This window comes from Mytilus galloprovincialis, chromosome 9, assembly GCF_965363235.1.
Source record: "Mytilus galloprovincialis chromosome 9, xbMytGall1.hap1.1, whole genome shotgun sequence".
Classification (NCBI taxonomy): domain Eukaryota; kingdom Metazoa; phylum Mollusca; class Bivalvia; order Mytilida; family Mytilidae; genus Mytilus; species Mytilus galloprovincialis.
The window spans coordinates 7,577,595-7,649,683 of NC_134846.1; the positions used below are offsets into that span (position 1 = coordinate 7,577,595).

General features: G+C 31.5%; 1 protein-coding gene across 1 annotated transcript; it reads left to right on the forward strand.

The window, feature by feature from the left end:
• Positions 1-19,461: 19,461 nt before the first annotated feature.
• On the forward strand, positions 19,462-54,133 carry LOC143044345 (substance-P receptor-like). Its single transcript, XM_076216291.1, has 4 exons — positions 19,462-20,279; positions 29,820-29,920; positions 32,521-32,611; positions 51,544-54,133. The coding sequence occupies exons 1-4, from the start codon at positions 19,500-19,502 to the stop codon at positions 51,700-51,702; spliced, it is 1,131 nt and encodes a 376-aa protein (XP_076072406.1). The 5' UTR covers positions 19,462-19,499; the 3' UTR covers positions 51,703-54,133.
• Positions 54,134-72,089: the final 17,956 nt, after the last annotated feature.

Below are 72,089 nucleotides of genomic sequence, written 5' to 3' on the forward strand. Positions count from 1 at the left end.
TTTTATGTATGAAATGATATTCATTATCTTGTCTGTACGATTGTCAGGAATAGTAAAAACTCCTTTACTTAGTGCCCAAAAATGCAAGTTCTTGAATAGTAGTCCACAAACTTTTCAGCCTTGGGTACAAAACCGCTACGTATTGTATTACTTAATATTCCTCATCGTCATGTGCACCAAGTACATCTTCTAAGTACATATTAATCTGCTTTCCTTCTCCTCTTCATTTTAAATGCGTTGTCTAGATAATTTAGTAAAAATATAACAAGCAGTAACATCGTTATTTAAAACACCATGCAAATCATTATGATAGATATTTAGTATGAGGTGGAAACATATAGACATGGTATTATGCATAATGTGTATCATACTTAAACGTATATAAATTGGTATAAATGTAATGTTTTGCAATACGTATATCTTCAAACTTTACACTCAGCTTCCACAAATGTCTGTCATATTCTCTAGCTCAAATCTTTAGTTAAATTAAACGTGTTTTATTTTTGACTGAACAGAAACATAGTTAAAGGATTCACAACAAAGTGAATATTTGACATCTCTACAATTAAATCATAGCTAATAAATCAGTAATACTTGATTTAACAAAAGAGGTATTTTTTAAAACTAATAAATTAATTGACAAACAATAAATCGATATTGTATTTATAATAAATATCGGCGTATCAATATCTATCTAAAATTGAATGTTTATGCCAAGTATATCCATAATAATAATATCAGATTGACCTGGTTGATATTCAATATAATCATTGATCAAATTATAATCAATACAATTATCTTTTATAGGTAAAATTTATAGATAATTTAAATACTCATCTTTCAAAAAATTCACTGAGGCAAGGTTTGGGTGGCTGATTTACTACTAATGACACACGGACTGCTGGACCTGTAGCGTGTGTAGGACCCACAAGAGTAGCACTGCCCCTTTTCCTTTTTCTCTTCATTTGGAAATCCATCAACTGGTTAGCACCCTGCAACTCATTTCTAAGTCCACCAATTTTATCCGTCTCACTATCACCAATAATTGGCTCAATACCTCTACTTTGTTGATTTAAAGCAGTTAAAACAGTTCTCAACGAAATATCGGATTCACCTTCATTATCCAAGACTAAATTCAAACGAACATAACTGACTAACACAGCTAAAAACATTAACGTGACCTATCGAGTAGACCCTGTCGTGCCGAATGATTTAATCGCCAAATCATACAAAACACTTAACCTATACGCCATCTATGGGCAGACAATTTAGAAGAAAATAATTTCATTCTAATTTACAAATTCAACCGACTGAAATTATATTAATCTGCTTACTACTCCATTGATGACCTCGAGTGGTAAGTACATGTAGTTTTCGTGTTGCTCAGTCTTTAGTTTTCATTAGTCTTGTATATACAGTTGTGTGTTTGAATGGTTTTACATTAGTCATTTTGGGGCCCTTTATTGCTTGTTGTTCGGTGAGCCAAGGCGCCGTGGTGAAGACCGTACTTCAACCTATAATGGTTTACTTTTACAAATTGTGAGCTGGATGGCGAGTTGTCTCACTGGCACATTCACCACGTCTTCTGGCGTGTTCACTTTATTTTTTACCTATGTGTTTAACTCACCCTTTGGTATTCTACTCCTCTTTTATATCAGTTTTATAAACAAAATAACGATTAAGGTTATCGATACATTGTGTCTCTCTATCAATTTTGTCGTATTTATAAAATTCTGAATACCAGTTGATTTGCATCTCGGGTCATGCATGCGTAGCGAATTATGTTTATGGTATTCACACAACATGATTAAAACCTTTACTGTTTGTGTTTGATAGTATTTTCTGACAAGTGAAAATGTTCGTCTATAACCACTTATGTGTTGAAGTGGAATAATTGAAATGAGATTAATTAATATTTTAAATAGTCTTATTGTCTATCATACCACATCGCCTTTTTTTTTTTTTTTTTTTTTTTTTTTTTTTTTTTTTTTTTTTTATATAGATATGTGATTACTGATACATCAGTGTTTTATAACTATATACTGCTTTATATTTTAGCCTGCACTTCAAGCAATACGTTTAAATGATAAAAAAAAAAAACACTGTATGAATTTGTTGTCTCCAAAGGTAAGGTATTATTTTTTTTATAATTTCGTGATTTATGTTGTAAATCGTAATCGAATTGGTCGTCATGGTAGTCATTGATTACAAGGGACGGTATTAGTCACATCAAAATAAATCGCTTCCATCATGAAACGGAAAATTTCAAAGTTCAATAAAAAACACAACTGATTGACATTGGGCCTGAATTGATATAAACAATACACACATCCGTTATCGATATACTTCAAACGGTTTAAAAGCAGTCAACATGTCGAAGAATGTATACAATTTCATGATATCATAGTTATTGATGACAGGGAATGGTAATTCCTGTCATTAAAAATAAGCTTTTCCGTTATATATGATGATTACAGTAGGTTACCAATGTTTAAATCTCGTAAATTGATTTGATACAGACTAATGAGGGTAAAAAAAAACTATAAAAGAGAGACGAAATATACAAGAGGGACATTCAAATTCATAGATAGAAATGTATTTACCCGAGGGAATCGGAAGAACTTAGACGGGGCGAGACCGGTGCATGACAATGATTATCGTCACCTGGTATGCATGCATCATCTACATGTACCGTCAAAATGTTCCGATCGGTAACATGGATGGGGTCGGTTTAACAACAATTAATTTGCTTATTAAATGTACTCGATTACACCTAAATTCAGATTTAATCGATAACATTATATTACTTTTCAGTCCAAAATAAACAATTTTAAATGTGTTGGCTTTAAATCGTGTAATATCTTGCCGTGTGTCCTTCAGTATAGACGTATTCAGTATTTTGTTGACATACGAAGACTGCTGACAGTCATAGAAGTAATATAAACACGTTGAAATTGAGATATTTTTTTCTAAACATAGCGTTATCCATGCGAACTGAATAGTATATTCTTATATTAAATATAAATACTTCTGTAAAATAATGCCTTATTTACGATTTAAAATTTAATTTTGTGATAAATTTCTATTCAAACTTTTCAAATGCTTGTTTTGACATACGCTGTATGTTCTTATTGTCTTGAGAGGAATGATTTATAAACAATATAATAAAATCCCACACATAACCATGTCTCATTAATACATAGTACCACGATATGTGATGATACACGTATTAACCTTTAACAATATATAAACAATATCAATGTTGTGTAAAAAAAAAACCGCGTAAATATTTTCTAAAAGTTTTTTCCCGCAGCTGGATTTCTTTTATACTTTTAATACGGAAGTTACTGTATGAAGAACCTAAGAAAATAATTTAATATTTGGCGCAACATTATGCATGCCAAATGCGGAAAATCTTGCATGGTTAATCACACGAGAGAGTTTGCTTACAAGAAATTAAGTACGAAAGAGAAGAGAGTCTGTCTGAAATTTTTCGTCTTTTATTTTGCCACGCTTTAAGGAACATGTGTACTAAGTTTCAAGTTGATTGGACCAACTTCATCAAAAACTACCTTTACCAAAATTAACCTGAACTGGGACGAACGGTACGACGAACGAACGAACGGACCCATAGACCAGAAAACATAATGCCCTCTACTATCGTAGGTGGGGCATAACAATTTGCAATGCGTTTAAAACTGTTAGTATGAAACAAATATCAGTTCATAATTATATCACTCACTTTAAAAAAAAGTGGGGGTATACTGTTTAACCTCTGTCTGTCCGTTAGTCAATCCATCCGTCAGTCCGTCCGTTCGTCCCATGAATATATTCGTCGCATATCTCTTAGGAACTAAATTACAAGGATTTCTGAAATTTGGTTTCAGGGTTAATATAATTCAGTTATATCGTGCGATGCGTTTTCAGATTCATCACTCAACAACTTCCTGTTTACCGAAATATTTCGGCGGGGGTATCATCAGTAAGCAGTAACTCAATGTTTCACTTGTTTTATAAATGCTTTAGAAGTTTACTTAAATCTCCTACAAAAATCGCCAAAATCGGCTATAGAGATCCCGGCCACTCATCTTCTAAGTGGAAAGGGGATGGAATTAACTCGGCTCATACGGCACAAAAACTATAATAAACCTAAAATTCGGTTCTTTGGCCAGGATGTTGTCTTTTTGACAGATTCTACATTTCCTTTCTCAATTCTATTCAGGACAAGTTTTATCTTAATTCTTGTTTTACATTTTCTAAAAGTAAACAAAATATAGGTGTTCTGCATCCATTCGAAAACAAATCTTTTTAATCTTTTATTCTTAAATGGTCTGTGTGGTAGGCCATGAAGAAACAAAACAACAAAGGAAGGAAGATTCTGCATTTCCTTTGTCAATTTTATTCAGGACAAGTTTTCTTTGATTGTGAACAAAATGAGATGCGGGATATTGTTTGACCCAAATTGAGTTGTTAACTTGATTGAAATAAATATGCAACTCTAGTGCAAAAGGTTATACAACGACGAGAAGACATTTTTTAAATTGATGATTTTGACTTAATTATCAGGAGTCACTGACTGTATCATCCGTCGCGTAAATCTCTAAATTCACGGATAGATAAGGTTAACAATCCGATAAAAAACTTTCAATGGTATTTTTTAACGCCATGTAAAATCAGAAACAGAAACAAATGCAATTTTGCAATGTTGCGTTAATTTTCAAAAAAGATGATGCTGGATATATTACATTGATCTGTAAACATGAGGCAAGGACTAATGGAGGCAGTACAAGCTGAAAAAAAAACAACATATAATTAGATCACATCAAATAAACATGTTGTTCTTCATATTTTTTTCAATCTTGAAATGTCATACTTTAGATGTTAAAATACAATCTATTTTACTTTTACATAATATTGTAATTTTCAAGTTCACTTCGAATCAAATTTCTCTGATAAGGGATATCCAGGCGAAACTTATAATTATAGTAATACATAAAAATAGTTGATATTTATTACGAACACGGACAGATTGAAATTTCGCACTTCAGATATATTTTTAATGTTATTTAATAAAGTTTTCAAATGTTATTTTTCGTTTAAATCACTTTTAGTTTAACATGCATTTTAGTTTGTTTTGTAAACATTGACATGCGTATATATGTATTGCAAGAAATATATCTGAAACGGATGAAATTGCACACGCAGCTGCAGTTCTCATTTAAAGATAACATTGAAGATAATACATGTAGAAATGAACTATTCAAAGAAGGCAAAGATATGTATTTATTGGGTAAATTAAAATAAAACGGCGTAGATAAATCCTGTTCTAGATACGGAGAGCGAAAGCGAACAAAATTTTACATAAACTTTTGACGACAGGTAAGTTTTTCGAGATACATTTCTGTTACCTATAGTATTCGAGAGTCCCGTTTAAAATCTTTGATTATACACATCAACAGTAAAAGAAATACCAAGAAAATAACAAAATTTTAATAGACGTCCAAAAAATACATTTTCATTGGTACAATATTTGAAAAATTGTGCTAGTCTGCATGGTTTACCACAAACAGTACCTCATAACAGACATGACCCTGAACCTCAGATTGTGTTATATTCTTGTGAATCAAAATAGTCGGGTTTTGACACATATGTATCAGCATTTCAGACAAATGGAACTGGATGTAGATATAAGTAGATGAGTATGAGTGCCAATGAAAAAACTCACCATCCATGTCATAATTTAAAAAAGTAAACCCTTATTGGTCAAAGTACGGTCTTCAACACGGAGCATCTATAGACTAGATATGTCCACTGAACAGAATGGACAAACGTCTGGTCGCCTTGCTGTCCGCACATAATATTTGCATCCATATATTCTGATGTGTGTCGTAGATGGGACTCTTATACTAGTATAATAGTCCCAGGTCGTAGTTATAGACCTTCAACATTGAGATAAAACATACCGTACCGTCGGCTATAAAAGACCCCAATATAAAAAATATGAAACAATTAAATTAATTACAGCCGATTCCATTGAGTGTGTAGGCAAAGGTAATATCTTTGGTTAGCTAAGGTATACGACCATCCTTTCGGAGTAGCCTGGTCTTACAGACAGATAGATTGGTTATCTGTCGGATGAGTCTACTTTTAAAGGAGTGTAGTTTACCTGAACTAAAAATGACTTCACGGTTAAGCTAGCCACAAATCAAGCTAACCAAAGATATTACATTTGCCTTCAAATTGAATAGAATCGGCTGTAAATTAATACCAGTATTAAACGCCCTATTGGCAAAATATATTCCACTCCTTTAGATTAAATGTTCAAAACACTGACCTTCCACGACAAATTCCCACATTGAGCTCCTTTAATCTATTATATTTCATTTCTAATTTTATTGTCAATTTGATTTTGAATGGCCAAACTGTTTTAACTGGCAATATGAATTGATTCAATCTGAATCTTAGAAAGATCGAATAAGAGGACAAATTAGTCAAGTTGATCCTTAATATCAAATAAATACAAACAGACACCCACGTGAAATCATAAATCATAAACAGAAAACTCAGATGACCATGTCTTAAAATCAAACGAATGAAACAAAAAATAACACAGAAATTTAAAAATTGAGCAACACGAACCCCATGAAAAACAGATAGTGCCCTGAAAGAATCAGGAGTTCACACTTCAGTGTGTTTTTTTTTAATTACATTTAAGATAACACTGAAATCGCTACCAAAATAAAAAAAAAAATCTTATATATTTGAAATCCAACAAATGAAAGTCTTTATTGTTCTGTTATTGTAGAAGAAAAAAATCGGTATATGACTGACTATCTTGCTTTGTGTGTGCTACATGTAACTGGACGATATTAAAAAAATAAGCCTTTGGTCATACTAAACGTTTGGTAGATTTTGTCAAGCTAAAAAAAAATATTGACGATCAAACTGTGATACTGTATCGCATGTGGCAGAATTATTCCAAAAATCATCATCAATAAGATAAGTCGGTTAACATTGTAAGCAAGTGAACGATGAAACTACTTAGAAAATGGAGAGATTAGAAACCAATTTTATCTGTTTTGATTAAACCTATTCTCTGGTATCAAAAAGTACCATTGTTTCATCGTTGCTGATGATAAATCAGAAATTGATTTTACAAAAAAAAAAATGAACAAAATAAAAAGAAATAGATACTCTTCATCGTCCTTTATAATAGTTCGATAAGTTGGCTCGTCCTGTAGTTATTCCTGCAGCCAGAATTGCACGTGTTAGGTAGAAACATCTATAATATTAAAATAATCGTCCATATGCTAGGAAGGAATATCAGGCTACATTTTGTCAAGTATCAAGAGAAGAGTAAAGTAGTAAATTGCTGCAAACTTAAATCGACGTCAAAGTGTATGATTCCAACGTTACGTTGAATTTTACGTTAGAACACATTTCATGTGTTACCAAAATTGAAATTTCTCAACTAATTTTTCACCGATCGTTTTCAAATTTTTTACATTGAGTTGGCATAAGTATTTTCTGTTTAATTAATAAAAAATCTGATAATTCATAATTTTTGCCATAAGGGTCGTTTTTGCTTGTCAGGCGTCATATATATCTGGTAGCTTTTATCCTTGGAGAATTAGGACAAATAATTGCCGGCAGTCTTCGTATGTCAACAAAATAATAATTAGATGGCGTCTATACTGAAAGACACACGATGGTACATTATTTCGATCCCACACATGTTAAATTGTTTAGTTTGGACTTTTCATAATGAAGGTCGTATTTCAATCTATACTGGTTTGCTGTTACAAATTGTGACTTGAATGGAGATTTTTCTCACAAGCACACATACCAAATCTTCCTTTTTCTATGTTTATAATTCTTGGCAAGTCTTTACTGTCTTATTCGAATGCATTATGTATTCGGATATGCACAACAGATGTACGGTTTATCGAGCAAAGTTTGTCTAGTCTAATACATGTACCTCACTCACATGGACAATTGAGAAAAATTCAAACAAAAAATCAAATGGACTGTGATTAATGATAAAACGAAAAACGAACAAAACATATTAATGAGACTGACATTACCTTTTTTTCTCAATTGAAAAGTAAACCCTGTTATGTATTTGCCATGAGTTGATTTTGCAACTTGGATCTGACTTGTTAATAATATTTTTTTTAAAGTTTTAACTTTACGCCAATTTGTTAAAATTACATAATCGTGGTATCAACATATCCTATGGTATGTGACATACTTTATCAATAAAGTCTATAGGTTGCATAAAAAGAAATCAAACTGTTATATATAATTAATAATACAAGAATAAGTTTTCATCCTTATACACCATAATGAGAATTGATTTCAGAAGAGATGGAATAATAAAGAAAATGAGAAAAAAATGAATGAAATTTGTCTTTATAAAGGAAAACAAATTCTTCTCCTCCTTTTTTCCTCATACTATGCAAGAATTGAAGCTATGGGACCTTACTTTTGTAATTCTTTTTTGATTGTATAAAAAAGTTAAATAAATATTTTAAACACTACACATGCTTCAAAATACACATGTTGTCGTGCATATTTGGCAAATAGAATATTTTTGTAATTAGGAAAATTATCCGTTGATTTTCCGTTCATTTATTATTGTTTTTTCACAATGACATACTATTAAAGGCAAATTAACATATGTATTGAACTCGGAATTTTTTATTCGTTACAACACGCGATAAAAAGTAGTACATCGCTTTTCGAAATTCATAAATCTATTGAAAAAAAAAAAATAAATCTGGGTTACAAACTAAAACTGAGGGAAAAACATCAAATATTAGCGGAGGACAACGACACAACAGAAACACTCAAATACAATATACACAGAAACGAACTATGATATTACAATGGTCATTTCTTTACTTGGTACAGGATATTTTAAGAAAAAAAATGTGGGTTGGACCTGGCCAAGTGGCTAGCCAGACCTCCCGCTTTTTTGGCATTGATAAATATAACATTGAAATGACAACATTGTATACATGATAATATAACAAGAAATGGAAGAACATACAGGACAGAAAAAACACACAAATAAACAATACAATTGAATATTACGACAAGCTTATAGTTATCAAATTTACCAGGCTTATAATTTAATAAATAAATAAGATAAAAACCACGCAATACTAGTTGTAATTTGCAGTATCATAGCTTAAACGTAGACCTTCGTCTATCTCTTTAACATTTTACTCTGTGAAAAAAATAAATAAGTTATTATACATGACAGTTACATTATAGCCGTATGTTAATAATCGACTTTAATGACGTTTATCTCAAAATTTAAATGGATTTAATCATATCAATACATCAGTTTCCTATATAATAACATGTGTTAAAATGTAATAACTACGAGATTGTGATCTATTTAAATATACATCAATTATTAAGTAATATAAACATATTGTATTTATCTTAAAAGTAATAAAATCAACACCATGTAGGAATCTTATGCAAAGTACAATGGACTATAAGTTTTTTTTTGCAATACGACTTTAACAAAGTATTATTAATATATCGAATAAATCAATTAATTAGCATACTCATTTGATCTCAGAAATGAACTTGACAGATAGGAAAAAAACAGTATGATATTTCTGATGGGGAAACTCTGTTGGTTTGTTTTAATAGTATTGGTAATGTTTAAAATATTGATAGATCGTTTGATGATTGCTTGACGCCGTACATGATCACAAAGACTACATTACAGTGAAAACATTTCATATTTGAACTAAACACAGTTAAAAAAATCAGAAAAAATATATTTCAATTACATGCCTGAAATAATATGGTTGCTTCGCAAAATATACTTTTTGCTATGTAATTATAGTTCAATTACATGCCTGAAATAATATGGTTTCTTTGCAAAATATACTTTATGCAATGTAATTCTTTATGAAGGGTTAACAGTTTCTGGTCATCATATTTTGTTTCGCCGTGTTGCTCATACAAGGACACGCACGCAAAGTAACGAATGTAACAGAAATAAATAACCTTATTGAATTAACAATATATTCTTATAACCTTAACATACGGAGGTTAGAATTTAAAGGGAAATTACTAAATATAAATGTTAAAAGAAAGTAGACAACATCATGGTAAGAAAAAAAAACCCAACACAGTACAAAAATACTAACAAGTGCTCAAAATTAAATTGAAACTTAAAACTTAAGGATGTATTCTTCTGACTTTTCAGTCTCGTTCAGTCTTGTTGAAATCTCGTTCTTGAATTATTTACAAAACATGTGATACAAGTGGAAAATATCAATGAATTTTAAAAATATTATAATCAATCATAACTCTTCGAACAAATTGAGTATTTACAATGAATGTTTTTTTAATAATCCAGTTTTCAAATTTTACGACCAATCAAGTCAGTATTTTTAGTCAAAATTTTGAGGGATACAAAAATTGATTTTACAAGAATTAAGTACATCCCATATCATTTTGGTCTTTTCAAATTTCTTAGATATGTTTTTTTTTCAATCATTTATGACAAAAAATTGAAATAATATGCATTTTGTTGTAAAAACTGAGAAAACTCACAAAAAAAAACGAAAGTGACAGCATGGTAAATTTTACATAAAAAAACGTCAAAATATGATAAAACTTTCTTATATTAACACCTACCTATAGTTTTTATCAGTAAAATGTATTCAAATTGGGTACTTCATCTTTATAAAATGTACTCTAGACTGGGTATATAGTGCATGATGCATATGTCGTACCGAATCGTATTCTTATACCATTCGATGGTCATTTTCATCAAAAAGAGAGACAAGACGATTGGGTTTAAGTAATGACAAAAATATTTAATAAATTAAATTTTGTTTTGGAAGTAATAAAAACAATGAATATGGGAAATCTTAAATCAGTTGCTAGGCAACCAAGAGGTAAAATAAAAAAAAAAATAAGTCAAGATTTTTGAACGAAAGTTGTCAAGAACGGTTGTATCAATAATAACTCCTTCTGACAAATAAGATCCATGTCATTCATCATTCATCAAATTCTTTTAAAATTCTGATAACAAGAATAATACTTATGTTAACAAACATTCAAGAGGAACACATGAAAGATATTAGAGCAGTCAATTATTAACAAAAATCTGTTTTTGTACATTGAAATATATATTAATTGTTTCAATTACAAACGTTGACATTGTACAACTGTTTTCAAGTCGTTAAAAGATGTTATATATTAAGTCACATTCTTACTCGTAATGATCTCGCTAAGTGTTTTTGTCCCCAAACATTGTATGAGGTAATGTAACACTCAAAGTAATATAAGGTTGATACTTTAGCTAGTTTATTTTCTAAGTGTCTAAGTCACAAAAGGGTGATTTGTATTTCCTATTCTGCCAGGGATATTGAAAGAACTCGTTTCGTCTGACCTCTTTAAGTGCAAGAATGTTAACATTGTTTACAAATTGTAACATTCTGGCTTCCATTTTATTCAAAGGTATTCACTTATAAAAACAACAAAAAACAGCTTGTTTTAAAGAAAAATACTGTACGCAGTTAGATAGCAATCCGTTTAACCGATTAAATATACATTTACCCAAAAAAATAAAATAATGTCACGAACAGGGTTAATGAGGGTGCATTCCCGACCACAACAAGCATCAAATGTTCTCAAGCATTTTAAACTCTTATTTTATTCAGTGTCTTTCTCTTGTTACCATTTCATAGTTTTACTGTCAATATATAACTACGGGAACATGAAGTAAATATGACAAGAAGTTTTTGAATTAATGAATTGAACAGTTATTTATAATACAAAGGATAAAGAAGTTTTCAATAAAAAAAGACCTTTTACATAGATTGTAAATAAACTGCATCTGATGGAACATCTATTAAACCAATTTTCAGTGATTTTGAAATTGCCTCACTTAAAATAACTATTTTTATTCATAATCTGTATTATTTAAAATGCTTTAATCTATTCATTTTGAAATATAGAAAGTCATCGATTTAGACAACTGACAGTATTATCGCTAGCTGAGTAATATATAGCATATAAATAATTAACGGAGTGGCTATTTGTCCGGCTAGCCGGACGAATAGTGCCAGGGCTATTTGTCCGGCCACTGTAAAGCGCATGTCATATAATGTGCGTTCGGAAGTGCGTGTAACATTATCTTCAGTAGCACCAAGGGGGCGCGTGTAATCTGATCACTGATTTTCAATTTTAAGATCATGGCTGAAATATTTGTGATAAATTTTGCAGTTTTCGGAATTTGACAATGGAACACGATATTATGAACTTCCAAGAATGATATGAATCTTATGAAAGGGACTCTAAAAAATTAAAATCACAAGGAAAATGGGAAATAAAAGATAATTATATATATTTGATCGGAGAATTAGTTTTACAAAATTATTCGATTCGCTACAGATGTGTACAGGTGGAAAAGATGTTCAAAGCAAGTGTAGTTGAAAAAGGCCTTTACAATTGCAGGTCTAACTGAATGAAATTTAGCTGTTATAATCCAAAAATGAGTCTTGCAAGACAAGAAAAGAAAAGAGAAATTTGGGGAAAGGAGCACATTGTGACACCCGATCCCCTCACGTAAATAAAATAAAAAACAGTGTTTTTTACTCTTCTGGGGGGGGGGGGGGGGGGTATTATAGAAAAATCTCTCACCTTTCACTCAAAATATGGATAACTTTATGTCAAGGGGTCTATAATTCTCTTTGACAGCTACAAACATAATAATTTTGTACCTTTTTCAGCTAGACAAAATCCTTTACGTTAACTTAAAATGCTCGAGTCAAACACTACCCAAGTTTGTTTTACAAGTAAATTCTTCTCTCTTCTTATATAAAAAATATGGGATATGATTTTATTCTAATTATTCGTTATCCACATTGGACTATATATACTAGTATGAAGAAAACAACAATTTCAATTACCAGTAACAACATGAACAAGATTAGGCCCTAACACTAAAGATTTCAAACATGTGTGCTACCCCCTGGTGATGCTGAAGATAATATTACACGCACACACAAATATTATAGTGACATGCGCATTGTATTGGCCGGACAAATAGTCCTGGTACTATTCGTCCGGCTAGCCGGACAAATAGCAACTGCCAATAATTAACAGGTACATAAACTCATCATAGATACCAGGACTAAATTTTGTATTTACTATTAGGTATTGACAATTGTATTTAAAAAATGAATCCTATTACATGCACTACGACATTATAGTTCAGAAAAAATTCAACAAAAGTTTTAAAAATAAAGGAAACGTCATGGCTAAGACAACAAGCAGAACAATTAAAAAAATCGAACTAAATTTGAAACTATTTTCAACTTTGACAGGATTATTTCTCAACTACCCTAGAACAAATCGATATAAGCTAGACGTCAAAAGGATAAAATGTTTGTCATATGTCTATCATTTACGTTTTGTCGATTTCGAAATAGTTGCACCTTTGTAAGATTTTCTGCATTATTTTTTAGTGGCAAAGTTTTTAATATTTTATTTATAGAACACAATGGCTGGATGTATAAGTATCGAGCCGCACTAAAAAAGGATTTTACAAAAAATAGACAGTAAATGTTATTAATATATATGAACCAATAAAAGAACACTTTCACTCGTAATTAAGATGATAAACAATGTCAGTACCTAGAATGTATATTTCAGGACCATCATGTGTAGTTTGGAGGAGTTTTAATTCCCATCGGCTATCACCAGCCCAGTAGTCAGCACTTCATTGATACAAACGTATGTTCCTAATTATAATTAACTGTTTACAAAACTTTGAATTTTAGAAATACTTAGGATTTTCTACCTCAGGAATAAATTACCTTAGGTGAATTTTGCCAAATTTTGAGGAATTCTTGTTTCTTAATACTCTTCAACTTCGTACTTTGTTTGGTCCTTTAAACATTTTTTTTAATCGAGCGTCACTGCATGATGAGCCTTTTGTAGACGAAACGCGCGTCTGACGCAAATATAAAATTTCAATCCTGGTATCTATGATATATTAGAAAACAATTCTACTCAGAGATTGGTGACTTTTATTGCATATGAGTAGCAGTTACAAGCTCTTGAGAACCGAATAAGTTAAGAAATACATATATCACATATGCAGGTCAAGTAACTATTTTGCTACGCGGATTAAGAAATTAATAAATTAAAACAAATCGGGTGGAGTTGACGTATAAACAAAGACAAATGAAACGATTGAGTTAAGTAAATGTTGGAGGAAAATACAGAGTCCATGCTTGAAGTTTAAATCTCATAATGTATAGTAGACAAAACAACACTACACACATTTTGAAATTCAAAACTTGTACAACTTTAATAGTCCTCAATGTTCTTGATATTTGCACTTTATTTTGCATTTTAAACTCTTTTGTATCGATCGTGAGTGATGACAAAACGCCCTTCTGGCGTAAAATCACAAGCAAAGTATTTATGATGGATGAGGGGCCTCTGTAGCTGCATGGTAAAAATAGTTACTGGTGTGATCACTAGCCAGTCCACACTGATGTGAGCTCGAACCCAGTTCATGTGGGTGTACTCGACTCCAATCCTGATTGTCAGTTTTTCTGGACAATCCGGTTTCTTCCACAAATAAAAATTGGCCATCACGAAATAGCATTAAAGAGGTGTTTAAAAGTGGCGTCAAACACCAAAATTAGAAAAATAAGTATATGATAAGTGAATTGAATGGACGTTGATATCATCACGTACAACAATACTTATTATACTTGATTTAACATCCCCTCTCTTATCTAAGGTTTTTTTTAGTTACATACTCAACAAATCAACTTTTCTAATATAGAACTTTGTGTCCCTAAATAACACATATGAAGTCAAATATTTTATGGGTAATGATCATAATTCATTAATATAATATTAGTATAAATAACAAATTAGGCATATGAAGTCTGTCAAATATAATTACATTATTTGGGCGATTATTTATCTATTTTATATGTATTTAACGCTGATTATGTGATTTAACGAATGTGTAATTTTCAACACATTTTGCTTTTATTACCTCTTATATGTTATTAATTCGGTAATTGACAATAATGAACCTTGTTGTTCTCCATATGACTACCTTACATATTAGAAAGGCTTTCTAGTGCATTATGGGTTAATGAATTATTTTTTGACACGGTAATTTTGGTCTCTAAAATAACTCCTTAAGTCATGCATGTCTTTCATTTTGTCTACAAAGTTATCAACTGCGGTAGATTTAGTAATGGAAAGAAATTTCCTTGCAAGTAAGATTAGGTTTAGTATATGTTCAGACTTAGCAGTAGTAGTTATTTGAATGTGTACATCAACAAAGTACGAAATCGGTTGAATAGTTAATGGTCAGTATTAAGTTGATTTTTTTAACCTGTACTGCATATACCACATAAGAATAAGTCTACATGTTGAGTACATCTGAAAATAGTTCAATTAAACACCATAATATAGTGACAAGGAAGTGACACATTTTCAGAATTTATAACTTATATTTGCAAATGAATTTATATCTCTTTATTTGTTATAATCATTAGAGTTACACAATTCCATTTTATGGTAGCATATGTCACAAAAACGTCCTTTGAGGTGGTACCCAACACTTTCACTAAAATTAATTTGGCTCGTTTAATTTTCATAAAATTTTGTCAAAGTATTTACTTTGACACTTTAACAAAAATATAAAAATTTTAAAAAATTTGAACCAACCGTTTTGTCAGAAAAATTACACTGGTTATATAGCAATTTGACAAACACCAATTTTGATCATTGAGAAGCTTAATATTCCTTTTACAACACAACGTAATCAAAACGTTAAGCCGACTTTACAGAGTTATCTCCCTGTAGTGTTAGGTACCACCTTAAGGAAAATGAATGAGTTCGATTTTAAAAGAGAGATTAAAGACACCGAAAGGACATTTTAATTCTATATATTTTACAGTTTTGCATGTTATGTTCAGAACCTTTAATGAAATGCATAACGCATGAGTGGTGTTTTTATAAAGATTGATCTTACTATTTAACTTGTAGATTTTATGGGTCACAATTAGTCTGACATCACACTCAACAAAACTGTCGCATATCTTAACTAAAATAAATCGTCATTTGTAATCTTAAGTGTTCGCGAAGTTCTAGTATTTATGTTTCGAACCTCTAGCATATAAAAAGATATGTCGCTTCTTACACTTAACAACGTTAAATTGTTATATTACTATCTTTTAAATATCACTGAACCTAATGCAACTAATTAGTGAAGGAAAACATTAAAGTCATTAATGATCTGAAGAAAAAATGTTGTTGCCCTTTTTGTGGGATGATATTATACCCTCCTGGCCCTTCCTGCAATAGACAGACAATTCAAAAATGTTAGTTGATCAGATACAAAAATAAATTACTTTTAATCATTAGTGATGATTCTCTAAGCATTATAAACATATTCAAGAAATAAAAACAAAATTTATTCGAAATTGCACGTTTTTAAAATTTCAGTAATCAATATCATAACAGTTTCGAAGGATAAATTTCAAAAGTTATCTTCACAGCATGACATAATCAAATTTGCCAGAATTTATGTATAAGGTCGTTAGTTTTTTTTTGTACATGTATATTTGTATGCCTAATTAAGATTTTTTTGCATAATATAAATTAGTACTTTATGGACATCATAGATAACGCATTTCCGATAAAAAGTGTTATTATGCTAATTTTATGCATATGGATATAAATATTAACCTTTAAAAAGAGAGATGATGGTTTAGTATACTAGATGATATCAACCAACCTCAACGTACATAATAAAAAGAACATAAATACAAGGATTAAAGATTGAATGTTAGAAAATCATCAGTGAAATTCGAATACAAAAGTATAAGAGGCCTAATAAAGTTCGTACGAAGCACGACGTTGAAAGTTCTGCAGACTGTTAACATTATTATTAAAAAGGATCTACACAACACATAATTATTACATTTGACATACTATAACGTCTAATTCGATATTTTGTTTAATTTATGATGCGTTAAAGTCATTAGCACTAACCTTTCCCTTTCAAAAGTTTTATTTGCAGACACAAATTGGTAAATGATATTATGTTAATTTCATTTATATATGAACATAAATATTAATTTTTGAAAAGGAAAGGAGTATTAAGTATTGAAAAAAAATAACTAGCTTTATTGTACATGATGTATTCCTCAACCATTAAATACATAAACATCATAAATACAAAACACGACATACAAAACTAACGAGTGAGCCACACGAACCCCACCACAAACTAGGGTTTACTATCTGGTGTTCAAGTATGACACTTGCGTGAAAACAGTTCATATCATCTAATGAGATTCTGGTGAGTATTACACGAGATTTACATGAAATTATATAAAATTGATTGTCGTGAGTTTCATTTATAAGCTCGTTTTAGGTGAATACACATGCATAAAATTCTTTTATTTAATATTCCAAAAAAAATCTCAATATGCAATATACATCCAATTGTATTTTACTGATTGGTAAATCATATTAAAAGGATTAAAGAGAAAACTCAAGGCTACAATCAGCAAAGTGAATCGCATCGATTTTATTAGGAGTAAGATCGTGTTTCTTGACAGCGTCTCTTGATTGTATAATGTTATACTCGAAAAAAATACATTCTGTTCATTCAAGAAAAACTTATATGTTTATGTTTAGATTAAGTTATTAGGTTCAAACTTGAATAATTTTTATATTTAATTTGAACTATAATAATATAACAGAGAATAATTGATATTTTAAATTTACACAACAATGGGTTTTATTCAAATCTAAAAAAAGAAATCAAAACAGTTTATTGACAGACTTAAACTGGCTTATATTCCAAGGATGCGATAATTAATTCGTTTACAATAAAACTGTTTATCATATACTTAGACTAAATAACATATGATTTTTACTGTATGATAATAGCATTAAATTAACGTTAATTCCATATTTTCGAATTGGTGCTTAGCGGGCTGATATGAAAAGTTTATCACATGCTTCGATTGTTATCACATGCCTTTCCGTATTAAACGTTATCGCATGTCATTCCGGTGATACTCGGCAAATTTGGGAAAATACACATCAAAGCTTCGTTTCCAGTGAAAATCATTACAAAGTAGTGTACAAAACAATGATTTGGATACTGAAAAGCAAATTGTGTAAAATTATAAAAAAAAAAAAAACAAAAAACAAAAAATAACAAATTATTAAATAAATTCATTTTTTAAAGTTTTAAACATAATTTAGAAAGTTACTTTTTAAAAAAGTTGACCTTTCCAAACAGTGTTCATTATGTATATTGTTGATAATCTTTTTTTGTCGATTCGTCCATATTAAAATGTTTCTCTTCTCTGTTGAGCGTATGATAGAAAGATTTCATATCGAATGTACTTAATTTGGGGTCCGACGTTCGTGAACTTTTACTTGGGAACCACGTAAAAGGATCAATATATGAATCTGTTATTTTTCTCCATTGTTGAAGCATATGATAAAAAGATCATAACATGTCATTTTTCATATCCCATATATTATCAGCCCTCGGGCCATGCGGCTCTTGGGCTGATATTGAACCTAGGGCTGATAATACATGCGATATGAAAAATGCCATGTAATAATCTGATAATATTGCTCTATCTATGTTAACGGTTTATTTTCAATCGTTTTATTTTAAAGAAAATAAGTTTACATGTTAAATACAAAGAACATTCTACCTAAATTAAGCTATAGTTTTAACCAGAGTTTTTATTTTCAGTTTTAAATTATAGAAATTTAGAAAATAAACAATTCAAAGTTAAATATTTAAAGGAACGTTGAAAAATATCAATTTTTGTCATTTGTATTTGTGTTACGTTTACTGTTTTGCACATTAAATTGGTTGTTATTTTTGTCGTTGAGTTTGCATAGCCTTGACGTCCTACCTACCTTCTTTCCTTGCTTTCTTTATTAATTCATTTCTTTCTTCACTCCGTCCTTCCTTCCTTCCTTCATTCGTTCTTTCATTCATTCATTTATTCATATATACTTATCAACCCAATCAAATTAACAAGCACGTAACAAAGATATTCCAGTAGTTATATGTAGCACATTATTTGACATAAGTAAGCCATTAAGACTCTAATATATCTTAGCAGTTTTTCATTCTATTTATTAATATTATTGGAATAAGTTATAAAGTTTTGTATATTTTTAAAGGTGACCATTGTCAGTACATCAAGTTAATTTACAGCATGATCTGGAAAATTATTTGTCGATGATAACTTAATGACACAATAATACACTCACTACTGCTAATACATAATTGAGCTTGTTATATCGATACGTTCTATTGGATGCATTCAGGTATTAGATACATGATGTTAAATATCAGTATTTTAATACTATTGGATAATGTATTAACGTAGTATTGCATAATTTTCTGTGAGCATCAAAATGTAAATAGACAGAAAATGGATTTCACCGACTTTGACAGTTATATTAAACATTTTAATTTAACTGAAGAGGACATTGTAAAAATAGTTGAAACATTAAAAAGCAAAATTGATATATTTTCTGTATCTTCTTCGGATGTTGTTACATTTTTGGCAATTCTGTATGGATTTATTTCACTTGTTGCTGTGTTTGGGAATGGGTTAGTGATATTAGTGGTGCTAAAGAAAAAGAATATGCAAACTTTGACTAACATATTCATTGCCAATTTAGCATTTGCAGATGTTGCCTTAGGAATATTCGTGATACCATTTCAGTTTCAAGCAGTAGTTTTGCAGCGTTGGGTGTTTTCTGACTTTATGTGTAATGTGGCACCATTCGTTAAAATATTATCCGTGAATGTTAGTGTTCTAACACTAACATTGATTGCCATTGATAGGTATATGGCCGTTATACATCCACTGCATGCCGGTTTCCGAAAAAGAGTGGCAGTGGTTGTGTTATTAGTAATATGGCTTATAAGTACTTTATCAGCCTTACCAGTTGCATTTTATTATACAATTCAAAATATGTTTAGAATAAAGGATATAGAGGAGAGAAAAAGATGCGTAGTAAAATGGCCATCGGAAAATATCCGTACATTCTACTGTTCATATTTGATTTTACTCCAATATCTGGTTCCATTGAGTGTAATTACTTTTTCGTATGTTCGCATTACATGTCGAATATGGGGCAGTACACTGCCAGGGAACGAAATGAACATACGAAGAGAGACAGCAAGAAACAGCAACCGGAAAAAGGTAGGCAACCAGTTTTTGGTGAATGTACGTGACAAAAAAATAGAGCAAAATACAAATATATTCTAATATAATATATATTTGTAGTAGAATAAATTATATAACTCAGAATTGCTAAACAATGTTATCTTTCATCTAAAATATGTATCTCATCAACGATGCGCATGTACTGTGTACACATTCAAATAAATTTAGTAGGCTGTTTTTCTGAATTCTTTGGATACTTTAATACTTATTACACCCAATCACCTATTTTGTATAAATTTGAAATTGAATTCATTAGAAAATCAGTTTAACATGAGCTTTATATTAGTACCAGATAAAGAATATATGGCAACCGAGACGGTTTTAATTTTGAAATTGTCAATTTCCCCCACCTGTGTAGCAGTAGCTGTTTAGCCTTAAAATTAGTATTAACTACAATATTTGGTAATCCTGAGGCGTGACTCATAATTATGCTGTTGCACTATTGTTTATTTCTGTCAATATTTTTTTTTATAAATATGTGCTTTTTCTCTATGTGATTGTTTTTATTTTATGAAATATGTGTTCGTTTTATAGTGATTAAGATTATAACTCAATATTTGTCATAAATGCAAAATGTGCATTTACGATTTAAAAGATCCTTATTTAGTATATTTTGTTCAATACAAATATTTGAAACAACATTCGCTTATGCATTTGTAAGGCTGTATACTTGTTTGTACTAGAAATATATTTTTTTAAATGATGCAAACATACACAGACATAATATTCAGGAATATTTTTAGTAGTTTTCGTAAATAAAGGCAACAGTAGTATACCGCTGTTCAAAATTCATTAATCTGCAATATATCGTTTCAAGTCGGTTACGGGTGCTTTCCTCCATCTTGGATGTTGAAGCAGCAGATATTAATTAGTCTAGGTCTTTAATTAAATTTGCAAATTTGGAGAGTAGCATGTAGTTCATGTGTAAGACTGTTAATATAAAAAATATGTAGTTTATCATATATACGGCTAATTTTTCTAAAACTCCCGGCCCAATACTTTGTTTGATTTGTTTTTAACTTTGCCAAGTAAGAGAATATAACCGAAGTAACAGGGGAAATACATCAGATAAAGTAATTGAACGTGTTGTATATGTACCTATTTTCAGACGTAGCAAGAAAACAAGTCCGGTGACACCATTTATTCGTTTTCTTATCTGAAAGCATGTAATTAGAGCTATCTTCCTACTTTCTAATTTAAAATTCCGTAGTGTTAACTTTTATCACGCAAAATTGTATTTTTTATGCATTATTTATAAAAATCTGGCAATTTTGCACAACATGTAACATGAAAAAAATCCAGTGACCCATACGTTTAATTATAATTTTGAAAAAAGCATGATAAAACCTTCATTTCGACAAATCATATCGACTCATTCAATAGATTTTAATTCAGACCAGCACACCCCTCCCCTGTCACCTAATTATGAAAGGAACAATAATCATTTTTGATTATTTGAGGAGAATTTCACAAAAAAGGTTAGCACGCTTTACATTTCGGTGTTGACATGAATATCAATAATGTGATCATTTTTATAAATTTCCCGTTTACAAAACTTTGAATTTTTCGAAGAATTAAGGATTTTCTTACCCCAGGCATAGATTACCTTAGCCGTATTTGGCACAACTTTTTGGAATTTTGGATCCCCCATTGCTCTTCAACTTTGTACTTGTTTGGCTTTATAAATATTTTGATAAGAGCGTCACTGGTGAGTCTTGTGTAGACGAAACGCGCGTCTGGCGGACTAAATAATAATCCTGGTACCTTTGATAACTATTTACTAATAACTCTGCTGACAAATTTTAATCATCTGTTTAAGTAAAATACATCAATATCTACGAGATGAACATATTTTTTACTTTGATTTTATTAATAACGTTATCATTTTTTATCTGATAATTGAATACAGTGCACATATGTCTTATTTACCTTTGGTAAATGCTAACATAACAGACATTATACTTGATAGTTGTAATATCATTCATGTGATCCTTTCAGTTATACAAAATTCTTGCTTGAAAGCACTTGTTTTTAAAACTGCTTAATCCAATTATAATGCAGCAAATGAATTCTTGATATACATGTATCATATAATATACTTAATCTATTCCTTTATATTCTATAGAAAATCTACAAAAAGCACAAAAACTGTCAAAGATTCCTTACTTTTCATTTGTTTTACACATATACATGTATATACAGTATTAACATAATGTATATCACATATCATTTGCATATTAATCTTTCAAAAAGTAATGTATGGAAAAGGTCATATAGAGTGAGCTTGTTTCGTAAAAATAATATTGACAAAAAAAAATACATTTGATCATTTGAGGTAAATTAAGTCAATTTCGACAAGTGATCATTATGATTCTATAGACCAAATTAAAACATCTGAGTTTATCTTCGATACAGTTACAATGTAGCAGAGTTTGTAGTTTTTGTAATAAATACTTTAGTGTTAATGTCTTATTATACATAATACCTGTACTTCAAGAATGAATAAAAAGAATAGTTTTGAATTATCTCAATAAGGCAGAAATACAGCAACCTAAGCAGCCAACAAACGGATTTTTTCTCCCGAATTCATCGGTAATCTCATAAGAGTAACTGTTTAATTCTTGTTTGAGGGATATAAAAGTTGATGATGTTTGGGGATATTTTTTCCGTCACAATTTGGTTTTGCTTAAACTTTATTTAATTATTCATTCATCAACTGTATCCTTTTAATTCTTTTCTTTGTAATTCGATTATTTATAAATTGTCAATGCTATCCCCGTTTGATATTTCTATGTCTGTGACATCATAATAACAAGTTTATCAATAAAAAAAGGGAAATACGATATTCAGATGTTAGCAATAAGAATTTGTATTAAAAGGCAAATGTTCACATCCAGACTAAAATCAAGCAATCATATTGCAAGTCATTAAGAGAAAACTAATTATTAACTACATGTATTAATCTGCACGGAAACCACAAGAAATCGGTGTTTTTAAAATTTCCGATGCATGTATTTCGCGTTTAATTTGTGGTTGCATTAATTATTATTTTAACGATGCAAATTTATAATGTATTTCAATATTTCGATATTTGGTATAAATCTATCAAAGTGGTGTTCTATTTGAAAAATACCGCAATACTATCATGTTATTCACGTGATTCGCCAAACTTCAGTTGTTGGCGGTTTCATTACCAACTAAGTAAAAAGTTGAATAATGAAATCAAAGTATATTTTGCTATATATAATACGATGTTTAATGAAGAAGTATTTTTTTTTTAAATCGCCGAATTAGCCGTAGAGTTTTGATGATTCTGACAAGTTTCACGATTTTTCCTTTTCTATTTACGTTTTATATCATTTTCTAACCCTTCACTTTACACTAGGGGGTGTGCAGACATGTAACTACGATGAAATAAAGCCGTCGTGTAAAAGTGTTATTGTAAATAATTAAAAAAAATAATCTTATACTGGAAACTTTGGGAACTGATACCACAAAGTTCAGGTTTAAGTCACAGATAACTTATCCCAATTACGTTTTGATTTACGAGCAATAAACAGGAACTTTATGGGACTTCGACTAAATTGAAGTACATATATGAGCGTTTTCTCACAACGGCTAATGACATAACAAACTAGTCTAAAGAGAATGCATGTTAAATCATCGTATAAATATATGTACGAATTTCAAGATAGTGCTTTTTTGGCATTTACGTTTTTAACTCGAGGAGCACATATGCATCTTTTGTGGACGTATGACACGCCAGTCGTATACATGTTACATGATTGTCAGCTTGGTACCCTTGAGTTTTGTAGTTGGTTTTCTCTAAATAGAGAATTTTACGTTTCAAACGAAACTTACGTACGGTAACGCAAGAAACTTAGGTTAACAATTATACAGACTTATAAGACATAATATAAATTGTGGTTGTCTCCCTTCGCCGGTTCGGTATTTCAGATTTCAGTCGGATTATATAGATAGGTATAATATTGTTTTAATACTAAAATAACATTCATGTAACAGGCACGGACAATTCGATTTTTTTGGGGTGGGGGTAGGGGAGGGGCTGGGGGTTGCTGCGAATTTAAAATGAAGATATTTCTGCCCATTAGATAATTTTCAAAACAACATTTCATCGTCAGACAGAGACTCCCCTCCCCCAAAAAACAAAAATCGAAATGATCGATGAATTAATTACAAATCAAATACAGAATAATCGTAAATTGTCTCGTAATATCAATGTTATTTGCATAAGGCTTAGAAACAGGTAGAAAGTGAGGCTGTTTCTAATTATTGATATTTCGAGACAATGTATGGTTATTCTATTTTGATGCTTGAAACATAAGGTTCTTTTTTATACAATCTTATCATCTGAGAGGGGCTAGATCAAATTTTAAAGAAAAAGTCATGACCCTCGAATTTATGATGAAACCAAGTTTTGAAGAGTACATGTATTTACAAAATCGAAAGGCAGAATAAAACAATGGCCGCAAAACTAGATTGGAATATAGAAAAAATCATATGTTGGCAAGGTTGGACAAAATAGGCTCAATTAAAATTTCGCCTAAAAAGTTTATCCATGCACCCCTCCACTAAAAATAAATGGGTTGCATCCTCATCAAAAACAATGGACGAAAGTAAAAGGTGTACAAAAAATAGAAAATAACACATTGACAGAAAAATAATTTGCCACAAACGTTTTTGGTATTTGAGTGTCAAGACTTTCCATTCCTTTTTATCCGTCTTCCTTCCTTTTTTCATACCAACTCGTGTAGGTGAGTGAGATTTAAACAGACTCAACTGATATACATTACATCTGACAATTGGACTAAAAACTGAAAAATCTGAACTTTTTTTTGTTTCTCAGTCATTTAACGTTAACATGCTTAAGACTTTTCAGTTCGATTCGGCCGTATCTATAATTGGTATTGTGGCAAGTTTTATCATTATATCATTAATAAAAAAAAATTAGATTATGACTCCGAAAAGAAAAACAACCTAAAAACCAACTAAAAAAGGCAGAGGTCAGGGTCATCAATCATTGAATTCTACGCATCAATTTCAGCTGCTCACATGTACAACAGATAAAAAGTTACAAATAATTTACTGAGTGGCTGTACCAAAGGGGCGTGGGGTCTTTGATTGGATCCTACTTTTTTTTCGATAATTAGAAAAAAATATGTGAATATTACGGTAAGGTAGACAACATTGTTTTTTTTCTTTTATTCTGGAACCCTTCTTTTTGAAATGTCTGGATCCGCCCCTGTTACTTTATCTACAACTTTAGAACAACGGTTTTGCGATATATCTAAATTTGTTGTAGTATGAATTATCTACAATACCCGTCCCTTTTCACGAATGTGAACTGCCGAATAAAACTATTTACCGGATTTGTAATACTGTGTTGCTTAGTCTTTAGTTTTCAATGTAAAGTCTTCTGTACTATTATTTGTCTTTTTGTCTGTTTGTTTTAAGCTATGGCGTTGTCAGTTTATTTTCAATCTATGAGGTTGAATGTCCTTCTGGTATCTTGTGCGTCTGGCGTACTAAGTTATAATCCTGGTACTTTTGATAACTATTTAAACCACTGGGTCGATGCCACTGTTAGTGGACGTTTCGTCCCCGAGGGTATCACCAGCCCAGTAGTCAACATTTCGGTGTTGACATGAATATCAATCATGTGGTCATTTTTATAAATTTCCTGTTAACAAAACATAGAATTTTTCGAAAAACTAAGGATTTTCTTATTCCAGGCATAGCTTACCTTAGCCGTTTTTGGCAAAACTTTTTGGATTTTTGGGTCCTCAATGCTCTTCAACTTTGTACTTGTTTGGCTTTATAAATATTTCGATTTAAGCGTCACTGATGAGTCTTATGTAGACGAAACGCGCGTCTGGCGTACTAAATTATAATCCTGGTACTTTTGATAACTATTTAAACCACTGGGTCGATGCCACTGCTGGTGGATGTTTCGTCCCCGAGGTATCACCAGCCCAGTAGTCAATATTTCGGTGTTGACATGAATATCAATCATGTGGTCATTTTTATAAATTTCCTGTTTACAAAACATAGAATTTTTCGAAAAACTAAGGATTTTCTTATTCCAGGCATAGATTACCTTAGCCGTATTTGGCACAACTTTTTGGATTTTTGGGTCCTCAATGCTCTTCAACTTTGTACTTGTTTGGCTTTATAAATATTTCGATTTGAGCGTCACTGATGAGTCTTATGTAGACGAAACGCGCGTCTGGCGTACTAAATTATAATACTTGTACTTTTGATAACTATCGTCCTTCTTCAATCATTAAGCAGATATGGTCTGATAGCTATCCAAATTGAAATGACAGAAATTTTAAACGAATTCAGCTTTGGTCGTCGCTTATGCCTATAATTGGGTTCCAATATTTAAGGCAATGCAATAGGAAAAACATATAAAGATTAGTATTTCCGAAAACCCTACTAGGCACGGTTCACCTATTATGGTAATGTAATGTAATGCCTGTGACACAGTTATTTCTTAAGTTTATACGCTGATTGTCGTAAACAGGTCCGATAATCTTAGCATCAAGTCACGCTTCGATGACATACATGGTTGAGATATTATAACCCATTCTTCACCATTTGATACCGTATCTCGCCTTTGGATTTTCTTTGTCGAAACGCCTACATTTTCTATTCCCGTGACAGTTTTTTTTCTAGAGTAATTACCTATCACCAGGGATGCTTCGAAGAGTAATAGTAACACATGCTACCTTCAATCGAGCTGTCGGTTCGTAGGTCCGTTCGTTCATAACAAAACTGTTGCCACTCTCGAATCTGCATCCTTCAAGGGATTCTAAACATGGCAAATTTATCACACCGCTATATGCTTTTTTGCACTTGCCATAATAAATTTTCCAAGTAAAAATTTTCTTGATAGATTGTGGCACATACGACACAGATCATTCATTGAAAAACAAGATAAAATCTGAGTTATCAATAAGACAAAAAAAAAAGTGTTTGGTATTCTTACAAATGTTAACAAAAGCCCTTACGATCTGATGATAAAATAATCCGGGTATTTTGATATGTCTAAATAATAGAAAAAAAAACACTACAACCTACATGTATATATATATATAACTAAATTAATGAACTTGTACAATGTCCTTCATCTTTGTTCAACTTTATCCTTTTTAGAAAAAATATGTTCAAAACTAATTTTACCCGTATACTCTCTGAAAGCGGCACGTCATATTCACAAATTAGTTGAAAAGAAACTCGAAAATAGGAAACATTGTTAATAACTGCATATCATTCAAAATATACCTGTGTCCCCTGCGAACAAAGTTTGCATTTTCTTACGTTCAGATATAATACTAGTGTAAATGTTCGGTCGTAGAGTACGCTTTTTAAATAGATTTAAACTAAATGGAAAAAGGAAAACAAACACAACTTTACAACGACCAAGTTAAGATGTATTACGTACGTCAAAATATATGATTTTTGTTTAATTTACAAATTAAATGGTCAACGGGAGATACAATAAACATTTTTTGAAATATTAAGGTATGTTACGTACTATGTGCGTCAAAAACACCAAAGTTCTCTAATAGAAAGAATTTGGAAACAGATTGGTGTCAGGTTATCATTAATCGTACAGACGAATTTTATACACATTTAGTACCTTTGAAGATATATCATACCACATTTTTTACACATTGTGTTCTCATACTTACCGAAAAATTGAAAATTCTAAAACTGATGTTTAAAAGCATGCGCCACATACTCATAAAATCCCTTTATAGGGGTGCTTTCAAGGAAACAACACAAAAGTCGTTATTTCGGTTAATGCAATTCATAGAACATCTTTAACGTTGATGAAAAAAAAACAACAAAAACACACAAATGATATGAAATATCCATACATGACGCAGATCAAGTAATGCATAACAAAAATATTAACAATTAGCCCATTGTTGTTCTTAAGTTGTGCATGTTTATTTTGTTTTCAATTTTGATTTTGTTTCTATAGGAACATTCGTTAATCAAATGTAATTTATTCCCTAAACCAGATATGTAAATAAGAACTCACACAGTCAATCCAAATTTTTTATTTTAATTGTTTAGCTATGACCCCTCCAGTGTTTTGTTTAATAATTGCTTGGAATGAAACAGACACATTTTTTTTGTATAAAGACATTTTCAAAATGTTAATGAGGATTCGGTATTAAAAAAATAATACTAGTCAGAACAAAATCGAAGTATCACCAACATATGAATTCATACTTTCTTCATATAGTTATTCAACCTTTCCCGTTAATCTTTAAATAATAGATTTTTAAGCATGTGCTAAATGCTCAACAAAATTCAAAAGAACTTTACTTAATTTAACGAAAAATTGATTGCTTTTTTTGTACAATAGAAAAAGAATTGTTTTAATGAATGTTATGTAAAAGTATCATGAACTTTTTTGATATAAATAAACAACAAAGATAAACAATAGTTTGTATATTTTGACATTTTGACAAACAAATCCACAACAAAATAACCAAACAATACCAACACTCCGATGCGAACCCTTCCCATGTGATTGTTTAATACGATGTTGTGTTTTTGCACCACTGCTATATATGTGTGAATTGAAGGTTAAACAACATTTTTGTGTCCTTTTATTAAAAACTCAGTTATGTTTGAGTTTGAAAACACGTGATAATTATTGTTTAGCATTAACAAATTTTCAACAGAAGTTGTAAATCTCGTCGATTGTAGAACAGATTATAATATCATTAGAGCTTAAACATGAACTGTTTTAATAGGTTAAGATTATATGAAGTCGTATTGATTGCTTGATGTTCTTTTGTTAAGTAATATTTTAATTAATTATACAAAAAGTTGTAGTAAGTACATACAATTAATTGAAATATTTTCCTCTTACAAATTTCCAACATTGAGCATGTGTACATAGATTCGTATATGAAAGATTTGTCATCAATTAAGAACAGAAATGTTCAATAAATGCATGTAACGCAATAGCGTAGAGTACTAGTGATATATAAAATTTTATTGATGTCTATTTATGATATACAATAATTTAGCAACCAAATCCAATTTTCTCTATAAATACCCGACTTGTCTCGTTGAAAAAAGTTCAAAACTTATAAGGTTAGATTAATGGATTTAAATATTTCTGTTGAATGACTTTAACTTGGTATTTTTACCATGCATGGAATTGACATACAACGAAACAAGCATGGTAAAAGATAACTCAAACATCATACAATGGGATATGCATAACTGGTAAAGTAACAAAACAAAACACTTGTATTGACTATATGTAAATAAAGTAAATTGGCGAAAACGAGTCCTTCAGGTCACTTTTGTCATAATAGTGTAGAAGTTAAACATTGCTTGAACTTCAAAAATATATAAAGTTTAATATTTCTATTTTATTACTCACTTTTTCTATGTCGTTAATTGTAGCTGTCGCATATTGATTTAACTTAACAGATATATGATGTACTTTTTTTATTTTAGGTTGTAAAGATGCTGATTATTGTGGTGTGTTTATTTGCTTTCTGTTGGTTACCACTTCAGATCTACAGTTTGTTTGTAATATATAATAAAGAGATAAACGAGTAAGTAAAACAACATTAAAATGTTAATTCCTTTAGACCATTTATCTACGCTAAAACCGTATTGCAACTGTCATCTTGGTTAAAAGGTCGAGATCATCTCAAATATAACTTTCAATTTTGAATTTGTATTCAATTGTTTGTGAAAAAATAAGAAGATAATGTATAATTGTCAACAAAGAAAATCTTCATCAGCGTCTTGCAATTAGGAGATAACAGTATTGTATTTTAAGCTCCGATGGCATCAATTGGGGATTTGATGGTCGCAAATTAAGTTTACTGGCGACGCGTTAGCGGCGACAGTAAACGGGTATTTGCGACCATCAAATCCCAAATTGATACCGTCGGAGCTTAAAATACAATATTGCTATCTCCATTCTAATGAAACTGACAGAAACAACGTTAAAACATGTATTTAAAATCTGTCATATGCCGTCTGCGATTGCGCGTCCGTCCCATAGCATCAATTGTCAATTGATGCCGTTTAAGAAAGTGACGTTATCCAATCAAAATGAACGTTACAAACGTTGTTGCATTAGAATTAATATTAATAAAATAGATGTTTAATCAGTGGAAAATTTTTAAATGCTACATTCGTCTTAAATTAAAACTATGTATAATTTGTAAAAAATAAACATTACACGTTATATGTAGACTTTTCTTTGTTTTGCTTTTATTCAGAAAATATATCTCGTCGTTATATTAACTTTAATGTGTACTTATTCATAAACCGCTGTGTTGATAGTAAAACGAAGACTGAATACTATGTGAAAGAAATTAGGAAAAATACATGGAATTGTGTAAAAAGGTTTATTGTGTTTGAATAGCAATACCAATAGTATTGTCTCCTTATACATGTTATATTTTTTGTGTCAATAGGATATAAGGTAAGCTAGTTAACATTATTAAAAATGAGAAACCCTTACCAATGTTGATACTGTTTCATTTATGATATAAATCGTTTTAATATATAACACTATTTAGTCAGTCAAAATATGTTGTTATGTTAATATGTTTATGTCAGATAAGTACAATGTGTCATCATTAATGATTGAAACAATAATAGAATCTGTTCATCATGTTTATGGGGCAAAGTTACAGCTCTTCGAATATATTTTTTGATTATTGTCAGCTGCATTTTTTTAATATGACGTGTGACCCTCTTAACTAGGTTATACTGCAATTTAAGACTGAATGTTGCTGAAACCTCTGAGTCCCTTTTTAAAACCGAATTTCTCTTGTTACAATTCATAAACAAATCGACATTTCGGTAAAATGTCGCCAGAAAATCATATTTTTTTTGAAAAAATAAGATTTTTTCTCATCCTAAGAATACATTACCTCAGCCGTATTTGGCACAACTTTTGGGAATTTTGGGTGTTCAATGCTCTTCAACTGTGTACTTGTTTGGCTTAATAACTATTTTGATCTGAGCGTCACTAATGAGTCTTATGTAGACGAAACGCGCGTCTGGGGTATTAAATTATAATCCTAGTACGTTTGATAGCCATTATGTTCATGCAATTCATAAACAAATAGACATTTCGGTAAAACGTCGCCAGAAAATCATACTCAGCATTGATTCAATCTGAGGAATGACCAACTGAAAAAAAGAAGAAATACATTTGATAGATGAAATTTCCTCCATTATACCAATAAAACTAAATCTCAATACAATAAATCAAAAAGTATTTAATTCTGAATAGACAGTTGGAAACCTTTTGAAAATGACAAACGTGTTATTTGATGATGTTTATTATTCACAACAATTTATATCGATGCCACTGCTGGTGGACGTTTCGTCCCCAAAATTATCATTAGCTCAGTAGTGTTGACATGAATATCAATGATATATAAATTTCCTATTGACAAAAGTTTGAATTTTTTGAAAAAATAAGATTTTTTCTCACCCTAGGAATATATTACTTCAGTCGTATTTGGCACAACTTTTGGGAATTTTGGGTCTTCAATGCTCTTCAACTTTGTACTTGTTTGGCTTCATAACTATTTTGATCTGAGCGTCACTGATGAGTCTTATGTAGACGAAACGCGCGTCTGGGGTATTAAATTATTATCCTGGTACCTTTGATAGCTATTATGTTCATGCGATTCCCTCATTTTGCTTTTATCTTGATTTTTCACTTCCGTATCAATTAAAGAGATAAGAACATTAGTATACTGCTGCCTCATTAATTTAGTATTAATGTGTTGATATTAAACGATATTTAACATGTTGAACGACAGAAAACAGGAAATTATTCTTTTTTCACTTTATTATTATGTTAGTTTGACTTTAATCATTTCCCTTTGCTACATCTTATGAAAATTGCAAACTGTAAAATGCAATGTTCGATATTTTTTTTATTTATCTGTGATTTTTCCAGATCATAGTACGAGACTGATATTGGTTTTCGACTAGCGTTAGCAGTTTATGACATCATCTACCTTACATCATCACCTTATTAAAAAGTTTTTTTTTGTATGTGGGTTTAAACTGTATTACATGTGTCAATTTTTGATGACGAGTTATTCCATTTACAAGTAACCATAATTGAAATTTTATTAGAAATGTGTAATAAAATCATAACGTGTATTTTTTGTAGATATAAATATATTAATATTATCTGGCTGTGCTCCAACTGGCTGGCGATGAGCAATGCTTGTTATAATCCATTCATTTATGGACTATTGAACGTGAGTGTAGCATTCTTTTACTTCTAGTTATCTAAAATTCTTTTAATTTAAAAAATAATTCAAAATTAGATATATATATTTATCCTGCAATTGGGTGTTCTACTATACAGATACAGCCATACAGATATCGCTATGCTGTATCTGTATACTAAACAGATATCGCTTAAAAGCTCCGCCCACTGCCGGATTGAGCATTGTATGAACCTGCGTGACCTCAGAATGTGTATTGCAATCGCATTCCAATGACGTATCAATTGCGAATTTATGATTACTTTTATACGTTTTGTATGTTTGCAAACATTTCCTTAGATCAATAAGAGTTACACAAATTTCTGATAACATACACACATGAACAGTAGTCTTTTCTACGATGACAACTATCGATTTCAAAACTTGAAGGTGTATGATGGTGTAACAAAAACAACCATGTCAATTTCAGCATGCATGTTTATTGAATGTCGAGTCTGAAGCGTAGGACAACTCGTACACTTTTTTTTTCAAATTGGACAATGTTTTGTTATTTGTTTTTACTGTTGGAATTAATTTTTATGTAAAAATAGATAATTATTCCCTTTGAGCGATGTAGTATTGTTGACCATTCGAGATTCTTTTTTTGCGAACCCTTCTCCAGCTGAATGTGTGATTACTGAATCGTATTACTACACGGGCCTCGGGGGATTTCAAAAATCGAGACTAATTGCAAAACATGTGTTTTTATGCCTTTCAAAACACAAATAGTATACAGAATTAATTGCAGGATAAAGACAGTAACTGTTTAGTGTCTTTAAATATCAGCTGTATTAAAAATTTTGTACTCAGCTCGAAACAGGTGTAATAGCTCACTAACAGCTCGCATACACCTTGTTTCCTAGCCTCATACAAATACAGCTGATATTTAAAGACACTAAACAGTTATTGTCTATAAACATTCTGTACTGTTTGATCAAGAAATATCAAAAGGGTTAACACGAAGAGAGTTAAATGTGAAGCAGAATCTTTTGAAACATTTATGCTTGTGCTTTAGGTGTTGACCACTTGCGTTAGTTGAAGATACAGACTGTAGTGTCTGCTCTTTCGATATTTGCTTGTTGGTTTTGTCATGAAAACTGAAAGTCTCGTCTATGAACGAGTTTTCCTTTTTAGCTCACCTGGCCCGAAGGGCCAAGTGAGCTTTTCTCAGCACTTGGCGTCCGTCGTCCGTCGTCCGGCGTCGTCGTTAACTTTTTACATTTTGAACTTCTTCTAGAGAACTACTGAATGGAATTAAACCAAACATGGCATGAATGTTCCTTATGAGGTGCTGACCAAGTGTTGTAACTTTGTAGCCGATCCATCATCCAAGATGGCCGCCAGCAGGGGACTTAGTTTAACCTAGGACTCTATGGGAAATGCATACAAATGACTTCTTTTAGAGAACCACCGAATGGAATGAAACCAAACATGGCATGAATGTTCCTAATGAGGTGCTGACAAAGTGTTGTTACTTTGTAGCCGATCCATCATCCAAGATGGCCGCCAGCGGGGGACTTAGTTTAACATAGGACCCTATAAGAAATGCATACAAATGACTTCTTTTAGAGAACAACCGAATGGAATGAAACCAAACATGGCATGAATGTTCCTTATGAGGTGTTGACCAAGTGTTGTTACTTTGTAGCCGATCAATCATCCAAGATGGCCGCCAGCAGGGGGACTTAGTTTAACATAGGACCCTATGGGAAATATATACAAATGTCTTCCTTCAGAGAACCACTGAATGGAATGAAACCAAACATGGCATGCGTGTACCTTATGAGGTGCTGACCAAGTGTTGTTACTTTGTAGCCGATCCAACATCCAAGATGGCCGCCAGCAGGGGGACTTAATTTAACATAGGACCCTACGGGAAATACATACAAATGTCTTTTTTAGTGAACCACTGAATGGAATGAAACCAAACATAGCATGAATGTTCTTAATGAGATACTGACCAAGTGTTGTTACTTTGTCGCCATTCTAACGTCCAAGATGGCCGCCAGTGGGGGACTTAGTTTAACATAGGAGCCTATGGGAAATACATACAAGTTTCTTCCTTTAGAGAACCACTGAATGGAATGAAAACAAACATTGCATGCATGTTCCTTATGAGGTGCTGACCAAGTGTTGCTACTTTGTAGCCGATCCAACATCCAAGATGGCCGCCAGCAGGGGGACTTAGTTTAACATAGGACCCTATGGGAAATATGTACAAATGTCTTCTTTTAGAGAACTACTGAATGGAATGAAACCAAACATGGCATGAATGTTCCTTATGATGTGTGACCAATTGTTGTTACTTTGTAGCCGATCCATCATCCAAGATGACCACCGGGGGGGGGACTTAGTTTAACATAGGACCCTACGGGAAATATATACAAATGTCTTCCTTTAGAGAACCACTGAATGGAATGAAACCAAACATGGCATGAATGTTCCTTATAAGGTGTTGACCAAGTGTTGTTACTTTGTAGCCGATCCAACATCCAAGATGGCCACCATCAGGGGGGCTTAGTTTAACATAGGACCCTACGGGAAATACATACCAATGTCTTCTTTTAGTGAACCACTGAATGGAATGAAACCATACATAGCATGAATGTTCCTAATGAGATACTAACCAAGTGTTGTTAATTTGTCGCCATTCCAACGTCCAAGATGACCGCCAGGGGGTATTTAGTTTAACATAGGACCCTATTGGAAATACATACAAGTTTCTTCTTATAGAGAACTACTGAATGGAATAAAACCAAACATAGCAATAATGTTCGTTATGAGATGCTGACCAAGTGTAGTTACTTTGTAGCCGATACATCAACCAAGATGGCCGCCAGTGAGGGACTTAGTTGAACATAGGACCCTATGGGAAATACATACAAATGTCTTCTTTTAGTGAACCACTGAATGAAATGAAACCAAACATAGCATGGATGTTCTTAATGAGATGCTGACCAAGTGTCGTTACTTTGTTGTCATTGCAACATCCAAGATGGCCGCCAGTTGGGGGACGTTGTTTAACATAGGACCCTATGGGAAATGCATACAAAAGTCTTCTTCTAAAGAACCACTGAACTGAATGAAATCAAACATAGCATGAATGTTTCTTTCCTTATGAGGTGCTGGCCAAGTGTTGTTACTTTTAGCCAAATTTTATATTTTTTAGATGATTTCAAAAACCCAAGTAGAATCAGGTGAGCGATACAGGGTCTTGAGGGCCTCTAGTTTTTTATTTTAACAAAATGATATTACATTATCAGTATACTGATTTGCTTTATCTTCGACACATTTGTATTTCTTCATTTATCGGTTTCAATCAAAAACAAATAATCGAGAGTAACAGAAACGAATCGAAATTTATGATTGTTGTTTCTGAACCGTTCCATGTACAAAAGTGACCTATGCATTTGTGTACAATATGTATAACAAATTTAGACAAATATTAGTCAATCTCTTTGTTTCACTGATTAAATTTGACATATCCGATACGATATGTCGATATCTCACATGACTACAATTTGTGTTTGCTAGTTTAGTGTCAGAAATTATGGTATCTTCGTAGAATTTATAAAAAATACCTTGTGTGTCTTGTTCCGCATTAAAAAAATATTGGATGACAATGAATTTACTTGGCGTGTGGTGAATTTACATCAATAACGATAATCCTGTCAATACACTGGTCTTTTCGAATCATGCTTTTCCTTGGTTGTAAATTTTAACCTTGATTAACCTTTTCCAAACGATTTATGAGACTAAAACATTGGTTAATTGCTGAAGCAATAATTTATAAAGTCAGAACTTTATTTAATACACTAATTACAATTCATTTAATGTAATTAATTACTACCTTGACAATCGTTTTGATGAGAAAGGACCCTGATATCACGACAGCAAATAAATTCTTTGACATGATTACAGATTTTTGTAAAGTGTTTTTTTTTTAATTGAGTTCAACTGTCTATCAGTTGTTTATTCGAATGATCTTTGAAATTTCCGTTTTATAATGTTAGAGACTTTTTTAAGAGACTTATACCATCCCCTTCAAATGATGAATACTATGACGATCGATGCGTTCTGAATCAGTTACTTATCAGATAATAAAATCATTCTTTTGTTACTATCTTATCTTACGAAACAAAAAAATCGTAATGGATTTTTTATTAACTTTTCGGTCCGTGTATATTTGCGTCCATTCGTTTTTCATTTTGAAATATCAAAAACAAAAAAACAAAAAACGAAAGTGTTTTCATTTTTCGTTTTTGATTTCTTAAAAACCAAAGTGAAAAACAAAAGTGTTTTCGTTTTTCGTTTTTGATTTCACAAAACAAAAAACGAAAAACAAAAGTATTTTCATTTTTCAATTTTGATTTCTCAAAAACTAAAATCGAAAAATGAAAGTGTTTTCATTTTTCATTTTTGATTTCACAAAGACAAAAAACGAAAAACGAAAGTGTATTCAATTTATCTTTCCCCACACTGTTTAATTGTCATTCAAAAAATGACAATGTTGTCATTTGTCATTCATTTAAAGGTCGTTAAAGTATACATGCACAGCGGTTATCAGATCAATATTATTTTAATCGAAGAAAATGTCGACGGATGCAAAAGTCTTAATCAATCTAAACAATAAGGGTGCGTGATCTTTACCTTTAAGTTTGGAGAGGTTAATCTAAGATGATAATACAGAAGCGTAACTAGCCTCTTTTACAAATTAAGCAAACTATATATTGTTGGCGAGGGAAGGGCTCAAGGACCTGAGAAGAACTGGAAAAGATTATACAAAATCCTTCAGACCCTTTCTTAATCTAAAGGGCAAGTTTTGTTTTATCTATTTTATTATGTTCTGGTCTAGGAGCAAAATATATAGATACAGTGTAAGACTTCTGGTACATTTATTTACATGTATGAACAATATCAAAAGACATATGTAGGATGAAGAAAAAAATAACGTAATCCACAAAGTCAAGTGTGTGGCTATTGTTAGTTTAAACATACTAATCGATGAGAACGGGGATCGAACCAGGAACTTATGTTTTTGTGCGATGCACTAACCTATGTTACTTTTGTATAATGAGGATCAATGGTCTAGTTCCTCGATGAAGACCCTCCAGCTCCTTTCAAGATGAAGAACAGGAATAAAAGCCCTGTTCATTAATAATTTGTATTTTTTCTATATATTGTGTGCGATTTTGTCCCGTGTACATTTACTCCACATCTATTTATTTTCTATTTAACCCCTGGACACGGCTCGATGCTAGTTTAGCCCTCCAATGTTAAAGGTCATATGTTTTTTTTTTTAAATTATTTGATGCCGTGAGATTGGGATTTTTAGCTTTAATGTAAACCATGTCCGGTTTTTATATTTACAGCAAAGATAGCCAGTTTTGTGTTCTGTAATATACTGTAACAGTTTGATTTTCCATGTCTGGACATCGGTGTCGTGGGCATGTACAATTGCCAAACCACACATGAACGTTCTTTAGTCTTCGTAGATCTATTCCAACTTGAAGTCTTTTTGAGTCTACGACAAGCAGAACATGATATTTTGTACCATTGAATATTGAAGCCATAGTCATGAAGATCGATTACTTGATTGGTGTTCCGTTAACGTAGCCGCAGAACAAAAACGCGATCGAGAGCTACTTTTGAATATTTCTACAATTTTAAGTAGTTTTACACTCACAAACACAATAATATTTTCAACATTAATTGAAATATTGTATTTTTTACACTTTTTTATTTTTATGTTGTTTTAAAATATCAATTTGACTTGGATTTTGGATCCCGCTTATATGTTTAACCCAGCCACATTCAAAATGTATGTGCCTGTCCCAAGTCAGGAGCCTGTAATTCAGTGGTTGTCGTTTATGTGTTACATTTTTGTTTTTCGTTTAATTTTTGTGCATAAATTAGGCCGTTAGTTTTCTTGTTTGAATTTTTTTACATTGTCAATTCGGGGCCTTTTATAACTGACTATGCGGTATGGGCTTTGCTCATTGTTGAAGGCCATACAATGACCTATAGTTGATAATTTCTGTGTTATTTTGGTCTCTTGTGGAGAGTTGTCTCATTGACAATCATACCACATCTTCTTTTTTATATTAAAGAAACATGTATATACCAAGCTAAGTCAGTTTATATCTTGTTATTCGTCTGACTATACAAAAGGCGAGGAGAGCTACTTTGATAGATCAGGTTGACTGATCGGCTGTCTATATAAAGTAATGGGACAATGCATGGCATGAAGACATCACCAAATCACCGCATGCAATACTCAAAAAGACATCCAGAGCTTACCATATAGTCATCAACAACCCACCAACAGGCCAACTCAAATCCAAGAGCACAGCAAAATGTCAAAATATTCTATTCAAACTCGGTGGTCTGGGAGAAAAACATTGAAATTTTCCAAAGAAATACACATCCCCCTCAACTTTTAATAAGAAGATTTGGTATTAATGCAAATGAGTCAAATATCCAACGAAGTTCAAATGTAGTGGATGTAAGAAATTATATATAGGCAACCATATAATCTTCAACAATGAAAAAAACATACGGTATTGTCGGCTACAATAGTCCATGAATTGAAAAATATGAAACAGTTCAATTGAGAAAAATAACGGCCTATTTCAAAACAACATGAATTACGAAAAACACATATACATGTAAAAGACATCAACAAACGACAACCACTGAACTACATGCTCCTGAGTTGGAGGAGGCACATGCAATATATTGCGGCGTTTAACATGCTTGTAAACAGCTGGGACAGTTTTGTTACAGCACAGCATAAGAACAAACTATACAAATCAATGGAAAAGGGCTGAACGCATGAGATCGATACAAAATAGAAGAAAAAAAAAGGTCTAACAAAAACACATACCGAATGTGGCAGGGTACTTTTACCTCGTTTTCAAACAATCAAAGTACTGAATTACTGAACATCGAATGACTGCAAGTTCTTTTGGATTGTCACAAGCACTTGTCTCAGAAAAAAAATCACATCTTTATACCCGAAACTGAAGTTAATGTACAGTTATATTTTTTTTGAAACTCAGTACACATATTCTATACATATGATCTTTTTAATTTTAATGCCAAATATAGAGTTCCGACCCTCAATTCCACGGACCACTAGACATGGAAAATGATAGTGCGAGTGGGGTATTTATGTACTATAAATACATTCTTGTTCAAATCCTTTATTAAAGAAGTCAGTAAATTTACTACAGATAATACTACATTTGTAAATTAGACGAACTAATCTAATTAAAAGGTATATCTCTGATTTCGTTATACTTATGTGTATGAGAAAATTATTTATATATTAATTTTAATAAGATTGTTGAACGAACGCGTTCAATCTTAGGATTTTATTCTTGTCAATTTTTCCGAGCAGAGCGAGTCGAAAACAATTAAATAGACGTCTTTCAAGCCAAAGTTAATATGTTTGCTATACACACATTATGTTTTTATTAAACTTGGTAATCAATTATTTATCAAAAGTACAGTCCTAGATAATAAAAAATCATGAAATATTTGGTCTAGTAATAAAAAAATCAAACAAAAAACAGAAGTTGTCGTTTGTTGATGTCGTTCTCGCTTCTCGTTTTTTAGCTCACCTGGCCCAAAGGGTCAAGTGAGCTTTCCTCATATCTTGGCGTCCGTCGTCTGTCGTCGTCCGTCGTCGTAACTTTTACAAAAATCTTCTCCTCTGAAACTAATGAGCCAAATTCAACCAAACTTGGTCATAATCATCATTGGGGTATATAGTATAAAAAAATGTGTCCGGTGACCTGGCCAACTAACCAAGATGGTCGCCATGGCTAAAAATAGAACATAGGAGTAAAATGTAGATTTTGGCTTATATCTATCTCAGACACCAAAGCATGAAGAGCAAATCTGACATGGTTTAAATTGTTTATTAGGTCATTATCTATCTGCCCTAAAATTTTCAGATGAATCAGACAACCTGTTGTAAGGTTGCTGCCCCTTAAGGGCAAACGATACAGTTACAGGGGAGGTAATGACGTTGCTAACGTAAAATGTTATTTTCGCGACGTCAAACTATGACATATCGAGAAAAGATGCATTTTTCGACTGATTTTTATAATTCAAACTGATTTAATTTGAAAACGAGTTCATGGACCCCTATTTTTTAAAACGGCAATTTGTTTCATTTTGCAAGGAGATTATGTGACCCAAATTTTATAAAACTGTAAATAGAGAATTTTTTTTAATTTTGATAAACATGCAGCAAAAAATGACGTTTGTTCCTCTTATCATGAACATTTGATAAATATGAGCTATTTCTGAATAAAAATTGCATAATTTTTAATAATACTTATAAAATACAGAAATTACCGATTATTGAACAAAAAACCATTTGTGTTTATCTTTTAAAACAAAAAAGTTATGTCTTTCTTTCGAAAAAGAAAATACGGACACAAATCTGAATTTTGAGCAAATATACAAAATTTCGACCTCATTTTACTCAAAAAGTAGCACATGAAGGTATATTTTTTATTACATATTTGATTTAATCAGGTAAAAAATAGCCTATATGCAAATTTTCATCAACTTGTAAATACAGGTTCAAAACTGTATCGTATGCCCTTAATTGGTAATTTTAAGAAAATTTTGCAGCTTTTGGTTATATCTTGAATATCATTATAGATAGAGATAAACTGTAAACAACAATAATGTACAGCAAAGTAAGACCTACAAATAAGTCAACATGACCAAAATGATCAATTAACCTCTTAAGGAGTTATTGCCCTTTATAGTCAATTTTTAACAATTGTCATAAATTTGTACATTTTTACAAAATATTTTCCACTGAAACTACTAGGCTAAGTTCATTATAGATAGAGATAATTGTAAGCATCAAAAATGTTTAGTAAAGTAAGATCTACGAACAAATCACCATCACCAAAACACATAGACCAAGGTGAGCGACACATACTCTTTAGAGCCTCTAGTTATATATATAATTTAGACCTTTGGTTTTCCCGTTTGAATGGTTTTACACTAGTCATTTTGGGGGATCCTTATAACTTGCTATTCAGTGTGGGCCAAGGATTCGTGTTGAAGAGGGTACTTTAACCTATAATAGTTTCCTGCTACACATTGTTATTTGGATGGAGAGTTGTCTCATTGGCACTCATACCACATCTTCTTATATCTATATATTCTTTCGATATGTTTAATTGGGGTCTGGAGCTGGCATGTCAGTTACTGCTAGTAGTTTTTTGTTAATTTATGAATCATATTCATTTTGTGTAGTTTCTTTTGTTTACTATTTTGTCATCGGACTCGGATTTCGTTTAAACTGAGTTTTTCTGTTTATTCTACATAAGCTAAATATAGTTGTATAGCGGGAGGGTTGAGATCTCACAAAGCATGTTTAGCCCCGCCGTATTTTTGCGCCTGTCCCAAGTCAGGAGACTCTGATCTTTGTTAGTTTTTTTTTTTTTTTTTTTTTTTATCTAAGTTAAGTGTGACGTCCATTTTCACATAACAAGTATATATTTTTATTTAGAGACCAGCTGAAGCCCGCCTCTGGTTGCGGGATTTTCTTGTTGTGTTGAAGACTCATTGGTGGCCTTCGGCTGTGCTCTTTGGTTAGGCTATTGTCTCTTTGACACATTTTTTATTTCCATTCTCAATTTTATTGATTGATCAATTGATTGATTAATTGATTGATTGATTGATTGATTAATTGATCATTTTCCTACAAGCAAAAGTCATGATCATTTGAGAATCCTTTATTTGTATTGTAGTGTTAATTTCACCAATGAAACGCTACATTAATTTTTGTCTTAATATTAAATTTCTTTGTAAACTCTTAAATTACCGTCTGATTACAATAAGACACGCAAGAATAAAAAAAAAATATTTGGCCTACAATGTCTCAATCTTTTTAAATGTGAGTAACTTCATTGTTCAGTTAGATTTCGATTTTGATATTGTTTTTGCAAGTTTCCATAATAGATTTCCGGTAATTGCTCTGCATAAAACCCTATGGGAAAGCACATTGACTTAATTTTCCAAACGTTTATTGGAACCCAATGACTTGGCAAGGTGTTGCAACCTGTAATGTAAAGAAGTTACAGCCGATTGCATTGAATGTGTAGGCAAAGGTAGCATATCCTTGGTTAGCTTGCTTGTATTATTAGGTTAGGTAAACTACCCTAGTTCGACAGATAACCAATCAATCTGTCTGTAGGACTAGGCTCCTTCTACAGGAGGGTAGTATACCTTACCTAGTTATTTCATAGTTCAGCTAACAAACAAGCGATCCAAAGATATTACCTTTGTCTACACACTCAATGTAATCGGTTGTAATGAAAATGCGGAGTTTGTGAGACCAGGCTCAAGCAGCCAGTCGGTAGCAGCCAGTTTTCAAATATATAAAAACAAATATTGCATAAGACTCAAACGTACTTCAAATGTTTTTATTAATATATAACCACTAATCATCAGTTTTTAATATATAATTAAGCAGTCAAAGACACTATTCAATGAATTTTGAAATTTCAATCTGGTTCATTTAAGAATTGAATGCTTTTTTTTGTTACTTCATTGAGGTGTAAAGCGTTGACCTAAATACATTTTGTATGAAACGCGGAAGCGCTTCATTCTGAAAATGTGGACACGGTCAACGCTTTTACAACCCTATGAAGTTACAAAAAGAAGCATTCAATATTTATAATTACATTTTTTAGCTATGATCATGAAAACACGATTTTTATCAAGTTTTTACTAAATTCACCTTTGCACTTTATTGTGGGACCTCTCGTGTCATCATGAATGATGAATTTCATTGTGTAATACAATTGCGTAAGGAATAACATGAGATGTGCAGTTAGCCAATCAGAATAACGAATTATAATGAAACATACATCTTATGTAATTATTAGTTATATAAAGGCAAAATCAATCGCTTTCGATATATTACACAGGTACTGCCTAAATACATTTTAAATAGTTAACACTTTGAGTGTTTATAGAATCGTAAATAATTATGATTTTTTTTTAATGATGGCAAAATTGCACTATTGTGTGAAATAGCTTTCCTTGTTTTCGGCATCCTGTCAAATAGTTCATGAAAAGTAATAATAATTCTGCATTAAAAGAAAAAAAAGTTGCACTCGTGCTTTAACTTTTTTTTGCCACACAAAACTGTTTTTACAAACATTCTTCCTCTGAACTAGTGGATTTCGCTTAAATATGACTGGACAAAAGGTTTATTTTTTGTATTCAAAGTATGGTGGGCAAGTAAATTATTTATTAGTTTAAAAAAGATTGATCCGTGCTATAAATTAACTTGTAATTTTGATTAAGTAGGCCCTAGATCTCTAGCTTACGTTCTCACCTATTGCAGATAATAGTATTGCCGCAGAATTTTTTTTTAACTGTCCGGTAAGGGTTGGGTAGGGTATACGACCTCAACTTTAGACCTACTTTAGAAAAAAAACTAAGCAGAACAACACCCTGGATTTGTCTACTGTAGACCCCAGCTACTCAGCTTCCCTTTGCAACTAGTGAGGACAATTTTTATTACATTTTCGGTAAGGGTGGGGTTGGTTGTTCGACCCCAACTTTGGATCTATCTTTGAAAAAAAATAAGCTAAACAGAACTTTGATTTTTTTCTCCAGCAGACATCAGCTACTCAGCTCCCCTTTACACATTGTGCGGACAGAAGTATTTCCGTAGACATTTGTTTATTAAATTTTATGTAATGATGGGGTAGGTAGGGTAACTGAGGTCCACTTGAATTTTTTTTACAGGGACTCCAATGTGATGTGGTCTATGCAGAACAATTACCGGAAATCTATGGTAGTTTGCAAAATAATAGTCTTTTTTTATAATGTGATATGTAAAATGTTGGCAAATAATGAAAGCACGCTTCTTAATTAATAGACATAGAAATAAAGAGAAACCGTATGCTAACCAATAACTAATAATTTGAAGCCATTTTTCTCTATTCTTTATACTTTTTGACAATTATTCTCTTCTCATTACATTTTAACACTATTATTCTAGCTATTTTATTTATTTCTTGGTCCATTGTCTCTATTATTTATATTTTTTGTCCACTATTCTCAATTCCATAATCCCCCATCAACGGCCTCTAGTTAATGTCACCTTATAGTCTTCACAAATAAGCAAAATTACTACCTTATAGGCTCCTAATGGCTAACCAATTGAAGGCTTTAATATCCCAGTTTGAATTGTGAAATTGCGGAAATTTTGAAAATTTGATCAAGCAAAATACATTATCGTCCTCGTAGTTCGTAAAATACTGGCAGATGGACCTTTGTCATCAATTCTTATTATCTTGGATCGACCTTTCTAAACTTAAAAGTAATAAAGTTCACGCACCCATATTGTTCCGATTGCTAAAGACTTTTGCATCCGTCGACATTATCTTCGATTAAAGTAGTGTTGATCTGACAACCGCTGTGCATGTATACTTTAACGACCTTTATATGAATGACAAATGACAACATTGTCATTTTTTGAATGACAATTAAACAGTGTGGGAAAGAGAAATTGAATACACTTTCGTTTTTCGTTTTTTTGTTTTTGTGAAATCAAAAATGAAAAATGAAAACACTTTCATTTTTCGTTTTTAGTTTTTGAGAATCAAAAATGAAAAATGAAAATACTTATGTTTTTCGATTTTTGTTTTGTGAAATCAAAAATGAAAAACGAAAACACTTTTGTTTTTATTTTGGTTTTTAAGAAATCAAAAACGAAAAATGAAAACACTTTCGTTTTTTGTTTTTTGTTTATGATATTTCAAAACGAAAAACGAATGGACGCAGATATACACCGACCCTTTTCCCTTAAGTGTAAGCTTGTATAATATATACCATCTGACTTTAAAAGCAATGTTTTAATCACATCGACCTAGAGATAAGTAGAAGCAGTATATCATGTATATTTTATTAACCTTTACCTGAAGTGCTTTGATAATAAATACTACATAACTATTAAAACAATGTTGTAAATAATTCAACATGAACATGCTAAAGAAGCGGTATGATAGCCAATCAGATCATACTTGATACATTTAACTTATCATCAAACATTCCCTACTGGGTCGTTTTGCTTTTGTGAATATTATAAGTGAACATTTATAATATAAAATAATGAAATGAATTCTGATAATTCAAACTGTAATCATGACAAAGGATAGATGCAACAGTGATATACTAATGTCCAATCATCATAACTTGACCGAGACAAATGCGAATATACATTTATATTGAAAAAGGTAACCAGGGATACGGCACAACCTTTTTTTTTTATTTTGTTTACTTTTACGACTTTTATTAATGACAAAGTTTTCAAAAAGACGAAATCATTTACCACTGATGTGGAATAAAGACATAACACTTTCGTCAACTAATTCGTGATTTTGACAGTAACACTAATTTTCGATCATTTTTAGTCATTTGTCCCTTAAACTCTTAGTAATAGTCCTCTTCTTGAATGTACGCAACAGTAGTTTTACTGATTTTCCAATCTCCTCAATAAAATAATTTGGTACCAAACACCTTGCCTTTATTTTCATAAAATGTTGACAAAATAATTTCACTGACCATTTTACAAAACTATAAATTTTTCAAACAACATGAAACTCTCACTTTGTCTGAAAAATATCGTATATAACAGTTTGGAAAAAAGTTATTTTGAAGCCAAGAAGCTTGATATTTCCTAAACAATAGAACGTGTTTTCAAAAGTTCAGTTGATTTTACCGAGTTATATCCCTGTACCACCTAAAGAGATATCTATCATTTTAAAACAAGAAAAATGAAGGAACCAAGTGAACTCATATATATTTTATTAATCGTTTCAATAGATAAAAGCATCAACGAATAACCTTGCAACTGTTAGGGCAATGGTTCTTTCATTAAAGTCATATGAAATCTCAAATTAAAAAAAAAAATATGATGCATATGTTTTTATAACTAAATAAATAGTTTTCAATATAAAACGTACTTGTGTTGACATAAATATTTATTATATGGTCCTTTTTTTATAAATTTCTTGTTACAAAACATTGAATGTTTCGAAAACCTTAGGATTTTCTTATTCCGGGATTACCTTAACTGTATTTGGGTTCTAATGCTCTTCAAATTTGTACTTGTTTAGCTTTATAACTATTTTGATCGTAGCGTCACTGATCAGTCTTATGTAGACGAAATGCGCGTCTGTCGTATTAAATTATAATCCTGGTACCTTTGATAACTTTTTACACCACTGGGTCGATGCCACTGCTGGTGGACGTTTCGTACCCGAGGGTATCACCAGCCCAGTAGTAAGCACTTCGGTGTTGACAAGAATATCAATTAAATGAATTTTCTGTTACAAAACTTTGAACTTTTCGAAAACCTAAAGATTTTATTCTCCAAGGAGAAGATTACATGTACCGTAGTTGTATTTGGCACAATTTTTTGGAATTTTGTGTCCTCAATGCTCTTCAAATTTGTTCTTGTTTGGCTTTATGACTATTTTGAACTGAACGTCACTGATGAGTGGTATGTAGACAAAACGCGCGTTACCTTTGATAACTATAAGCAGAAGTTTACTTTTTTTAATTGCTTGCATCTAGAAAGCAGTTCGCCGACATATTTTCGGTATGCAAATGACCTCAGCGAAACCCTTCTCGTAAAAACTCAGTGATCGCAACACGCATCGGTATGTCTGTCAAATAAAACCCCTCCGGGTGAGGGAATTTTTCGCTACATTGAAGACCCATTAGTTGCCTTCGGCTGCTGTCTGCTCTATGGTCGGGTTGTTGTCGCTTTGACACATTTCGCATTTCCTTTCTCAATTTTATAGTAATTGATTGTACATGTCACACACGTGCTCAATATCCATGCTTCTTTTTTTATTGTTTACAATAAATTAACAATCAATAAATAAAGGCAACAGTAGTATACCACTGTTCAAAAATCGTAAATCTATCGACAAAAAACAAAATCGGGGAAACAAACTAAAACTGAGGGAAACGCATTAAATATAAGAGGAGAACAATGACACAACATTCAAATGTAACAAACATAGCAACAGACTAAGACAAAATCCGATGAGAATAACCAATATAACATCAAAACCAAATACATGAATTTGGGATAGAAAAGTACCTTGACACGTCTTATAGCAATGTGAATTCAGACTCAAATATAGGAGAAAACAAACGACACAACGGAAACACAACGTAAAAATGTTACACACACAGAAACGAGCTATGATATAACAATGGCCATTTTCCTGACTTGGTACGGGACATTTTTAAAGAAAAAAATGGTGGGTTGAACCTGGTTTTGTGGCATGCCAAACCTCGCACTTTGATGGCATTGTTAAATATAACATTAAAATGACAACAAAATAATACAGAACTTCAATACAAATAAATAGGAGAACGTATTAGGCAAAGAAAAACATGAATAATAGATAACAAAAGGCATTAGGTTTAAAATTCAATACGTCAAAACCACGCCTTGTCCACATAAGACTTACCAGTGACGCCCAGATATAAAAGTTCGAAAGTCAAAAAATGGTACAAAGTTGTACAGCTCTGAGGATCAAAAGTTGAAAAAGGTTGTGCCAAATACGCCTAGGGTTTTCTGCTTGTGATAATAACATCCTTATTATTTAGAACAATTTCTGCTATTTCAAACAGTAAATTTTATCAAATGAATATAAAAGATGTACATGATAAAACAGACGTCTTAACTAATTACAGAAAACAAAACCCGAATACATAATATTTTGAAGACGAACACAGAAAATAGACACACCCGACTTGGCTTAAAAACACCACAATTAAGTAGCTGTCATATTTTCACACAACAACAGACTGGGAAGGGAAAACAAATAGACGATTATACGAAATGTTTGCGTAAAAAGTCATAAAAATGTGCACAGAAGACTAAGTAAATAATATATATATATATATATATATATATATATATATATATATATATATATATATATATATATATATATATATATATATATATGCATTGCTTCAAGAATTGGATAAACACTATTGTTTACCAGTCACTCGTTTCATATGACTTTACGACGAAGTAATACTTTTATATGAATTTCGAAATTGGCAATAGATTTCGAAGATATTTATGAAGACGAACAAATCTGTCTGTTGTTCTCAAATCTGTTTGTGTAAAGGAACCTTCTAAGATAGACGCAACAGTCAATTACTAATCTTCAAATCTGGTAACTCGATAATACTAAGAGTATGCTACTTATTTATCACAAGAAAACTGTAGGGATTACGTGAATTCTTAAGAGTTTGTAAAACATGTTTAAGTAGCATGCTTCTTTAATCTATTAAATATGCTGTTAAAATGCTGTTTTCTCCTCTTTTTGACACAGATTCCACATTTCAAATCTCAATTATATTATAAATGATTAACCGCCTTAAATTGGTACAATATTTCAAAAGTTATTTGCGAAAGTAAGGTGAATTATTATTTCATAAAGTAAAAGTAGTAATTCTATATAAATTACACAATTGGCAAATGCTTTTGAAGAAATTTATAAAAACGAATGATCTGTCTAATCACTATCCGAATATCTCGGTTTTCCTTCTAAACTTCATAAAAATAATCTTTTTTTGATTTGATCATTCCGTATATAAATGATTCATTGAAGTCTATAATTGAATATATTATTAATGCGGTTTACTAATTTCATTATATTTATAAATGTCATTTATACAAATTTTCAAATATATCTTAGTAGAAATATATCACTATAATAACATTCTACATACTGCAATCGTCTATGAAATCAGTTAATTGCAACATTTGCGAATCTATAGCAATACTTGTATTCGTCGCATCTTGATAACACTAAGGCAATTCACAATCATAATACTTTCCCTTAAAGTCGTTACTGAATTATGGTATCTTTATTATTTTTTTTCTAGTCCTTTAAAAGACCGTTATAGCCCCATATCTAACGATAAAGACAATACAAAGGTTTTTCACAGACGTTAACTGAGTTTATATTTGTTAGATTATAAGAACAACTTGAGTAATAAAAGATGCAATAAAGGTTCCAATATCCACAAAAACGTAAAATCACAAAAATACTGAACTTGGAGGAAAATCGATTCGGAAAGTCCATAATCACATGGCAAAATCGTATAACAATACGCATAAAAAACGAAATGACAAGAACTGTCATGTTCCTGACTTGGTACAGGCATTTTCAAATGTAGAAAATCCAATACCCAACACAGCTATGAAAAAAGGTATAATTAAGGATGTTCGCTATTCTTTGTTTTGGCTTTTGTCAGATATCAGAAATGATATAGTTTATAAATGTAGAACCTGTCAATAAATTGTCATCTCGTTTTTGTTTAATTTGAGTATATATTGGTATTAGAGTCATTTATGAAAATTCCTTGTTATTTTTCCTAGTTTTTGAGAGAAAAAATGTAACATTCATGAAAAATCTACAAAGAACCATTTCAAGCCAAATTTTCAAATGATCAAGAAAATCTAAGAAACAAGGCCACTGACCTTTCATTTTCTTCTGCTTTTAAAAATCCGTTTGTAATATACTATTGATTTACAAATAACCCTTGAAAGAACTTTGTAAAGAAAAAAATCAAAAGCTTACAACCTAACTGTACAACTGATAAATATTGCTTGACTTCGGAATCTGCTAACGATATCATGATCAGCACACACTTAGAAGATATAGACCTTAACACATTACGTACTATCGATAAGATAGTATTGACATTTTGATAACAGTGCATAGTCAGGACGTTGTATTTGATCTAAAATATAATACTTTTTGTATCAAAAAGTGTATAGGATAAGATTGGGTGCACAATACTAGATGAACAGTCAAACTCAGATCGAAAATAAACTGACAATGTCATGACAAATCAAAAAGAAAAAAAAAGACAGAAGAGATCACCCCTAGTTTTGGTGAGGTTCGTGTTGCTTATTCTTTAGATTTCTATGTTGTGTCATGTGTCAGTTTATTTTCGATATATGAATTTAGACAGATATATTTGAACGGATATTCCACAACGGTCAACTAACTAGTGATGCGCCCGTAAAAGTTACGAAGACAAGATTTCGACTTCACCTTTTGGAACTCTTGGTTTAATAGCTTCCTTGTGAGCAACTCTCTTTCAAGGAAATCCTGATAGGAAAAACAAGCCCGCGAATATCGTATCAATTGGGCATTATATACTCCGTATGTAGGCGCTTGAATTTTGCTACTCAGAAAAGGAGAGTTTATAATTGGGAAACTGAAATCCTCCTTTTGTCGTAAAGTTTAGGTTTTCAACCGACCCTCATTGTCAATTTCTAGATATAGATCAAGATATGAGGCAGACTAAACTGTATCCTGTATCTCTAATTCGTAGATTCATAGTAACTTAATTTTTAACTATTTAGTGTGAGAACAGCATCTGTATAGCGGAAAGTAAAATTAAAGGGTATTTCTCACTTTATATCTATCTTCCTAAAAAGTTTCTGTCAATATTTCTGTTTTGTTCAATTTCAATAGCTCTTACGCATGTTTAACCTTAAACTTAACTTTTTAATAATAGCATTTCTCCATCATAATTTAATGATCACTATTATTAAAATCATTACAATGGAGTACATAGTTATACGGTACAAATTTATCAGGCTGATTATTTGATAAGGAAGACGCGCGTTTTGTCTACTCATCAGTTACGATCAGGTAAACATACTTAGAATGTCAAACAATTTAAAGTTACATACTAGAAACGTTTGATACATACGTGCATAAGATATATATTTGAAAATATCGTGTAGCTTAAACGACAGCTTTTAATTGTGCGTAATTTTCCAGGTAAAAAAATGAATTTGCTACTTTTTGTAGGAGAAGTTTAAAAAAGAATTCAAGAATTTGTTTACAACATGTGGTGGTTGCTGTAAACAGTACCGAAAGATTTCAATAAGACGACGAAGTTGTAATACTGAAATGGTCATTCAAGGAAATAGTACAAAGACATTGAGAAGTTCTCGAAGCAACAGTTAAACTTGTCTAAACAATCATTCGAATATCTGTTTTATGATATTTATATAAGGATCGAATGTTGACATTTTTGGTATTACTATGTAATATATACTTTGTTTATACGATAATTACGAAATAATATTTTTCTTGCCGCCCTCCTCGCACTCTTCCTACGACCTGACTACGTTCGAATTCATACTACGACTTTCATTCTCATTGTCATTTTCACATAAAATATATTAAATTCTCTCCTGGTTTTGTTTGTCTGTATGTAATAAGGAATTCGTGTCCATTTTCTCTAACTGCCCAACCATGCCACATTATGTATGTATGTGCCTATCCAAGTCTGTAAACCAGTGATTGTTGTTTGTTATTGTGTTACATATATGTTTTTCATTCATTTTTTTTAACATAAATAGAGCCGTTAGTTTTCTCATTTGAATTGTCATTTCGAAGCTTTTGCGGAATGGAATGTACTCATTGTCAAAGGCCGTTCGGTGACATATAGTTGTTAATGTCTGTGTAATTCTGGTCTCTTGTGAAGAGTTGTCTTATTGGCAATCATACCACATCTTCTAATCTTTTTTTATATTCACACATCTGTGTCATCTCTACTATCGTTCACTAAAATATCGTCATTTGAGCTTGATTGACCAGGAATAGGTTGTAATTCAAGTTGTATTAGTCGTTCCGCTGGATCAGGGTTCGTAACTATCAGAGCTCTTTCTGCATCTTAATTAACCCCTATTATCACGCCTACGTGTTCTAGTAGATCTTGGTGGCATTGCTGTATTGTTTCGGAGAAATCTACGTATTATTCAGAAATAGAAGCAATGGAACTGTATTGATATTGATTTTGATATTATTGCTGAGAACGTGGTCAGATCGGTGTGAACGTAGTATAATCGTGGTAAGAACGTGCTATAATCGCAGTGATGCGTGTTTCGATCGTGTTGCAATCGGATAACCCTTGGGACATGGTCGTAGTGAGAACGTGAGGAGCGTAGAAAGATGTTGATAAGCGTAGGGAGGTCGCAGAATAGGCTCCGTTAGGACGTGTTATAATCGTAGCGGGATCGTTGTAAAAGCGTAATGAGGACGTAGTATCATCGTGAAAGCAACGAAAATTTACATTTTCATGCCGCTCATACCGCGACCTCGCTACGATCTGAATTTTTTTAAATCGCGGTGAGCGTTGTGCGATCGTGGTCTAGTGGGACTGGGCTTAAGGGAGAAACAAAAAACTAGAACTCTGGGTCGGAATCGCTGCTTTGAGAACCGTAAACCTCTATTTAGGTTTTGATACTGATATGATCTACATTTTGCATTCAAAGTATCATATAAGTGTAATAAAGAAAGTACCAGGATAAGCAATGTTCCGATTCCATCGGCAAACGCTGAATTTAGGTGGACTATACGGTTTTATCTTACAAGTGTTTTTGATTAGATTTATTCTTTACTAGTTGACGCATATATTTCTTGTGTGAGAACCGTTCTGATAAACACATAAAAGAGATTCGCACACAATACATTTTTCGAATAATATTTATTATTTTATTATTTTGCTGCAAAACTTTCATACCAATATTTAATTCGTGCGTACACTTCTTCAGTTTTATTTCCGACAGCAAACATATTCCTAATCTTTTGGGATCTCAGTTTTAGTTTGAAACCCGGATTTGTTTTCTCTCAATCGATTAACGACTATTGAACAGTGGTATACTACTGTCTTTATTTATTCTGCCTGGGTTATCACATCATAGTTCACTTACTCTTAAATACACAATAAGGGATACATTACAAGTCTTAATCAATGATATCTAGGTCAAGAAAACGGGATTATTGCTACGTCATTTGGAATATATCTATGGTATTATGTGAAACATATATTCCATAACGGTCAACCAACTTTGTAAAACCTATCGAAAGATAGTACTTAAATTTTTAACTAGATTAAATATTTTGAATATATGCATATAACCTAGGTTACCTTATTTACTGCAAGAAGTGTCTATCAAACCTAGTCACAATATACAACCCTTATGTATCTTAAAACTTTTTGACGAACTTAATTTAAAGTCAAAATATAAGCCGACAATGGCGAGTAGTTCAAAATAAAACGTATGTCGTGCTTGAGCAGGTAGTACATGTTCATATTCGAGTATATTATAACATAGGAAATCAATTGATGATTGATGTTTAAACTTAAAAATTGATTTTTCAAACATCAGAACAATCTCGTTCGTGTTAGATCCTAGTTTAAAGTTTTCCATCATTTTTGTTAATAAGTTTCCTTTCTAAATTCTTAGCACAGTGTTATTTTCAAGTTCAGATACTTGACATTATCTATTGAGTTGTATAACATTATTTTTGTAATGATGAGTTTGCTATTTGATAACTGTTCTGTTGTATATTCTGTATATATATGTTGGATAAAAAATAAAAATATAAAAAAATGTTCATAAATGTCAATATCAGGAAAAGATGCATGGATTTTCTTCAACATCGAAATTATTTTACATCAGTGGCTTTTATGAGAAAACAAAAATGTAAATATATAGATAAAATGATATTTTGTCTAAAAAGTTGGTATGCTGTATGAATATATAGATACATTAATAATATGATAGTTCATTATAGGAGCGTTTTGTCTCTCGTTTGCATTTCTCCAACAAATGAGATTAAATTATAATGAGGGAACCATCTCGTTGGTGCAATGGACGTCGGAAGGGGCGATAAATGGCTGGCCCGTGTTAAGAGAGAGCTATATCTCTTGCATGTTAAAGACACCCTTGTAGATTTCGGAAAAGGGCAGGCTAATGCCGCTACAAGGCAGCACTCACACCCGCAAATACGAAAGGGATTAATATAAGTTGCAAAACTTGTGTTCCCCATCCACTTTAAATAAATATGTTTAAATTAAAACAAACTTAATGAACAATTTCAAGTTAAAGTATCTCGTGAATATTAATAATTGGTTTGTGAATTTGAAAAAAAATATAATTTTGATATGAAGCAGTTTATTCATAGATATAAAAAGATATGGTATGAGTGCCAATGAGACATCTCTCCAGCTAAGTCACAATTTATAAAAGCAATTGATTATAGGTTAAGTACGATATTGGCTCACACCGAACAGCAAGCTACACAGGGCCCTAATATGAAGGGGTAAAACCATTCAAACGGGAAAACCAACGGTGTAATCTATTAAAACAAAACAGAAAATCTTATAAAGCACATCAACAAACGACTACTACTGAACATCCTATATTTCAAGTTTGCTGGATTATATAACATAAAGGCACTATGACTGTCATACAAGTGAGAGTTGAAGCTAGCTATAAATCAAGGTTTAATCCACCTTTTTCTACCTAGGAAAAAAAGCCTGTACCAAATGAGTAACATGACAGTTGTTGTTTATTCTTTTGATGAGTTTGAGCTTTTGATTTAGCCCTTTGATTATGGACTTTCCGTTTCGAATGTTCCTCAGAATTCACTATTTTTTCGATTTTTCTTTTTTACAGCTGTTCTGTTCTTTGGTCGGGGTGATGTCTTATTTACAAATTTCTGATTTCAACTCGCAGTTTTGACTTTTACTCATCAATATCATCTCAATCAAGAATGATGGATTTGCATCAGAGACATTTGTAATTGATTCCTGTATGTCATTCAATGTCAAATGAGTTAAAAAGAGTCAAAATATTAAAACGCATAAGTCGAAAATAAACTGATAACGCCACATGGCAAAAGACGAAAAATACTCCCAGATAACAACTGAACACAAAACCCCAAATCACAACATAGAAACCCATAGGCTGAGCAACACGAACGTCACCAATTAATTGTGTAATATAATTCATCGGCTTTTCACGTTGTTTATATACGTTACACTCGATAGCCATAGCCGAACCAAGCAAGGCCAACAGTTTAAGATCCGTACCTTTTATAAAACTTCCTTCTCTTTTAAACATATAACGTTGTGATTTGGATAATTTCGGATGGTACTATCATTGCTATTCATATTATAGAAAGTTGTGTTTGCAAGGGTATTTTGTAGTTTTTGAAAACTATATATTCTTGGTTCAAATGAAAAAAATGTTATTAGATCTACTAACAATAGAAATATGAAATTTCACGGGTGCAACACGTGGAGCAAGATTTGCTAACCTTTTCAATAGTTATCAAAGGTACTAGGATTACAATTTATTACGCCAGACGCGCGTTTCGTCTACATAAGACTCATCAGTGACGCTCAGATCAAAATAGTTGTAAAGCCAAATAAGGCGCCTCACATCAAACCCGTTTAAGTCTTTAGTTATCTTTGTTGTGTATTGTATGCAATTATTGTTCAGTTTGTCTTTTTTTTAGCCATAACCTTGTCATTTTATTTTCGACTTATCAGTTGGAACGTCCATCTGATATCTTTCGCCTCCCTTTAAAATAAAATACAATGAAGTGCCTGATTATTGTATATAAGTTTGCTCTTTGGTAATATTTGATATCAGTGTTTATTTTCTTGAAGCTGTCACTGGAATCTGTTTGCACTTTAAATTGTCGTTATTTTGTTGCAGATAAGCAATTTTTACAGTCATGCAGTTTTTAACATCCTGTTTTGAACTTAATTACAATTGTAAAATAAATTATATTGACACGATCTTATTTTGACAATTGAATCATCTTTATTCTTGTCACCTCCGAGATTGGTGTTAGTGGTTTGCACACTCACATCACCAGCCCAGTAGTCAGCACTTTTTGTGCTGACATGAATTATTATTGATATGGTTATATTTATAAATTAACTGTTTACAAAATGTAGAATTTTTGAAATACTAAGGCTTTTCTACCTCAGGCAAAGATTACCTTAGCTGGATCTGGCAAAACTTTTAGGAATTTTGGTCCTCAATGCTCTTCAACCTCGTACTTTATTTGGCCTTTTTAACTTTTTTGGATTCGAGCGTCACTGATAAGTCTTTTGTAGACGAAACGCGCGTCTAGCGTATATACAAAATTTAGTCCTGGTATCTATGATGAGTTTATTTAATCATTACTTATATTACATTTAAACATACGTACTCATGTACTCTTATTAAAACTTGATACTAGGGGAACCTCTATGATGGCTTAATGTATTTTGTTATCCTTTAAAATGCTAATCATTTTTCATTGGAAGTTATCTTTCTTAGGATACAAAAGGAATTTCATGTAAAGAAATGCTTGGCCTGCGTAACAAATGCAATTTAGAAATGAAATTGAAAAGATTTAACAAAAGACACAAATTGGATAGCAGATAGTCGAATGTAACTATAGTTGAAAATTGGCACACGCAGTACTCCATATCTAAAATAAAAACAGAGACGATTCCGAAGTAATCATTTGTTCCTTGTAATGTTTTAATTGATTGATTGATTGATATGTGTTTCAAACCACTTTTATAATTTTTTTCCGAAACAATATTTTAGATTATGAAAGTGTGACTAAAATCCCCTATCAAAAGCATAGAAACCATAACCTTAAGTGACTCCTATACGGTATATTGGAAAGCGTTGGACGGCGACATGAAAATTAACAATTTGTTTTTTGTACGGCGCCTTTCTATATATTGAAATATGAATATGACATCAATAGATATATAAAAACGTTAGGGGGAAATGACACACACAGCAACGCGTTACCGGATTACATACTAGTAATTGCGAAATAAACTATCGTTTAATATTTTGACCTTATCATCAATAATATATTTGTATGTCTATATGCTACTTACAACTGCTGTCTTATTTTTTGTAAAGACGACTTTCCGAAAGTTCAATATAACACCGACCATTCATCTTTAGTTTGGGGGAGGAAGACGAATGGTCTAAGTAGTTTCTCTTGTAAAATGTGTATCACAAGCCAGTCAAAACTGAGATTGTGAGTTCAAATCCCGCTGGTGTGGATGCACTTGACTAAGGTTGTCTATATTTTACTTTAGCTGCTTCTACCATGACTGGCCATCCCCTAAGAGGCGCTTAATCGTGGCGTTTAAACACCAACAGTTAATCAATCTTTAGTGGGACAGTTTCTTTTCATATATAATGATTACTTTTAAACGTCTTAAGGTGGTACCTAACATAACAGGGCGATAACTCTGTAAAGTCATATAAACGTTTTAATTACGTTGTGTTGTAAAGGGAATATTAAGCTTCTCAGTGATCACAATTGGTGTTTGTCAAACTGCTATATAACCAGTGTAATTTTTCTGCTAAAATGGTTGGTTCAAATTTATTGAAATTTTTATATTTTTGTAAAAGGGTAAAAGTAAATACTTTGTCAAAATTCTAAGAAAATTGAACGAATCAAAATAATTTTAGTGTTGGGTACCACCTTAAATTCATAATTTGTATATATATCTTGTTTAGAAGACTATTGATAAAACGCTTTATTTGCATCGACAATTTGTGGGTGGGAGGAAGTTATTATTCATAGCGATTCGTTATGAATTCGAGTTACTGTTTGTTATCGAGAGAAACAAAAAGAAAAAAAAAACAACTGTGTCCATAAGCCTTATTAAAATGTTGAGTCAAATGGTCTGTTTCCTTTTATACACGTTTTAAGCCTGATTTATATGTAAGATTTATTTAACCCCCTGATATATTGAATCTTTGAATCTTTAGCTAGTCATTTGTTATAAGAAGAAAAATGTCAAGGCCGGACACAATCTACTTTTTCACGATAATACATTACCGATTTCAAAATTTTATTCAACCTGTATCCGAGGGCAGATACCTAAATCAACGGGAGCGGACTCGTTGGCAAAGTGGTCTAAAAAGTCGACCTTATAAAACACTAGAATGTCTGTCAACACTTTGTTTGAGAGTGTGAATACCGCACGGGGCATATGCACTCGAATCTCAATTAAGTAGATGAACTATATCCATTATGTATACTTCGCTTTAGAAATTTGGATAGCTTTTACATTTACTGGAAAATACTGTTAATTAAGAAATTATTGCGATGTTTTTATTATTGCGAAAAATAATACAGGGTTATAATCGCAATAATTTAAAATCGCGTTTTGATTTTCTTTCATGAATTCAGCAGGCTTATTCTCAATATCGTTAAAATTAAAATCCCATATTGGAATAAAATGACAAAATCGCAATTATAAATGCACGCAATAATTTCTGAATTTACAGTACTTGAACCTATTAGACGTCAGCACGTTGATCTTTTGTTCAAATTAAGTGCTCGTATCGATTATGAAATTTAGTAAATGTTGTCACAAGTTTTTGGTATTGAAAGCTACATACATGGTGTAATAATTTTCAGTAATACATATATTTCGTTCGTTAAAATTATTAACACTGTAACACACAATAGCAGATCGAACAGGTAGAGAAAAAACATGGAAAATTAGCAATAGCAAATGAAAAATCTTTCTTTTTGTCTAACAGTTTGGTATTAAGATGTCCGTTAAAACATAGATTTCAACATCCGGGAAAGGACATTGTTTATTGGCATTATTATCTATACAATAAGTTCAGCAGGATTGACATATTCTTTCTCTTGTTTAAACCAATGTCTGGCGGTAAAGTCCTTAATCAAGTATCATGATAAAAACATAAAACACAAACGAATAGAAAATAACTGTCCTGACTTTGTACAGGTATTTCCATATATAGAAATATTTTCTTAGGTGTTCAAAAAAGACTACGGAGAAATTTATTTTACTAAAATTAAACGTAAGAACTATGTTTAAATCGGTCAAATAACAAAAGAAGGTCGTCTTTTCCATGGATGACATATTAGCGCTATGTAAAAATATTTTTTTTCTTAATGGTTCGATAATGACTATAAAAATATCATGTTACTAAACCAAATGGGGTAATAATACGTTAAATAAAGGCAACAGTAGTATACCACCGTTCAAAACTCATAAAACTATTGAGATCGGTCAAATCACAAAACAAGCATGAAATATTAGCCCCAGGAGATTAAATAATAAATAATAAATCAATCATTCACAAAACATGGTTCATATATGACATACACTACACCATGTCGTAAACACAGGCACACGCTTAATAAAGGATTAACCATGGTAATTTGAAGACATGACATCTATAACTATTTTGTAAAGTTTGTTTAACTTTACAGAGTAATCTAATGCACCTTTGTTTGATTTATTGTCAATTAGTGAATTGTGTCACTGCTGAAAATTGTACGATAAAGTAGTTTATTAAGACTTGTAGCTTCAGAGGTAATCAACTTATTTCTATGACGTCATACCAATTCCGACCAATCTCACACCATATATATCTGCACGCACATTCATTGAAATATTTCAATCTGGGAATTAGTCTTTATATATGTGATATCTCGATGTTTTGATATTATGAAATAAGATTTACTTTCTCGGCTTATTTCAGTAACTTTAATTGAACAAATACGATAGGATTATGTAATACCCCAAATGTAGGTTTCGCAGTTAAATATGTTCTTTCTGCAGAAATCATGAATGTTTGTTATGTAGAATTCATACTTCATTTCAAAGAAACATTTCAAATTTTAAATATATGTAATTAAAAATAAATTCCGGTATATTGCTGTATCATGAGAATATTTTCGTTATAAGTGTCGTTTCAAATTTGCTTTTTACCCGAATGTAATAGAACATTGATCATAACTACAAGGTATTTTGAAAAGTACTTAATAAAATTATATAATAACACACGTACGTTATCAGATTTTGGTTGATGTTAACAATTGCAATTACCCCAACCTGTTTTGGGGATTTTAAGTAATGAAATCATTATTTATCATTGAACTGGATTTTGAACTTTCATTTTTGGGGATATATCATTCAAGACATTTATATGTGTTTGTTAAAACACATCTTTTGTTCAAATTGTTTTTGTACTGTTCCGGCTGATATCAAATCAAAATAGACTTTTCAGAAGCTTAAACATTTCAATGGTCAATTACATTATAGTAGTCATTGCGAGGGTAAATATACACACGGTGAAAACCATCTGTTGCTGGAACAAATATTGATTTTACCAAACATTTTTGTTTATTTTTTAAAACATGACCTACTGGTGCCATTTTTTTTCGACTAATATAAGGTATACCTGTAATGTGAATTCACTGCAAGTTACTGTTTTATGTCTCTTAAAACCTTTTACTAATACATCGTTGAGTGACTAACCGTATTCTACGCGAAAAATGTAAACGAGCAGTTTAACACGAGGAACTCTACACTGAAATGTACGACAAAAGGAAAGATTTTTCGTTCCCATTTGTTTTGAAGTGTTGTTCCTTTGGCACTTTCTTGCGTTATTCATGTATCATAACTCGTTTGTTATGCCATGTCAGTGTCTGTTGTGACGTTTTTGATTCGTGTAATACTGGTAAATTATATTATATTATATTAATTATATATAATTAATTACCACAAACTCACCGTATGGCTTTCAACAATGAGAAAACTACATAACACGGATCCATACGTGTTTTTTTTGTCGTGGGAAAGTATAAGAAAATTTCCACGTCCACTCTGTGTTTTTTTAAGGTAATTCTGCATTGTATCAAGTTAAACCATTTTCGACTGAACTATAGTTTGTCTTATGTTGTACTGTTACTGTCCAGGTAAGATGAGTGTAGGCGTGCCGTCAAACAAGATCAACTTCGCCACATATTGGATGTGCTCTCTCAAGTCTAAAGCCTTTAACTCGTCGGTTGTCGATTGTTGTTGTACATGTATGCCATATTTTTTCGTTCGCTAATTTTTGATTGAATCAAGCCGTTAATTTTCTCGTTTGAATAGTTTTACATTTGTCATTGCGGGACCTTTTATAACCGCATACTGTAAAACATGGTATGGTACGATGGTATGGTATGTGTTATGGTATGATGGTATGGTACGAATACCATCATACAATGTTCTGTATGAATGGTACCATGGTATGGTATGCTGGTATGGTACAAATTACTTTACCATTATACATATTACTATACCATGGTACAAACTATTATACCATGGTATGAAGCATGGTATGGTTTTTCAAAACAGGCAATTTTGAAAAATTAATAAACCTATTCTTAAACAGGATTTTATTAATTATCTTTTTTCTTTTCTTTCTTTTTTGACCTATTCCAAAACAAACCTTTTTTCCAATGAGAAACAGGAACAAGGATTTTTGTTGAAAAACAATGTAACAAAATATTCATTTGTTCAATTTTTCCAATACATTTAGAATCAAAACATTAATTTAGAAAAGAATTGCCCACACACATTTAAAAGCTGAGTCAAGTCTTTAGTTAGGACATTGACATACATTAAGCAATGTAAGAATTTCATGAAGTTGTTAGCAAAAATTAAAATTGATAAAATCTTGATTTATTCTTGTACTTTCCTTGCCACCTAGTAAAACTATCATGCTGAAGAAAAACAGCCAAAGTGTGGTTACGTTTTACTAACCATTGATGTCATGTTGATAGTCCTAAATATAAAGTTTAACTATAAGTATCACATAAACTTGACAAGATCCAAGAAAATGAGGTCAAGGTCAGATAAACCAAACGAGAAATGCATAGATATGAGAAGATGTGGTATGAGTGCTAATGAGAGAAGTCTCCATCCAAGTCTCAATTTGTAAAAGTAAACCATTATAGGTCAAAGTACCGTCTTCAACACTGAAATTTGGTTCACACCTAACAGCAAGGACCAAAAAATGACTAGATTAAAACCAATAGTCTAATCCATATAAATAAACAAGAAACGAGAAGCACTTATGAACCACATCAACAAATGACAACCATTGAACATCAGGTTCTTGTTTGGACACCTGACATTCATTCAATACAACAAATATAGTTGACATATTGCTTATAGTTTTAAAAATGCAATAGAAAATTAACGGTACCAATTTTGTTGCACCAGTCCCAATATGGGATGCCTGGTTGCATGGGTGTTTTATAATAACAAATCAATCTTTAATTAGGTCGAAAGAATAGCATTTCGAGAGTATAGCACTACGCAATTTGAATTGATGAAACAATAGTTATAAAAAAGACAGATAAAATATAAATTGTGTTATCTTAGACTAGCTACACTATATAACAGAAGTCACAACACAACTAAATACTTAACATTACTACTGCCGATTAGATTCATTTAACATTGCAGAATTGAAAACACAGGTCATTGAGTATCATTATAAGACCATAATAAACAACATATCATTTAAAATTTTAATAAATGGTCTAAAAATTAAGAGATGCATGTTTAGGGAACCATGCAACCGCAGCCAGTGCCTATTTTTTTTTTATGGCGGGAGCCCTAATAAATTATGGTTACATCTCGGTTTAATCATACATCTAATAGCTTACATGCTTTAATAAAAAGGAACTGTGAAGGTTTACTGATTTCTATTGTAAATCATTAAATCCAAGGTATAAATCACAAAGTAACCTGTAAGGTCACAAGATGAAGCTGCTAACGCCTCTTCCATCTCCAAGTTCCTAGAACTCATTGCTTTCATGAATAAGCCTTTTCATCATCTTTTCTTTTCTTAAGTTTCAAACTGCAAATTTGGCATCAAATTGAGAACCAAGTTCTCATTTTTCTCAGCCTCTTCTACCAGGCCACACTGTTTAATTATTTTTCGAATCGCAAATTGAAACGGTACTTAATTTTTCACAACTCCATTCAGGTGCTCTGGGTCAATGTAACTTTCTATATCATCAGTTAATTGTTTTTATCTTGAGACTGACCTAGGATTTAGCTGGTTGAGAACACATTTTTGTTCAGAAAACGGCCATATAACTTCGAACCTCACCCACCCTTTTTGAAGTTAAATTATTCCTCCCTTAGGAGCCAGCTACAGCCCGCCTCCTGGTGCAAGATTTTTTCGCTGTGTAAAAGACTTTTGTTTTGCCTTGGGATGTTTTCTTATCTCTGGGCGGGTTGTTGTTTCTTTGACACATTCCAAATTCCATTCTAAATTTTATGAAGGATTTACTATACTCAAAGACAGTTACATATATGCTGTTTATGTTACTCCTTTGAGCAAGCATCGTAAAGAAAGAAATGGACAGCAAATTTAATGTGATTAGTGAGAATCGTAAAATTCGTGTAAACAACAGGTACATGTAAGATCAGTTCTTAGAGACAAATTATGTCAAAAAACACTTTAAGTGTCTAGTAACAGATTACAGGAATCCCATTTTCATAAAAACAGTAAACACCATTTCAAATTTTAACAGAACAGATAACATCCAGTGGGTTGAAAACAGTTAACAGTTTAATTTTGTCTTAAATAGCAGCTAAACAAAGGCAAAAACAGGTTAACAAAAACGGTATCCCCCTCCTTCCCGCCCCATCTTCTAGGTCATTATATTGATAATTTTCTTATACATATAGTTCACAATCAGTCTACATATATAAAGGATACTACATCATTCATTAATATAATTGAGAAATTAGAATCAATGGCAAATAGCCTTTTGGTTTCGTATAATATAACACAGATGTTTACTAATCTTTCTTAAACACCCTGTTAAACGAGCCCATGACAGTTTTGACAAATCAAGCTACCCCGTCAACGTATTAATACATTTGTTGAAAATCATTTTAGAAACATAGCATTTGAATTCGATGGAAAAATTTATAAACAAATAATAGTTGCGGCAATTGGTGCAGTCCCTTCATGGAAAATCTGTGATCTACTTAATATATTCGAAAATTCACATAATGAATCAAATACTTTAATTCTGCTTTACATAATATTCTATCATGGCAGATATAGGGACAATATGTATTCATAATATTTGATGGAATATCAGATGAAATAATAGATTTTTTTCGTCTAGCAAATTATTATTAAAGCTCAAACGAAAAAATGTCGTTCTTAGCTGTTGATGTAATTACAGGTAAAATATATACAACACATGGCAATTATAATTGACCTTGAAATACATTTTAAAGAAACCTATTCTTATCTCTATCTGCACAGAAATAGCTATCTTTCTCAGCATGTATTAAAAAAAAATGAAATAAAGTTGTTTAATAAAATCTCACATAATAGAAAAAAACTCATTCCTTGGTTGATATTGTGTATTAACTTCCATAATGCACATTGTTTTTACATATAAATGTAAAAAACAAAATACACTCTACAACATGTGGTATCTATCAACTAACATAGTATTATATTAGTCACAGTTTAATTTGAAAATATGGTGTTTTCTAATCCACACATGATTCACCTTTTATTCACATTTTTAGTGGAATTTCTTGGCCATAGATGTAGACAGAATATGCAACTGTTTATTAAAATTATCATATTTCAAAACAATATAAAAGTTGACCATTGACAGAAGGTTATGCAATAAAACATAAACTACCTTATCTAGATGACCAAAAGATATGCAGTACTTCCCAAAATTTCAAAGAATAATTGACAGCCATTTACAATGTGTCAGAACAGGACATAATATCTATCTTATCTTAACTTAATAGTTATCTGAGATGTTTAAATTGAGTTTTCTCTTGCTTTCTGTTCACAGCTTTATACATGTAAGTGATAGTCTATCTGGTTTGTCTACATCTATTTCGTAAAATATTATTTTCATAAATAAAACAGATACATAATGTCAACAAATTAAAAAAAAATCTTATTTCATATTACCTAAATTAATTTTTCAAAATGTCCTGCTTCAAAAACCATACCATGCTTCATACTATCAAATTATACCATGGTATAATAATTTGTACCATTGTATAGGAATTCGTACCATGGTATAGGAATTTGTACCATACCATCATACCATACCATGGTATGATGGTATTCGTACCATACCATCATACCATAACGCATACCATACCATCGTACCATACCATGTTTTTCAGTATGCCTTTTATAACGAATTACTCTTAGCATTACGTGTGGATTCTGCTTATTGATGAAGACCGATCCGTGATCTATTATTGGTAATTTCTGTGTCATCTTGTCGAGGGTTGTCTCAATAGCAATCATACCACATCTTTTTATTCTAATATTATGAATGGTTCACACAATGAAAAGAAGAAAAACATAAAATATTGAAATATGGATTGAAGTGTCACTCAATACCCCCTCTCTCGGAGTATAACATATATAAGTGATAGCAAGATGTTTTTTTCTTATATCTTGTCCGCACAAATCCTTTTGAAATTTAGTTATTTGTCTGAGCACAACTTTTTATAAATCTACGGTATATTTAGATTAGGATAATATTTGTTGTGTTTGAATTTCAACTAAAAATGGATTATCTTTCTTGATTTGCTAATTCTGAGTTTTGAATTTAGAATTATGAATGATACTTTTCAGCTTTCGAACATACAATTGCCTGCTTTCACACAAACTAATGCAATATTTCAAATGCATATGAATGTTGCGAATGCAATTTAAATTTCACAACTCTTACTAGAAAAAATGTACAAAGGTAGTTTATATATTTCGCCATTTAGTTATGCATTGTTTTTTTGTTTTCTGTAATGTGTTGTGCATAGTGATTTTTGTCATCTTTATGTTGTTATACTTCGATATCTTGGTATCGTCTTTTTTACTGTTCTGCATTGTGTCAATGTCCTGTTAACTAGTTCACTTTAATGTACTGCGCCGTTTTTTTACCTTCTACTCGTCACTGACCAGTAATTCTTTTGTTTTTACTTTATATATACGTGTATAACATGTTGGTCGGTATGGGTGCATAATAAGAACACGTACTTTATTGACAATTTTACCAATTATATCTGTTTTAGTTTAATAAGTTAGATGAAGCATTTGCTTATAGTTCTAAAGTTTGAAATATTCTCTTACTTTAATAGAATTAAGCAAAAACCATCAATGATACAAATAGAGAAAAATAAATATATTGTGAATTTGGATGTATTGAACACAAACGTTTTGTATGCAAGGTCCAGAAAGGGTAGAAGTAGTAAAGCAGAAAGTAAAAGTAAACTTGAAGGATGTATTTGCATTACCTGTTTTACCAGCAACTTGACATAGATTTTGGACATTGTTTTCGAAGACAATTTTTCATTTGATTTTTTTTTGGTATCCTATAACATTTACAGACATATGTATCTTTGGTTTATGTTCCCTTTTACACTGGTGACAAGTTCAATTTTAATATGATACATTGTTAACTTCATTATTGAAATGCACAGCTGATTAATTATAAGCTGCTGTCAATTGCCTAATGTTTCCACTAATCAAACATTTTCATTTATTGGCAATTGTCATCACCTGCATGCATTTCTATCATCATTTTGTGTTTTACAATTTTCTTACTAAATGTTGTTAAGTAATTAAGTTGAAAGAAAATAATTCCCGCTTGTATATTTATCAGTCCGCTGTATTGTAGTATGGCTTCTTAACAAATAAAAAACAATTTGTTGATGTATCAATTACAATAAGTTATATACGACAGATTCAATTACAAACATCTCATGAGAGCATTCATGTCTCAGCCTGAATAAAACAATGTTGTCTGGAAAGGATTTAAGACACTTATTTGCGGAAATATCATAATTTATTTAAGATTGGTGATGAGTAGAGATGATTGAGTTTCTTAAACGTCGATTGTGCATTACAACATGACTAGTTTATATAAACAATGACAATTGTATTTTACCGACTGGCAAACACTTTAAAAATAATATATGTCCTGTGATACATAATATATCCATATATTAGACAGAAGTATTTGTTGTCCAAAGTATTATAAAATTGCCGTGTAATACCATCATTGTCATGACAATTGTTTGGACTGGTATTTTGAAATAACTGTGGTTTTCAAACCGGATTAAGGCATAAATTACAATACTTTTCCTGTAAAACATACTATTATAAGGGACCCTTTATAGCTTGCTGTTCACTAAGAGCCTAGGCTCCGTGTTGAAAACCGTACCTCGACCTATAATGGTTTACTTTTATAAATTGTGACTTGGATGGAAAGTTGTCTCATTGGCACTCATACCACATCTTCCTATATCTATATATCCATATGTTAGAAGGAAGTATTTAAAACATAACTTTCAAATGTCTGTCGTCTGAAGCAAGATTATGCATGAGTTACTGTTATTGTTTCATTCTTTAAAGCGATGAAATATAAAATTTCTATGAAAAAGACCTGTTTATTTAAATATTTTCAGTTTGACAACATCAAATATCATGTAACTCCTAACAAACTTACAATAATCATCAAGCAGAACAGACGTGCTTCCGGGTCACCTAAGTTTTCAACATTCATGTATTAATTTGTGATGATTCTGTTATAATTTCGATTTAATAATGTGGTATGTCTTATAATTTGTAGTCCAATGTATCATAAAATTGCCTTTTAAAACCATCTTTTTTTGTCCATCTGATGAGTTATGCCTTTTTCAACTGATTTCTATAGTTCGTTCTTATGTTGTACTGTTATATCACTGTCTTAGATTAGGGGGAGGGTTGGGATCTCGCTAACATGTTGAACCCTGCCACATTATTTATGTATGTGTCTGTCAGGAGCCTGTAATTCAGTGGTTGTCGTTTGTTTATGTGTTACATATTTGTTTTTCGTTCATTGTTTTACATAAATAATTATAAGGCCGTTAGTTTTCTCGTTTGAATTGTTTTACATTGTCTTATCGGGGCCTTATATAGCTCACTATGCGGTATGGGATTAGCACATTGTTGAAGGCCGTGCGGTGACCTATAATTGTTAATGTCTGTGTCAATTTGGTCTTTTGTGGATAGTTGTCTCATTGGCAATCATACCACATCTTTTTTTTTATATTTGTCATGAATATTATATGGACTGGTATTCTGAAAATAAATGTAAAAAGTTCGAGGTGCGTCACTGCGTTCTTTGTCCTGTGGTGTCGTTGATGGAAGCTGTTCGTTGTTCTGCGGTATGCATGCTGTTTCGACTATTTTATTGTTTGTTGTTGCGTTTCCATGTGTTGAGCGTTCTTACGCGTTTGTGTGAACTGTGTTTCTGTCAAGGTTAGGGTTAGGGTAAAAATATAACCGATTTACTATATGACTTTACAGATTTACATAATGAAGTGTAAATATGGGCAGTTTTGATTGATGCAGACAAAATAATTTGATTTACGAGTCAGCCTGTGGTATCAAAACTTCTGAATAAAAAGATGACATGCTGGAACTGTAAATTTATCAAGACAAAATGTTGCAGTCATTGCCCTAAAAAATATCATCGTTATTATGCGATCTATCCTTACATATACATATTACCGATTTAAGTTGTTATAGATTTACATAATAAAGTGCACATACGATTAACATTTGAACCAGTGTGAGATGTGAAAAATACTGGCTTTTGGGGATGATTTGATTATTTGAATAAAAGAAGGACATACTTGAATTGTTCATTGTGCAGAGAATGAAATGTTTTATTTTAAACTTATTAATAATTAATAAAATACTAATATCACTAACGAATCGTCAATGTGTCCCTTATAATTTCATATGTAAGGTCAGTATTTCATATGTAAGTGTATACAGCACTAATAGCCAGATTTAAGTCTGAAACGGTCATAATAGACAAAAAGTATAAAGAATAGAAAGTTCAGCATCGAGTATATGTCTTGAAACATCTGTTTGTAAATGGGCTTATCCTTTCTTTCATTTGAATAAAAAAAATAATATTGATCAAATATATATTTATTTGTTTTTTCCAGGTTGTACTATTTTAAATAATTCTTCTACATCTTCTTCTTCTAAACTGTAAAAGCGTTAATATTTTCTGTCTATAAAGATTAAGTTCGATGGCACGTGCCAATAATCTTTTTAAAAGGTAATAAAATCAACGATCCATAAAATAAGGTGACAATTAGAATGGCTACTTCACCATGTTCACAGTTACATCATTCGTTCACCTGACATTGTTTCATACAAGTACCTCCGTATGTGTAGTTTAAGGTTCTATATCAAAAATATTTCATACGAGATTGACTTATCATTTTTTTCTATCAAAAATGATAAAAAATGTATGCCCGTATTCTTGTATAACTCTAGGTGCTTACCTAAAATGTATTGAACATGTTTATGTATTGGTGACATGGGTTGGATGCCATGTGAAACCAAACAGTGGACTAGTGTTTTTAGAAACTGGACATGTTTAAATAAAATGAATGATGATAGAGTAAACAAAAAGTGTTTATATGGGGTAACACATGTGAAAAAGTAAAAAATTGGCATTTAAGAGTAAAAAATAAGTTTAAATAACTTGATATGGAACATTTGTGCAATGGTACTATTTTGAACAAGGATTTAATTACGAATATTGAAAATGCATGTTTTGAAAAATTTAAGGAAGAATGGTATGACAAGATTATGTCAGATGATAAAAATAAATTACGTACATATAAAATGTTCAAGAATGTATATGGCGTAGAAAATTATTTAATTTTTAATATACCAGGTAGATACAGGAGTGCTTTAGCAAAATTTAGATGTGGTGTAGCACCCATCAGAATTGAAACTGGTCGTTATGAAAATATTGATATTGAAAATAGATTATGTTTTAACTGTACTGATGACGTTGAAGATGAAAAACATGTTTTGTTAAACTATCCTGTATATTCAGATATTCGTAATGTTATTTTTAACCATGCTAGTATTATTGATGAGAATTTTTTATATATGTCTGATAATGAAAAATTTATATTTCTTTTTACAAATGAAAATATGGTATTTTATACTGCCAAAATCTGCTATGAAATTTTAATAAAGCGAAAATGTATTTGATATTCATGATAGTTGACTTAAGTTGTATTTGTCTTATAATTTAAGAAAAATTGTTTTATAGTCTCTCATAACTCTTTATAGAGTGGCTCTTGTTGTTTTAAAAAGCTGTATATTTTATATGTCACAAGTGGTGAGACTTTAATAAAGTATGTGTCTTGTCTTGTCTTGTCTATGTAGATATTTTTTTATAAATATTTGCCAAAAGAATAATTTTCCGAAATCCATAACATCAAAGGAACCCCTTAGTGCACTAATTACAAAAATTTGCACTTAGGACCGGCTGGAATGATACACTTGACACAAAGGACATTGTATATAGAAGTAGACGTTGTAAAAATAAATAATTTCAAATTTTTATAATCATATCTTTAGTTATAAAATAGTTATTTAATGTTTTATCGACACTTGCCACACTCAGTTGATTGTAGTCTATAGAAAGTCATGTTCGTTCAACCTTGGCCCGTTTTGAATACACTAGTATACTGGTAATTAAAAATGTGTATATCATGTAATTTCGTGTTGTTTTTTTTTCTCGTTTAGTTGTTACTGCCGAATCCATTTTGTTTTTCTGTCTGTTATAGTATTTACTTCTTTGTAAAAGTGTATTTTCTACTAATTTTTGTTTTATTTTTGTTTGTTTTTATTTCGTTTGCTTGTTCCGTAAGTTCAGTTTATTTTTAAGTTCTCTTGTCATGTTTTATAAAAATATTTTAAAATAGTAAAAAATGTACATATATTAAAATAGAATTTGTTTACCAACACATACTGATACAGAAGATGCACATATTTCGCAAAGTACAACAGTTTATTACAAAAACGAGACATATAGATCATAAACATTCCGTCTTCTGCATTCACAAATATTCACTCTGTGGTTAAAGTGTTTTAAACTTTAGTAACTTTCTTAAACTATCAAGGATTTCTACTAAACAAGGACAGAAGCTTGTTTATGATCACAAGACAACTTTCAAATGTAAATATTGTAAATGAAAAAAACGTTTATCCGTATTTTTATTTATAGATGAACTTAGTTTAGATACTTTCACTGTGGTAAAAGTCTTAAAAAAATCATATTTTCATGTCGGGGCCTTCTATTAATCGTTCGACTTTACGGAAGGGTTTTTCTCGTTATTGAAGGTCGTTTTGTTGCCTATAATTGCTTATGCCCACTTCATTTTAGAAGATTGAGCGTACACACACATGTTTATCACGTCATCTTTTTTATGTGCCTGTCCAAAGTCAGTGGCTTGCAGTTCAGTAGTTGTCGTTGGTTCATGTCTGTCATATCGTTTTTTTTTCTTTATAAATTAAGCCGTTAGTTTTCGAATTTAATTGTTCCCTATTTGTTCATGTCGTGACCTTTTATATATAGCCGACTATAAGGTATTGTCGCCTAAAATAGCTTACATCCAATTAATTTGATGGATAGTTGTCTAATTGCAAATCTTATCAAATCTCCTTGATTTTCTGCAGGCTACGATGACAATCTGCGTTAACGCGCGTTTACTACAAACAGTCGTGCGTATACTTTTTACAAACATTAGAAGACGCGCCTTTTCCTACGTTAACGAGGAAGTAAACGCAAAAGTAAACGCCCGTTCACTCTTTAATTGATAAGAAGTCGTG

What these genes read in the sequence shown, in the direction of transcription:
- LOC143044345 (XM_076216291.1), top strand. Translation starts at nt 19,500, where the DNA reads ATGGATTTCACCGACTTTGACAGTTATATTAAACATTTTAATTTAACT. An exon ending in TATAATAAAGAGATAAACGA is followed by an intron (nt 29,921 to 32,520) that starts GTAAGTAAAACA and finishes TATTTTTTGTAG; the next exon opens with ATATAAATATATTAATATTA. An exon ending in TCATTTATGGACTATTGAAC is followed by an intron (nt 32,612 to 51,543) that starts GTGAGTGTAGCA and finishes TACTTTTTGTAG; the next exon opens with GAGAAGTTTAAAAAAGAATT.